This window comes from Dipteris shenzhenensis, chromosome 27, assembly GCF_047967505.1.
Source record: "Dipteris shenzhenensis isolate YYH24624 ecotype China chromosome 27, Dip_SZ_1.0, whole genome shotgun sequence".
NCBI lineage: Eukaryota > Viridiplantae > Streptophyta > Polypodiopsida > Gleicheniales > Dipteridaceae > Dipteris > Dipteris shenzhenensis.
In genome coordinates this window covers 5,867,041-5,936,909 of record NC_141622.1, presented here as the reverse complement: position 1 = coordinate 5,936,909, position 69,869 = coordinate 5,867,041, and the positions used below count along the sequence as shown (strand labels likewise).

Here is a 69,869-nt window from a genome sequence, read left to right as displayed (position 1 = left end):
CCTCACAGCACATGATGCAAGTAGACATGATGGTTCCAAACCTTTCCATCAGCAAACAGCTAGCCGCATGGCTCACTAGCCTGCTCCAGCAAACAACGCACATGCTTCAACAGCCTCACCTACGACTCCTATTGGAACTCCTATGCGATGCAGCTCCAGCCTCCCACCAACTCACTTGAGCGCCAATGCCTCTACACAACTCCAACTCTTCTAGCAATGTCTATAGCCACCATGAATTGCAACAGCCTCAAGCACCTTACTGTGTCTTCTCCAAAAGCGCCCTGATAACCAGCTCCTTCAAGGAGCTCTTCACCCGCTCCATAGAAGCGCTCAGTAGACTCCCCACAGGCCATCTCTGAGAACAAAGCCTTCTATAAGGCATCGCATTGAAGCGTTCATTGCATCATCGAATCCACAGCCGCTTCGACGCCATCGCCGAGTCTCAGAGATCCAAAGCCTTTTGCTAAGGTTCACAAAAAATGACACATGGCAAATAAAACTTGACCCAGGCTAAGTTTTACCTTGGTTAGCCAAAGCAGATAAGACTCTATCCTAGTTAATTTAACACACCATGGTTAAGTTAGAGTTAGGGTAGTTAAGCCACATCAGCATGCACAGTCAGTAGTGCCTTCTAAGCACACAGCCTCTTGTTAAACACAGTATGGAATTCAGCATGTGAATCCCGGTGCCACATCATTAAAAACCCTCTTCTTCACAAAAACTTCGACAAGGCATAACTTGCAATCCAGGAATAATTTGTACACGCTCCAAAAAGGAAAAGTGATTGTCTTTTCAAGCTCTACACACCTATCAAGTCAGAATCATTGTATGCAATTAAACACTACCAATATTGAAAGAAATCAATTGGTAAGACCTTTGCAACAAATGGAAAAATGACGCATGAATGCAAAAAGCATGCCAAAAACTCAAGTGCATGAGATGACCATAGCACAAAGCATGGCATCCACACATAAAGCATCAAAGCACATGGAAGCATCATGCATGAAGCTACACAAGGAAGAAGATTGCATATTGAAGAACCAGCAAGTCAACTACGTGGAGTCATCATCAAGCCATGAGAAGAATGATAGGAACAAAAAGTATTGAGAAACAAAAACCTTGCCTATATTTTGTAAATCAAACCTGACCACCTGAGAGTAGCTATGTAAGCACCCAAGGGAGGATTTGATCTTGTAACTACATCTGACCACCTTGCAGTAGCCAAAGTATCATGGCACCAAGGGGAGGTGTTGAGAGTTGTGGTGCCATGAGCACATGTAGAGCAAAGGTATGAGTAAAGGGCAAGCTGCCACATGGCATGGAGGAGATATCCCACATGTGAGCAAGCAAATGGATATAAGTACCCTCACCTATAAAAGGGAGGTTCATTTGAAGTAATATCAATCAAGCACTTTGCACTATCTCAAGATTCTCTTTATGAGTCCAAGCTAATCTATCTTGGAACCTAATTGACTTGAGGTACATGTCATGAGTACTCTCTTCATCATGTCTCCACATAGGTTCCATCCACCTTAGAGTGCTTCATAGATCCTGAGGCACACATGTTTTGTCAGAGTGATGTTTGATGTTTCCAACTTTTGTTTTTCTTGAAAATTTCGATTTGTTTTTCAACCATGGTGCTGTTTCCAACATTTTTTTTCTTGAAATTTCAATTGTTTTCTTTTGGCAAGGTTGTAGTCAATAGCTCCTATACCTAGTGTGCTGGGATAAGGTGGATCACAATTGCAAGTATCTAAGAGGAAGATTGTGAGAGAGTGAGTGTTCATTTTGCTCTAGGAAGATTGTGAGAATGTGAATGTTCATTTTGCTTAAGGAAGATTGTGAGAGAGTGAGGTCAACTGCTCCAATATCTTACATGTTGACATAAGGTTTTACCGTAATTACAAGCCAATAAATGTAATTGTGAACATAGAGTGATGGCAGAGGCTACTAGGATTTATTTTTGTTGAAAATTAGATTAGTTTCTTTTGCTTGGTTTGATGATACAATGGTCTCTGCAATGTATTCAATTGGATTGCTATGGATTTGATATTTGTGGTGAGCTCTACAAGTAAGGTGCTAGCAATATCTTGAGAAAGTGTATTGTAACCTATGTGTGCTCGTTGTGTGTGTGTGTGTGTGTGTGCACAAGCGTGCACATGCAAGCACATGCATGCACATGTGTGTATACATGAATAAGCACATGTGAATGTGTGCATGCACACTGCCTGTGTGAATTATTCACATGTGCAAATTATTCACATGTACCACATATACAGACAACTAGGTTCTTTTAAAAGATGTTTTCAGTTATGCACTATATTTCATTGAATCCATCTTTTACATGTCTAATATTATGCAAATGTTTATGTTTCATTCTATTAGGGAAATTATGTAATTACCTAAAACTCACGTTTAAATATTGCAACGCTACAGAATGTGTAATGTTTGTTTGAATGTTTCTATGTGTGATGCATGGATTGCAATTTGCATTATAACTATATTGTATAATGTATGCAAGTGCATGAATAATATCTTCATTGAATAATGTTTAATGCCTCATTGCATTATTCAAAAATGCAAAGCAAAATCTTTTAAATCTTATTATGTTTCTTTGAGTGATGCATAGATGCAAATGCTTTTGTACATAGTTATTCATCATTAAGAAACCAATTGATTCATGAGGCAGGGTTTATATAGTAAATGCTTAAAGATATTCTACTTACATTTTACATGTCATACAATTGTGACCATCTCAATACAAATCTCCAAGCCCCAAAACCCTATATATTCACATGCCATAGAGTAATGGAGATTTGGATACTAGTGCCAAGCATCGAAAACCATATACAACTTGTTATCATACTGAATAATTATTGATAGTTGGTGCGTATTGGTGTATGTGAGAATGCCACGATTAGATTGCTTGTGGGTTTCACGGTCAATCATTCTCTGTTTTGATGTTGCATGGTTGTCATTAATCGCATGAACATTCATCATTTTTTAAATGTTGAATATTGATTGCATGGAAGCAATCACTTGTTCAATTAAGTATTGTAAGGAAGTAACTATTTCTTTACCTTTTTTTGCTTTTAATGGCCTATGGTGTTGCTAGTTGATTATTGTTTATTTTAATGTTGCATGGATGTGATTGATGGATTGTTGCTATGTTGATCTATGTTACATGACTGAAATTAAACTAATATAACTAGAACCAAATTAATATCGATAAAAGGGAATGCATGATATAAGTCCTATAACACAAATGCACAAGCTCATTATAGGAAGGAAAAATGTTGATTTACATTATCAAATTTTACATAGTCCATGTCATTTTTTCATTATTACTGAGATGGACCATCTCTCATGACTGTAGCACTATTTGCCTAGGTATATTTTTACCATCCCTAAGATCGTATACAATGCTTTTAAATGTGATATCTTCAAATGGTTGTACACAAATGGTACATAATTGGGAATTTCTACAAAGGGTGATATCTACAAATGGCTATCTACAAAGGGGACATAATTGGATCCTAGATAGTCCAAAGACCTATCAAATAAAGAATGTCATATATTTGGTAGCACAGTATATCATAAATCCAGTGAAACTATAGAAAAGGAATTATTAGATTGGACACAAGCAATTATCCATGCTCTATGATGAAAGAGGCTCAAGATCATAAAGTTATATTGAAGGGTGTCAACAGCCTATCATAGTTAGGCATTCAAATCTTGGAGAGCCTTGAGATTTTGTCTTAGTATGGAAATTTTATTGCATGCATTGGCATTGGTAGCCTTGCTTTGCAACAAGTAACTCCTCAAACTATTTCCTTATGTCTCCTCTTGTAGTTGTGCCACTTGCTACTCTAGTGACGATGTGCTCCCTCCAATCCCTTTGACATGTGTGATTGACAATCACCTACTTGAGATGTAGTCTGTCCATATACCATTTGTATTTTCATTATACACAAAAATCAATAGAACAAAAATTACATGTCAATACCATAGGAGGTATGCTATGGATGCGTCCCTAGAGCCCTTTGGCATCAACCCCAATAATTTGTGCAATGTACATATGCACATTTCACTTTGCATTGACCTCTCCTTATATTTGGACCGGGAATCTTGTACAAATGACTGCACAAATGTGCAAGTTATGCACACCTCTTTGAATATTGAGCTAGCAAAGATGCTCAAAGAAGAGTGTTGCCTAGGTTAGTAGGGCCATGATCTACAAGAATAATTCTTTTAATTCTATAGTTGATCGAACAAAATGAGCATATACATAATACAAGTAAAATAAATAAGGATCTTGATTTGATAATTAAGACATGCATTTTATGCCCCTTGACGTGATCTACTATTGTGATCATGCATTGTGGGTGCATTGTTTGAGATCACTTCATATTAATGTGTCAATACCTCTTGTACTAGCATCATAAAATCTATGTTGCATATTTCTATATCAATATATGTCAATATACATGTTTTATAGGGTCTAATTCTTCATATTAATGCCTCCATGGAATAAGATTTAATATAATATTGTGAAAATATCACATGAAGAGATATATATTTAGCACATGAAGCCAAGGGAATCAGTACACATGAAAACATTACCACTAGCGAAGCTTTAACAACTCTGATGTTGATTACATATTTATAGTAGACATCCCCAAAAATATTTAGCAATCCTAGCATAAATTACCACCCTTCTTGAAACATGGGGAACATCAATAAAGTTCCCAAGGGGCATCAAATTATTGATACACCTAAAGAATGCAAGGGTCTCTAAGGGAAAGTGTGTGGGTGTGTGTGTGTGTGTGTGTGTGTGTGTGCATGCATGTGTAGTAGTAGACATTTACAACACCCCTTTCCATAGTAAAGCATACAAAAATTTGGAGTAGAAAAGAGAAATGTTTAATCGATAAACTTTGCAATAAACATCCACAAAAAATGAAGCAGCATCATTAAAGGATGAACAATTTTTTCCAAAAGAGAAAAAGTGAATAGTAGAGCTTTGATAAGTTGTTGGTAGCATCACTTTTATTGAAAAGGGGAGTCTGCCTACCTGCCACCATCCAACAAGCAAAATAGTGAGAACTAGTTTCAAGTTTAGTTGGGAAGACACGTGTCATCAACACCCCTCCCTTGTTATTGGAGTCACAATAAAAATCGATGCTTTGGCCATACACTTATCAAGCTAAAGTAGTGAAGATAATGAACCTTTGTAGAGAAAAGTGTTGGTTTAATATAGAGTAATGTTAGCACGACCAATCTAAACGTTAAGAAGTAAAAATAATGCACCTTTGTAGTGAAAACAAGGGGGGTTAATAAAAAATAAATACATATACAGATAGAAAGGAATGGAATAAAGGAAAGAATAGTCATAACAAACAAGAAGAAATGAACTTTACACATATAGAGTAATGAGGAAATAATGTGGAAAAAAGAACCTATGCGAGGATTAATAACTATAATAAGATTAGTGAAGTATGTAAAAACAAGAGAGAAACAATTAATAACTATACAATAAGATTAGTAAAGTATGTAGAAACTAGAGAGAAGTATTTTAAAGTGGGGGAATGGAAAGAAATGTATGAAGAGGGGGTAAAGAGAGACCTATAAAAATTTTTAAGGGGGGGGGGGTGTATATATTGAAGGATAGGAGATAAAGAGTGCTTTAGAACAAAACTAGGCATAAGCCTTATTCATCCCCACATCACTGGAGTTGTGCCTACGTGCCCAAAATAGGCAGATCATGCTTGCCAGATGCCATCACCCAATCAATTACTTTTCTCTTGGATTCATACGATCAATAGTAATGAAATATTTCAAGCATAAGATAACCTTGGATTTAATCACCACAATCAATCAAGCTTTCAGTATTATAGCAAAGCGAAATCAATAAATCACAGATGAATGGTGCACACATGCGACACATACCATCTCATGGTGCATCTGATGCTACACATGAATAAAATCGTTCGGATGGTGCACACATGCTACACATACCATCATCGCATAAGTGGTGCACACAATGCTACACACTCATACAGCCGCATTCATATATCCAACCATGTAGGAGGACACATGCATCACTATGGAATAGTGAGCACACATGCATTAGCTACGCAACAAAAATGCTGGATCTCACCAAACTAAATACTGAAGGATTAAATTAATGGGATAATTCCATTTCTCGTAACAATAGGGGAGGATAGGGTAGTCGGGGAGTCAGGGCAAGTGAGGGGTCTAGGGGGATGTTTTACAGGGCACTGAGTTCACATTTCGAGGATTTAGATAGGGCCGCATTTTGAGGAATTAGACAGGGTCGCATAGCGAGGGAGCGTAAAAGGGGATTGGTAGGGGTTGAGTACAAGGGAAACTAGGGATCTTTAGTATTTAAGAGAGGATTTTAATTTTAGGAAGAAGAAAAAGGGGGGGGTTGGGGGGGAGTAGGGTAAATTAGTGAAACATAGTAGAAAAATAGAAAAACATAGTAAAAATTTTAAGAAGGAATATTCAAGGTATGTAGGTTTTTGGGAAGGAATAAAAAATAGGGGGAGTGAAGGAAAAATAGGGGAGATAGAAAAAAAGGGAAATGTAGGGAAAAATAGGGGAAAGAAAAGGGGAAGGGGGGGGAGAGGAATTAGAGGGAGATAGGGGAGAGTAGGAAAAAATTAGGGGAAATTAGGGGGACTAGGGACAATAGGGAAAGCAAGGGGAGGTTTTCAAGAAAAAACTAGGGGGAATTAGGAAAAGTAGAGTAAAATAGGGAAAAATTAGGGGGAATTAGGGAAAAGAGGGGGGAAAATTAGAGTAAAGTTAGGTGAAATTAAAAAGGGTTTAGGGGAGGGGGGGGCAAGAAATAAAAGTGAAGTAAATGTAAAGGGGAAAATGGATAGGAAGTGTGTGTGGACACTAAAAGTATATCCCTCATAAAGAGAACACCACACGTATGCTACCCTTGTATGAACCTTCTTCCTTAAGGAAGAAGTCTTTTCAAGGACCATCTCCACAACTTTGTTAAATGTAAACACACATGTGAGTAAAGATGCACACATACATAAACACTAATTCACTTTGTTTTGAATGCCGTTGTGAACACAGCTTCAAACATCCTTTTAAACTCTAAAAATGTCGAGGAGGCAATTCAGGATGTTGTGATTTTGTCACTTCATGGAGGACAAGGCGTTCATATGATGAAACAACTTGCAAGGGCAAGCTGACCTTCCACGTGCTCAACCAAGCAGGCAATTATGTGCCTCTCAACTTCAACTATTGCTATTGTGAAACATCTAAAGTGCTTATGTGGATGATGAAGTCTCCATACAATGAGGTGACTCACCAGAGCGGGGCCTTCAACCCGTATATCTAGACATGCAATGATGTGCCCATCTTCTTTAGTTGTTGTAAAGCACTTAAAGTCCATCTAGGATATGTGTACGAAGGAAGAAGTGGTGATGTTGCAAACCAAAGTCACTACAACTTAAATAGGTTGATAGCTATAATGATAAGGATGAGTCGCAACCTCAACCAATGTGTAATGCCTATAAACTAATTGATCATAGAAGTTCTACATAGATACTATGGATGAACACAAATTTCTTTATACTATTTTTGTAGATGGTCATCCTTAAGCTACTTTAGTAGGGTAAACCTTTTTACCTTGGACTCCAAAGTGTTCTATTACCTTAGCAATAGAGTTGTCCTCTGATCAGGCTATACTTCTAAGTTTGGAGTCCAAGTTGCCTTTGCTTATCTTGGGGCATGCATTCTAGAAATGTTGCTTGGGATAGGTACCAAAGAATGTCCTCATACCCATTTTGGGTGATATGAACTACAAACGGGTGAGCATTTGGTAACCTGGTGTTGGTCCTCCCCTTCCCCCAACCCTGCATGTGTAGGAATGTCTTCAAGGGAGAAATCCCCGCTCACTTCCCTCAACCAGGATGGAGGAAAAGATGTGGATGTGGTCTCTGGAACTGCTTGAGATGTAGAAGGGACATTAGTAGAGGACTTCTTTTTACCCTTTTGTGCGTGCTTGAGCATCCCACAGTATGGTAAGCCTTCCACCTCATATGTGGTTCTAGGAACCTCTTCTATCATATTGAGGTCTGCTTCAGAAAGGTACAAGTCAAGCAAGGTAAGGTCCCTAACATCTTCTTCTTCGGGTGTAAGGTGTGTCTACCGGGTACTCGAGAAATCTTTGACTCCAGTGCTTATGTGAACTACCTCCCATAGGTGCTCTCCTTGCTCTTGGCTCCAACTATTTCCAACATGATGCTTGAAAATGCTTTGTGTCCTTGGAGGAGGGAGTGGCCACACCATTGGTCTCTGGTCGACACTAGTCATGTTGTTGGCAGGCTTAGCTTCTCGATCAGACTGATCTAAATAATCATCCACCCAACTAGTACTCTCCAGGTCATCTGTGTCACTGTCCCTGATCTCCATTGTACTATTAGTATCATGAGCCTGCGCTTCTGTAGTGATTGTGAAATGGTCTCCCTGATGGTTGGTGCTTCCCATGTCGAGTGTCAACTTTGGACCTAGCTCTTGAGGGTTGGTGCTGTATATGTCATGCATCAACCTTTGACCTTCCTGCTCATCGGCTCTAGCGACGCTGGTGACCTCAGCATCAACCTCCCCTATAGTTGTACGAACCATCCGTTGATACATGTGAGGATTGTTGCAGAGACCAAAGGGCATCATGTGATAGGAAAGCTCACCTAGACCAAGGGTCAAACATGTAGTAGGGCTTGCTGCTTGCTAGTCCCTCTCACTTGGAGGCTAGTCACCATGATCTGGAGAACTGAGTTCCACCATGTTAATAGATAAGGAGCCCAAGGTGCCCATATCTAAGATGACAGCTTCACCCTCATCTTGGTCAGCATGATCCAACAAGTAGTCAAGCTTTCAAAACCCTCCACCATTTGTGCTTCCTCTCCTCCATCTTGGTCATCTACAATGGGCCAGTCCCCAAGAGCCCAATGCTCCTCTTCCATTCCAGCTTGCTCTTCAAAATCCTCTTCACCTAGTTTGATGGGTCGGTGCCGTGCTTCTCCCGTGACCATATCTATTTCCAAGGTTGTGGCTCCTAAGGGAATCGAACTTCATCTGTGGATGGCCTTCGCTGACCACAACCATGGTCGACCAAGAAGTAAAGGGTAAGTTTGTGCATCCTCGGTCATGTCCAAAACAACGAAGTTGGACAAGAATGTCACACTGCCAATCTTCGTGTTAACACCGTTGACTGCCCCATAGGCTTGACTTTGCATTGATCAACCATGCGGACTTGGAAAGAGACGTTACTGGTCAACTTCAAACCCAGTTGTTGTAGTGTACCTTTGGGCATGATGTTCACAACTACACCCCCATCCAAGAATACATCCTTCAGCTCCAAGCCATCAATATCCACATTGAGCCTAGGACTTTGTTCACATGTTAGGGCAGCATAAGCCAAGCATTGATCTCCGCCCTGAACTGGCCTGGTCTCTAGTGTGGGCCTGCGTTGAACAGGTCCCTTATGTCAACCCCCTGGCATGCGGTTCAGGAACACCATGGTTTGGTCCTTGATTTGTAGGGACAACAAACAAAGTTGATGTAGGGTAATGTTGGGCATGAATTCCATCAAGTCCTGGATCAAGGAGTAGGGCTGGGTCACTGCCTTTTGTAACCTCATTCTCCTAGATTGTATCCGAGGGTCAAAGCTGACATGAGGTGGAGGGTGCAAATGTGAATGTCAAGCCATTGACTCGTGTGATGTCCCTTGCAGCACCTGCTTCCCTTTGTCTTGTGCCGTACCATGTCTCAAAGCCTATGACTCATGTAATATTTCTTCTATCACCTGCTTCCCTTTGTCTTGTGCCATACCATGTCTCAATGGCCCTCTTTCTTGGAGCAAATTGGAAGGTCCTGGTTGCTCCTCCATAACCTTGTTTTGTGATGTCCCTTCCAACACTTGCTTCCCTTTGTCTTGTGCCGTACCATGTCTCAAATGTCCAGCGTGTGACTCATGTATGTTTCTTCTATCACCTGCTTCCCTTTGTCTTGCGCCATACTATGTCTTAATGGCCCTCTTTCTTGAAGAAAATTGGAAGGTCCTGGTTGCTCCTCCGTAACCTTGTTTTGCACTTCCTTTGCGAACTGCACTGTTAAGGAAACCGAGGTGTGCTTCCCTCCTCCTCAGAAGTACTAGCTTGAAGATCATTGATGATGCTCTTGACCACCGCTTGATACCTTGAAGGCATAGATTGGTTATCGGAAGTTCAGCCACTTTTGGAGCTATTGACGAGCCTAGATGGTTGTGAGGACTTTGGTGATTTTTTGATCGACTAACAGGATAGGACGAGGAAGATGTATTCCTTGGCCCATTGTCCACCCTAGAGGGAGGAGGTGACCTTAACCTAGAAGGAGGGGGTGACCTTAGAGGGGATGCATTGCTAGGGACAGAGTTGATATTGGTCAGTGATGAGGCAGATGGTGTTGAGACACAGTCGTGCATAACATCGCCATCCTTTGTTTGTGACCTTGTCACAGCTCCCAACATTGCACCAATCAAATGGGGTGTGTCGCCCTCCCTTGCCACTACCACATCAACCATGTTGACTTGGGATGCTAGTTCACCTTTGGTATTGGGATAGTCTCTATTGTAGTGGTCATTTGTGTTGTATTGTGTGCAAGAGGGTCCTCCAAACGGATGTGGACAATCGTCTTGGTAGTGGCCATACTATCCGCATCGATAACACATGATAGGTCTTCTAAAGTTGATCCCTTGACCAACACCTCCCTAGCCTCCTCGAAAACCACCCCGTCAACTGCATTGATAGTACTGTAATCCATACCCACCTCCAGGAGTAGGTGGTTGGTATGGTGCATAATAGGGATGAGGATAAAAGTATGGTGCCTGGATTGTGTGTAGGGGCTTGAAGCAAATGAGGATTAGGAAGCAATGGGGGTGGAATGATAGGAGGGGAAGGTGGCTTAGATGCTTTTCCAGGAGCAGGAGGTACAAGTGTCGGCGGGCTAGAAGCTACCAGTGTAGCTCTATTGATTGTAGCCACTATGGGTTCCCTTAAAGAAGCTTCCTTAACCCTTTGAGGTACCTACACTCGAAAGCATCATGTCCATGGATTTCACAAAATGTATAGGAGGAGGTAGAAGTGGGTACCTTGCGCTTAGAGGGACACTCCCTCTGACCATGGCCAGAACTTGCATTCTCTACACCAAAGACCACTTCTGGGCCTCATTAGATGATTGTCTATCCATCCTTGTTTTGTCTTTCAGACCTTCTTTGATTTCTTCTAATTCCTTCTTGAGTTGCTGCCATGCCGATGATCCCTCTTCTCTCAGGGGCTGGGCGGTCGAATTTGGCGATGAGGCAAAACTTAATTGTGACCGTTCCATCTTCACTGCCTCCCTCAAGAAATCTTGTAGTGAGGCATGTTTAGGGAGTTTGTCAACCAGCCTTATAGCAATGGTGGGAGGCAATGCTTTTAAAAACCACCCTTTCATGACAACATCATTAGGTGGCACAGGCATCTTGGCAACCAAGACCCTCATCCTTGTGTACATCTTAGATATGCTTTCCCCAGGCTTCATAGTGTCAGTGGACAACTATTGGACAATCATATGTTCGAACTTCTCCAATTTGAAAGTTCGTAAGAATTCCTTCCTTAGTTTGAAAATGGTCAGGGGGAAATTGACTATACCATACATCAACTGCATCCTCCAATGATGATGGAAAGATGTGTAGGAAGGCATTCCATGCCTTTAGCTTTGCATGTCGTGATAAATTTCCTCACATGAGCTTCTGCATCCTCATGAAGGTGACCTTTGAACTTCTGAGTCTTCACATGGACCTTGTTGAGTAACTCAAGAAGTCTACCTTTTTATGCAAGATTAAGAACCACCATCCCCACCCTAGATGAAGTGCCTCCCCATGGAACAGTACTAATTGTGGGTACCATGGAGACATATGGTGGAGAGGCTGATGAGGCGATACCTCGTGCAAAGGACGACACTGGTGGTGAACTCACTATTGATGTAGCCATAGAGGAAATAGATGGTACTGCATATGTCACAGGTGCTACTGTTGCAAAAGTAGATGGTGAGGACATAGGAAACATGGGGGTCGAAAGTAGAAACTAGACTCGACGGAGCAGGTTTATGCAAAATAGTAGCTTGACCATTGGATGTCAAGTCTGGTGATGAAGTGGGCACTACTCTCGTTGAAGTGGCTGTTGATGAAGACATCATTGCAAGAGGAGAAGAGGTGTTGTCTTGACCCTGAAGAGCTCCTAAGGAGCTTTTGTCCTTCGTACTTTCCTCCTTTACCTGCTCTCTGCTTTGTATTTCCTCTTCTCCAGAGTCCCGATCTGCTGACCACCAGGGATCTTGTTGGTCTAGATCTATGAGAGTTTCGATGAAGTTGCTTGCTCTCGCCACTACTCTGATGGGTTCTCTTTGTGCTTGCCCTAAGGACATCACCAACTTTCGTCTCACATAATGCTTTTTGTATCAAGTCTGGTCGGCAGGAAGTCTTCTCTCCACTCTCCTCAAGTACCTCCTAGTTCTCTCACTAGCTCCTTCAAGGATGTCAGAACTACTCGGCATAAGAACTCTCCCCTCTAGGACCCTCTAATGCCACTTCACTCTTGCTACTCAACACCAGTAGTGTCCCACCGTGATCACCATAAACTGTCTGAGGGGGAGGTCCATTCACTTCCGAAGGTGCTATCAGAGGCCTAAGGCCACTGATGTGAGAAGCGTGAAGTGGGTGATGCATAGATCTATGACACAACTCTACCTCATCTGCACTGCACTACGTGATGCGTGAACCTATGATACAACACTAGTCAAAGGTGCTACGGAGTGTTGAGAACTTGAATAAGAAGAACAAACCCAGAAAGGAGATAAGAAGGAACAATGCTAATAACAGATAATGGAGAAAGCGATAGACAAGAGCACAATGCAAGCCAGATAATGGAGAAAGCGATAAACAAGAGCACAATGCGAGCAAGTGCGTATCATAGAATGAAGGGATCCTCATACACTAGTCTCTCCAAATAGAGATCAGAGATCACTCATCCACAACAATGCAATAGTAGCAATACACCATAACAATGCAACAGACGAGCTCGTAGCTCTAGCCTCTCTCCTTCTCACTCTCAATTCCATACAAAGCTGAATGAATCCCCATCCCCCTCATCTCCCCTCTTCACCCTCACTTTTCGGATGGGAAATCCCCTCCCTCTCTCCTATTGGCTATTCTCATCCTTAGCCATCCCGCTGATGAGTCTTTTCATGTCTCCTGCAACGGCTAGCTTGCGTCAAGTCGGTGCTTTGTAACTACTCCATGTGCACCGCCTGTAGCCACCCTGTATCTGACAAGGCACCGCCAGATGAACATCTATGCCACCAATGAGTTAGGTCTGCAGAGGTTGGCAGAGCGTGACTACGCGACATGAAGACCCTTGATGCATGACCATGTGCTTGGGTGATCTGTCCTCCTGATGACTATGTCCCCATGTGACTATGCCATTTGGTGACCATGTCTTCTCCATGACTTGTGTCATCTTGCGACCATGTCATCGCCATGACTTGTGTCACCCTTGTGACCATGTCATTGCCATGACTTGTGTCATCCTTGTGACCATGTCATCCCCTGACTTGTGTCATCCTTGTGACCATGTCATCCCCTCACTAAGTGGCTGCATGATCTCAGTATAACACTTGTGGTGGCACTCAAATTATGTATCCTAGGAACGATATAATGAGCCTATGTGGACCAGCAGTTCCACCAACTCCGTGTCTTCTAACTTTATAAAAGCTAAGGAAATTTAAGCTACCCCCTCATAAATCCAATCGCGCACACTAAGCTTCATATAAAATGTGCCATGTGGAATGAACCTATAATCAAAAGAACAATCTCTTTAACACACTCATGTATATATCAAATAACATTCATCTCTAAAAAAAAAAACGTATAAAATATTATGGTGTACCCACCCAATAGAAGCTGGCTATCTCGAGCAACTCAACTAGTAGCTGTGCAGACGCTTGAGACTCCCATAGCAAGGGATCTATTAGAGCATCATGTCAATAACTATACTGCTATTATTAAAAATATGCAAGATACACATGTAGCTACGAAGCAGCCTTGTACCTACCACTCTTGTAGCGAAATCGGTATTAATTGTGAAGCTCCTGACCATCTATCTAACTGCATATAAGAGCAAGCATGAAATACAAACAAACTTGTAACTCCATAATCTGAGGGTTAAAAAAAAACTCTTCGTCAACCCATAAGCCAAATTGAAATTAATTTGTACGACATGAGTAAATAACGAAATAGTATGCTCAGATTGTTCAATGAACAATGGTACGCTCTCAAAAGGCAACAATGATATATACATGTTGTTATTGTTGCACTTACATAAATTCCTTGTACACAACATTTGTAGAGTAGGCTTCCCTTGAATCCTTGACATTGGCCTCATGAGAGAGAGAGAGAGAGAGAGAGAGAGAGAGAGAGAGAGAGAGAGAGAGAGAGAGAGATGCATTGGTATAAAAGAATTTTTCTAAGTGATTTAAAGTGTCATAATTGCATTCTTATAACTATATAATGGACACACACACACACACACACACACGGTATAAAAGTATTTTATCAGTAAAGGCACTACATTTAAATTTTAATAATTGTGTTTTTATATAAATACAATAGAGAGACACACAGAGAGTCCTCGGCCCGTCGTAGACACATCAAGTTACTTGGTACAAGCTAAAGGACCAGCATATAAGGCAAAAAATGTATCAACTAAACTGCCACTAACATAAATTTAAACTAACACTTGTTAGCTGAAAAAATCATCATCTTTCTAGTCGAGATGTCGAATACATAAACATTTTGGGTAATTCCAGTTTAACGGAAAGCATTTGGCATAGCGGCAGTTTGAGAGGGGTTACTAAGCCTAACCAGAGAGTGAGAGGGACATGCAGCAGGAATTGGACACAGCCGATCTCTTGGATCCTAATCCCGATATCCATGCATTGTTTGGCCACTACAATGAGCTCTACTTCGAGGGCAAACTCCAAGCTTGTACAGTGGATTGGAGTACCAGTCGCATGACTTTGTAAGCATAGCAGCTGAATTCTAGTATGGCTTTGCATGCAACGTTAAGCGATTCGACTTATCACTTGGTCCTCTTTTAGTACATGTCCTTCGTAGTAGGAAAAATGAAGTTAACCAAGGCTTTCTCGAGCAGGATACCAAAAACGAAGACTTATGAATGAAGCGGTGTCCTCTGTTTTAGTATGTATAAATCCGGTCTTAGACTTTTAGTAAACTTCGAGAGGGACAATTGGAGGTCTCTCTCTCTCTGTCTCTGACACACACACACACACACACACACACACACACACAGCCCTTCGCACCCAGTAAACCAGAAATTCTTCACGAAAGTATCAATATGTGGACTTAACAGCTATTAATTTACAGGTCCCTTCGTGTAGCGATGGTTCCGATCATATGGAAACCAAGCTAAATAGGGAAGTCTGAACCCTTAGTAGAAATAAAGGCATCATGCCCTGCACTCTCTTGGGTGTGATTAGCCTTTGCAATATTATATGCCTCATACGATTAAGGGACACTACCAAAAGACCAAGTGAGTCCATGTCTTCAGGTTTCCTCTGCCGGTATCTATGTGTGGGCATTTGGCTTACCAAAAGTCATAAGTTGGAAGGCTACCCTGGATGAGTTAAGTGGCAGTCACAAAGCAATATTTTATTTCCAATAGATGCCATGTTTTGACCAATGCACCACGTTTCCCAGAAGAATGCAGGGGATTATGGTGTTTAACTAGGTCGTTGAACGTTGGGACATAGATAAGGAGTAACTCTGACAAGTAAGAAGGGTTTTAGAGAAGAAGTGGAAGCGGGCTGCTTTTTAGGAAACTCTCCCCTAGGATATATCAATTGTAAGTTATTAGACATTTTACGATGAAAGCTTTCATTCCTAAAGAGCTCCATCCCATATTGGAGATTTTGGCTCTAAGCAGCCTTAGAGGATTCATACTTCAGGACAGTTTCTTTAGCATGCATGTACCTTGGAGGAGCAATTGGCAGAGACCATTACCCAACTCTGGCTTCAGCTATTGATTCTGGAGGAGAGCTGGGAACCCTGCATTGCAGAGACTCAGGAGCAGGCTACAAGTCATCGCAGGGAGCTTCTGGATAGGAAGAGATTACTCAGGTGCCCACAATATATGCTGGATTTACCAAAAAGATCTACCATGTGGGATCAGTTCAAGATTCTCATGATGACCACTTTCGTTTCACTGCTCATCCTCGAGCAATAGTTGGATGATTTTTATGCATTATCTCATATTATCATGGTCTAGGAGTATATATAATCTTGGAGGCTTTGTAGGATATATCTGAGAGAGGAAAGTTGGTATTATAAGAGCCATTAAAAACTATGTCTGTCACTGTTTGTATAACACTGATTCACATTCAACATACACAAGGGATGTCCATACCACGTAATGATGGTGCCATGAAGGGGTAGCTCTTGAAGGCATTACCTCCCCCCATTGCAATAAGACTGGTTGACAAACTTCCTAAGCATGCCTGACTGCAAGACTTCTTGAGAGAAGCAGTGAAGATGGAACACTCTCAATCAAGTTTTGCACCATCACACCTATCGACCACCAAGCTTCCAAGAGAGGAGGGATCATTAGAACTGGAAACATCTCAAGGAGTTGGAAGAAATCAAAGGAGGGCTTAAAGAAAGAACAAGGGTAGATGGAGCTTCATCCTTTGAAATTCAGATTAGAAGTGGTCTCTGGTGCACTGAGTGCAAAGGTCCTGGTCATGTGACTGGGAATGTCCATCTAAGCGTAAGGTACCGACGTCTACCTCCTTTTGTACATTTTGTGAAATTCACGGACATGATGCCTCTGAATGTAGGTACCTTAACGGATTAAGGAAGCTTTTACTAGAGTATCCTATTGGGGAACCCCTAGCTACTGCTGCAGTCAATACCCTTCGCTTCAAGCTCCTGCACCCAATCAGGTTGGGGCTGCATATTTCTATCCTTAGCCCTACTATGCATTGGACCAACCACTTACTTCAGGAGGTGGATATGCACCATACTTCCAACGTGCTTGACGTGGTGGTTTCTAAGGAGGTCAGGGAGGAGCAGGTAGAGGAGCCAACCTTTGAAGACCCATCATGTGCTACAGATGTGGATAGTATGGCCACTACCAAGATGACTGTATACAGCCGTTTGGGGGACCCTCTTGTACACAGTGCAACAACAATGACCACTACAATAGAGACTGTCCCAATGGTAGAGTGGAATCAGCATCTCAAGTCAATATGGTTGACATAGTAGTAGTGCAGAGGGAAACAACCCCCATTTGATTGGGGCAGTAAGAGTATTATCCGAATCGAATAATTCGTATAATTCGATTTTTTTTCTTCGGAATCAGGATCAATCTCATTGATGCACCCTTCACCAACATAGAGTTTAGGACTGCTCTCTCTGCCCTTCGCAAGGGCAAGTGTCTTGGTTTAGATGGACTTATCCCCTTATTTTTTATTACTTTTTGGGATCAGATTGGGGATCACATCACCTCAGTCCTGCTGTATGGGACTCGGGTGAGATGCTAGACTCACTTACGGAGGGCCTCATTCATTTGATTCTAAAAGGGGGTTGCAGGAATTTAGTGTCTTAGTGGAGACTGATTACCTTGCTGGGTACCTTGTATAAAATCCTAGCTAAAGCCATTAGCCTTCGTTTGTAGCCCTTTCTCCCAGATCTTATCCATGATACACAGACGAGTTTTGTGCATGGCAGGAGCATCTTTGATAACATCTTCCCATTTTGGGATGCTTCGGATTGGGCCATGCATAATGGCCATAGGCTGGCCATTCTACTCTTGGACTTTGAGAAAGCTTATGACAGGGTATACTAGGGCTTTCTAGAGGGCACACTTACTCGCTTTGGTTTCTCAGATGCATGGATCAGAGGGGTGTCAGCCCTCTACAGATCAGTCCACAGTCAGGTGCTGATTGGTGGAGTTAGGGGGGGCAAGTTGAGATTACCAGATCAGTCCGTTAGGGGTGCTCCTTAGTCCCCTTTTTATTCCTTTTTGTGGCTGAGTCTATGAGCAATTACATTAGAGCTCAAGCTGGGATTGTAGGGCTCAGGCTTTCTCTGAGGCAGGAGGATGAGCTCTTAGACATTGAGTTGGTAGATGATACGGCTGTTTTTTTGGATGCCACTCCACAGACACTGACTTCATTCAGGACGGCATTGGATTTGTTTTGCATTGCAGCAGGTGCACACATTAATTGGAACAAATCCAATGGCTTTTGGATTAGTGATGAGAACACTCCAGTTTGGGGGAATGACATAGGGTTCACTTGGATTCAGAGGGGAGTCTCCGTCAGGTATCTGGGATGCTAGGTTGGGGTGGGCATCTCTCTGGCACAGTAGTTCGCTCCTGTGTTGGAGAGTATCAGGAGGAACTCATCTTTTGGAGTTCAGCCAGACTTGACCTTGCATCCAGAGTTGTGGTTGTGAACTAGGTATGATTGGCCACTGCTTGGGTCGTTTGCTCATGCTGGTGTAGATCTAGAGGTTGTATCGTTCAGCTCATGAGACCTATCAGGAAATTCCTATGGAGCCGTTTAGATGGCACCTCAGATGTTGTAGCTAGGGTGGCTTGGGACACCCTCATTCTCCCCACGGGAGAAGGAGGTCTCAATATTATTGACCCAAACTTGCAGTGTATGGCCTTGCTCTGCAAGTTCGTAGTACGTGGATTGATGTCTGGACAGGAGCCTTGAAAGCTTTTTTCTCACGCAGCATTCAGTCTTGTACCCCTTCTCATGGGGGAGATTGGTTGGACAGCAACAGATGGATCTTTACTTCAGCCCATCTCAAATCTCCCCCTTCCCCTCTCTTGGTTGCTATTCTGAAAGCTTGGGGCTGCTTCAGAAACACACTTCGCAGAGTTCCACCCACCTCTCATGAAGAAATTCATAGACAGCGAGTCATGTGGAATGACTCGATTTTGGATGAACATGGCAAGCCACTTGGAGTGTCACATTATATGCAGTGGTCTAGATGGGAGAGGGGACCTGCTTCTACAGTAGGCACTTGGTAGGCCTTTATGAGACTTCCAGAGGATCAAAGAATTTCATCAGTTGGCCACCTTAGAGGGAGTGCACTTAGGATACAACAGATACAGGCAGCTATTCCGCCAAAGTGGATTGACACATATGACATGCCGATCATAGAGTCCACTTGGTGGGGAGCGTTTTCAGGGACGGGCATTCCGTTACAGATCATTGCACTGCAGGATGCATAGGAGGATACCCTAGTTTTTTATGTTCAGTCGGGAGGTAGACTTATCAGGTCTTCTGATGATATTCTTTTGGAGGTTGCATTTCAGCCTATCAGGATTGCCGGCTTCATGGAGTGGGGCAGGGACTCACAGTGGTATCTTGACCCTGATCCTATTCTCCTTGCGATGGGATCTTGGAGACTCTGGCTGTATGGTAGGTCTCCTATTAGGTTCTTGCAGTGGGACCCGGGGGAGTGGAAATGGATTGATGAGGGGCACCGAGAAGAGCTTCCTCTTCTTTTGCTACATAGTTAGAAATGCCCAGAGGTTTCAGCTCAGCAGTAGAGGTTGGAGGCTCTCCAGAGCGCCCCATTGGGATAGTTTTCAGATTTCCCCAGTTGTGCGGAAAAACTTCTGGCGTAGGCTTTGGAAATCCCTCAGGAATAGAAAGATCACTCTTTTCTTTTGGCTTTCTATTCATGGAAGGATTGCAGTGAACCTGTGGAGATCCAGGTTCGGGGATGACCCTACTTGTCCTCATTGTCACATTGCAGTTGAGTCAGTACAACATTGCCTTTGGGAGTGCAGACAGGGGAGGACGATCTGGAAAGGTGGTGCTAGGATTTTCAGCATCTTTCACACAACACCTTTCTATATGACCTGGGCTTCAGTGGCTTGGTTATCTCTTACTGGCCCTCAGGTGTTTTTCGAGGGACATGATCCAGATCCAGCTCTCATTGTACGGCGACACTCAGCGGAGTCTTGTTCCCTCCAGGATGTTCTCTAGATGATATATTCTTCATTTTGCTAATTTTCTATAACACCTCAATATATCTCCACATTTTTATGTTCTCCTCTCACTCTCATTCCCAAATTTGGTATTAGATCCTTACTACTCTATTATCTCCACTCTCCTCTCACCCCCATTTCTAAAATTTGGTATTAAACTTCTACTCCTCTACTAGCTCAAGCTAGTCCTACCTTAGGAGACAATCCTCCAAAAAAGTTTGGTCTTTTCAAGGACAAACACTTAATGAGTAAAGATGAGAGCCAAAATAATATGCCATGAAGTAAGGGTAGGAGTGGCTTCTGGTTGTTAATACTATCATTCATTTGTGTTGGGGTGGAAAATACACATTCTCAATGCTACTGTTTGCCATAGTATGTGAGCTCCATGATTTTTTTTTCTACTAGGAGTTTTATGCCATCACACCACACAAGTAAAGTCCTCTAAAACTATTGTTGCTTGTTTTGCCCTTGCAAACTACTTTCTATCCCATTATTCATCCATGTGATTCATATTTTGAGTTTAAGATAAGCTTTCAGCTTTTTCAATCTTGTGTAGACATAGGGCGGCCATTTTTATAGGTTCCTAGGCTCAATGTGAGTCAAAATTTTGGGTAGATTGAAAGCAATTTTTTATTTTTAAATTACTGGTCAACAACACAAAGAGATGCATTTGGGATTTTAACATAGGAGGATGGATCCAACTACTCCTTGTGGGGTTTTATTGTAAAAAATATATTGGTTGCAAAGAATTTATGGGGTTATGTTAATAGGGATGAGCTTCACCTTTTACATATTGCACCTGCCTTATTGAAGGTGGACAACAAGCTCGTCTTTTACATATTGCACCTGCCACACTTGTTGATGGGGATGAGCTTCATCTTGTACATATTGTAGAACACCATACTTGTTTGAGGTGGACAATGAGCTCCTCTCACACAAGATCAAAGTAGGTGATTTCCATGTGATGCTTAGGCCCTTATCGGACCCATCATTCCTCACATCCATTCATGCAAGACTTCAAAGCATGCATACGAGATTCTTGAGACCATGTATCAGGCCACAAATGAAGCAAGTGTTGCTTTTCTCAAGAAAGGCCTTGAGAATTTGGAGATGCATAAGGGTGATAGGATGGTTAATGGCCTTACAAAGATCCAAGATCTTTGTGACTAGCCCCTAAATATTGATGAATCATATTGCACTTGCCACACTTGTTTGAGATGAACAACGAGCTTCTAGATAGAAACTATACGTCCTTCATCTCCCACACAAGATCAAGAGGTGGTACACACGTGATGCTTAAGCCCTAACAGTGATCTCTATGTCTATTAAGGGGTCCATGATTCCTCGGGTCCATTGATGAAATACTTCATAGCGTGCATAGGAGATTCTTGAGACCATGTATCATGCCAAGAATGTGGAAAGAGTTGCTTTTCTCAAGGAGGAGCTTGAGGATTTGGAAATGCATGAACGTGACAACATGGTTAATCACCTTTAAAAAAGGCAGGCTCTTCATAAGTAGGTCATGAATACTGATGAATCATTCCTGAAAAAAGAAACTAATTTCTAGGACTTTCTCATCATTGCCAAAGACCTACCAAAGGCTCATCCAACATTTGTCATCATTGACTAAGACACACTAGTAGCCTATCTGGCATTTCACAATTCTCTTTGCCTTTGAGGGGTAATGCTTACCCCTTAAGTTTGAGCAGTTGATGGGTTTGTTGTTGCAAGAGGAGAAAATAAGAAATACTAAATAATTCTTAATGCATGATAATGGTTAGGCATTCCTTACCCATGTCAAGGGGGAAGGAAGAAACTCAACTTCTTTTCAGTCAAAGGATGCTTAGGAAAACAATCAAATAAAGAAAAGGTTGATGTTGAGCCAAGAAGAAAGGGAAATATCGCTACTACAAAAACATATCTCCCTTCACTCCTTTCAGAGTTGCTCATGCCTCAGTAGACACGTCTTGGGAGATTTGGGCTAGCAGTGTAGCTTGGCATATTTGGAGAGCCAGCTGTACAGAGGCGATGGAGGGTATCCAGGTTTACTCTTCCCAGGCTATGGCCAGTATTTGGACCGACACAGTTTACACTCTGATGGCCATTTGGGCAAGTATGTAGGGATCCTCCAGAGCAGCCATTGCCAGGAGAGTTATTTTTTTCAGAGTTTGGAGAGGATCTCCTTTCTTCTCTGAGTCTCCCTCAGGGTTGAGATGGCATTTTCAGCCTCCGCCTTGGTTTTTTATTAGCTTATTTTGAGCTGTTTTTTCCTCATGCATTGCATGATATACTCCCGCATTTGAGCTTGCTCTCGCAGTTTTCATTCATACTTAATGAAGTACGATGTAGAACATTGGTTCAGCCAAGCTTAGCATGATCATTGTATCTCTGATGATGAGGATTTATTTGATGTCACAGAGTCCTTGGATGCCTCTCATGATGAGATGGCAAGAACACATGATTCGGACAAGGCTTCTGACACTGCAGCCATGAAGGGAACTGATTTTCTTTTGATCCGGGTGGTGCTACTAATCATGATGTTCATGCTATGCAATCACTTGACATTCTGTCCACTCGTGGCATGCGAGGTCGTAGGCCTACATCTTTTCTTGTGGAGCATCAGGTTGCTATACCTTTTCATGCACGTGAGGATGCTAGTGGTAATGCTCCTGTGGACAAGGAGGAGATCTACTGGGATGCACAACAAACAATTTATGCTATCTCTTTTCATGCCTTGATGGGTGCCAAAAGTGCTAAAACTATCAGATTGAAAGAGATGATTAATGGCAGGACCGTTCACCTGTTATGCTCTAGCCGGGATAGCATGACCTCGGATAGATCGGTGGGCATTTTCTCTTAGATGACCAACTTTTGTAATAGTTAATGTGCGTAATTGAAATGGTCAAGAGAAGTAACTGCCAAGGTCCTAGGTGAGGGCGAGATGGCATTGACTAGATAGTTCCGAGTGCTAAGGCCTAGGTGCACCTAAATGTGCAATAATGCCAAGGGGCAAGTGGTTTTTAATGTGCCCCAAGAGAGGGGTAAAAAAGTGCACCAAGTGGAGAGGCTAAATTGATGACATTTGGCAAGGAGAACTATCTAGGGAATTGAGGGTCTCTTGGATAGGTATGAAATAACGTACGTAATCTGACGATTAGCTATCCACGATAGTTTGGCTGGGTGGAAAAATTGAATGCCATCGCCCGTGATTGTACTAACGCAGGAAAAGAGATTCAGGTTAGAGATAGAAGGGTCTAACATTTTGGTATCAGAGCAAAGGTAAGGGTAGAACCCGTCGGTTGGTGACGGACAGCAGGTGGAGAGATCAAGGGACGTGAGCGTCAAACTGATTGACGCAGACCTACACCAGCAGGTCGTAGAGCATAAGAACGGGCACGTAGGCGGTGAAGTTAGATTCTAAAGGCTGCATAAACAGACCAGCATTGAGGGAGGTCGTCAAGGTTGACGATGTTTTCCCAAGCGGGGCTTGAGCGAAAGGGACGCAGCGCAGGTTGGCTACCGTGGCCAACGAACGGCTGAGCTTGGAATAGCGTGGTGGTTCGGCAGTCGACAGGAAAGAAATCCAGGCGGGTTTTTCTAAATTGAAATTGCAGCGCAGTTGGTTCGACGGTCGAAGGAAAAGAAGACCAGACGGAGCCTTTGTTCGTGGCGGGATTTCAGGGTCACGTAAGGCAGCGCAGACGTGACGTGATCCGTCCAATATCTGATTGACGCATTTTTTTATCTCGCGAGGTTGAGGGGGTTGGCGCAGACCCTTGTAGCAAGTTCTCTTGCAAGATCAGCGGGATGATAGTCTACGTAGCGTGAAGGCGTCACGTTATCAATAGCCCGCATATCCGATCGCATCTCGCTTGTTGATCTGCAGAAGCACTACCTCCGAGGCATTCGAAGGCCCCTGCACAGCCTATTTAGAATGGACTTCGAAGGGAGACTGTACGTCTGAGAAAGAGGAACGTATGAACTCGGATTGCGTGGAGATTTCAGGGAGCCCTTTCTTTCCAGCAGTTTTTTTGTTTTTCATATGGTCCTGTCATTTTTGCACCGTAGAAAAGAAAAAAAAAACAGGAAAGCAGAACAGAAGTGAAGGGTGTATCTATTGGTTATTTGGGTTTTAGAAAAGACTGGAAAAAAAAAAAAAAACCCCATCTTTCACTGTGAACCTATGGAAGCAGGAGAATTCAAGAGTGAATCCTAGTGAGTCTAGAGTATAGTCTACACAACAGATGTCACATCAGGCAGCACCTACTTTGATTGGTAGGATTTCGATATTAGAGGATGCTTTACAGCAGATTATGAACCAGCAGCTTCAAGTGAATGCTGGTCAAAATGAGATCAGGGAGATGGTGCAAGCTTTGTCAGCTAGACCGTCTAGGATTGATAAGGGCAAAGCTCCAGTAGAGCCGGAGCCCAGTATACATTCCTTAGAGCGCGCAAGGGTCAAAGTGCCTAATATCGCTAATTATAGATCGGAGAAGTACGCTGGTCGGATGACCGAGCGCAGCTCTGATGTGATCGAGGTTTGGTTACACAAGTGGGAAGAAGCCTTCGCCATTTGTGAGATTAGATCCGATCTAAAGAAAATCCGCGAGGCCACACACTTGTTTATTGAGGCAGCGGACAGATGGTGGATAAAGCAACAGAAGGATCAAGTTGCTCCAACCACCTGGGAAGGGTTTAAAGCTGAATTCAAGAAACACTTTCTTCCACCTGATGAAGAATCTCGAGCTTGGGATGCTTATAGAAATCTTCGTCAGAGGAGTCTGTCAGTGGCAGAGTACACTGACAAATTCAGGGAATGTGTGATGAAAATAACAGACCCTCTCCCTATGTCGGTTCAGTTAAAAGACTATATCTATGGACTGAACGACAAAATCAAAATGGAAGTTCGGGCTAAATATGTGAGTACACTAGATGAATCTATAGCAGTAGCCTTGAACTATGAGGATGCCAGAGGCAGATCTGGTGGATTTGTGCAGGCAGGGACTCAGTATGAGCACCCGAGAAAAGGGGGATTTCAGAGGAAATGGGTTTCAAAGACAAGTGTCTCGCAGCCAAGTGGCCAAACCAAGCAGGTGAAGCCAGTTGAGGGACCAGTAAAAACAAGTACCACCGTTGGGGTGAAAAGGAAAATAACTCCAATGGCAGCCCGGGCTTGGTCAAAGTCCTCGTTGACCCCTGAACAAAAAGAGAAAGCTAGAAAAGAAGGATTGTGCTTCGGCTGCCTTCAGCGACATCAGTGGAAGGATTGTCCACTGAATAAAGACCGTCGCACGGCTAATATGATAATATCTGAATGCGACGTAGAAATGCAGGAGAGTCCCAGTGCGGAACATATGCAGATGCAACTGGCGGGACCTTCTCAGATGTTAGTACCTTGTTTGTTATGTGTATCTGTTGCTAAGTTAGTGACGAGTGCACCTGATAACATCCTATCTAAGCCCGCAGCAACGGGGTATACGGCCTTTAATGATACGGAGTTAATTAAAATGAAAGGGCAAGTGGCCAGTCATGATGTCATTGTGTTGTTTGACTCGGCGTCAACTCACAATGTGATTAACTCCAAGCTCGTGAAGAGGCTGTAACTAAAGACAAGTCCATCTGACTATGCGTATACAGTCAGGATGGCCGATGGAAGTTCAACTGAAGTATGGGACCAAAGGGTTACCCAGTTGGAGCTTCGGATTCAGGACTATGCTGAGAAGCTTGATTTTGAAATGACCAAGCTTGCTCATGCAGATATAGCCCTGGGAATGGCGTGGCATTCTAGGAAGAATACAGCCATTGATTGGAAAAAGCACGTATATCAATTCAAGATGAATGATGTGCTTTATGTCTTGCGAGGTGAAAAAGATATACCTTAGGGACCGTTGGTTTCCGTGATGGAAATCAGAAAGGCTCAAGTAGAGTTTTTATACCTTTGCACAGCATCGGTAGAGCCGGTGGACGAGTCTTCGGCTAGCACTGATGGCCAAGCTGGCTAATCTTATAACAGAGGAGTTCTCTGAATGTTTTAGGGATGAACTACCTTATGGGTTACCTCCAGAGCGGAAAGTTCAACATAAGATTGAACTGATCCCGGGGGCAGAACCTGTAAATAGACCTCCCTATAGAATGAGTTTTGCTGAAGAAGCAGAGGTGCGTAGGCAACTGGAAGAATACCTCAAGTTGGGGCAGATTCAACCAAGTTTCTCACCTTTTGCTTCGCCAGTGATATTAAAGAGGAAAAAGGATGATACGTTTCGCCTCTGTATAGATTACAGAGCATTGAATAGTATCACTGTTAAGCACAGGTATCCGATGGCTCGGATTGATGATTTGCTAGATGCATTACATGGAGCCGTGATTTTCAGTAAGATAGATCTTAAGTGTGGCTACCATCAGATCCGGATTAGAGCCGAGGATGTGCATAAAACCGCTTTCAGAAGCAGGTTTGGTCATTATGAGTTTTTGGTAATGCCCTTCGGACTTACCAATGCTCCAGCAACCTTCGTCATGCTTATGAACGATTTACTACGTCCGTATATCGGAAAGTTCGTAGTACATTTTATTGACGATATCCTGATATTCAGTAAAAGTGTTACTGAGCATCGTGAACACTTAAGGATAGTGTTCAGTACTTTGAGGAAAGCCAGTCTTTATGTGAATAAAAAGAAAACTATACTGTGTATGGTTAGGCTTGAGTATTTAGGGTTCATAATTACTCCACAGGGGGTAGAAATGGATCCGAAGAAAGTGGCTGCGATACTAACTTGGCCAATTCCTCAGAGTCTGACCGCGTTGCGATCATTCTTGGGATTTGTCCAGTTTTATAGAAGGCATATCAAAGGATATTCCGGAATAGTATCGCCATTGACTGATCTGACCTCAGATAAAGTACCTTTTATTTGGGGACAGAATCAACAGGAAAGTTTTAATACCATAAAACAAGCTGTGGTCTTAGGACCGGTGTTAAAAATAGTTGATCCCTAGAAACCGTTGTTCCTAGAAACCGATGCAAGTGGCATTGCGGTAGGAGCAGTCCTTCTTCAAGAGGGAAGGCCAGTAGCCTTTGAAAGCAAGAAGCTTTCTCCCTCTCAAAGGAATTGGCCAACTCATGAATTGGAGTTGTATGCAGTTATCCATGCTTTGAAAACATGGAGGCATTATTTGTATGGTTCAGAGTTTTATGTGGATGTGGATCATGATACTCTGAAACATTTTTGTAAACAGCCTGACTTGAGGGGCCGCCAAGCTAGGTGGGCAGAGCTCATGCAGGAGTTTAATCTAACGATTCGGTACCGAAGAGGAAAAGACAATAAGGTGGCTGATGCGTTGTCTCGCATTATGCACAACCTGAGTTTCACGGTATTAGAGAGTGCTCTAATGACCGAGATCAGAGAGACTCAAAAGGTGGACGAGTTTGTCCAGAGCTTATGGCCTAAAGCTCATGTATTAAAACCCGGGGAAAGTGAAAAGGATGACCTGGCATCCAGAAAAGGCCAAATTTATGCAAGATATACCATAAGGGATGGTATGCTAGTTAGAAATGGCAAGGTTGTAGTACCTGGTCAGAATGATCTCAGGCAGAGAGTCATTCGATAGTGCCATGATAGCCCGTGTGCGGGACATCCAGGAGTCGAGAAGACATATGATCTCGTGAAGCGAGATTTCTTTTGGCCAAAGATGAAAAAGCATATTCATGAATATGTGACACGGTGTTTCTCGTGTCAGGTAAGTAAGGCCGAGCGGGTGAAGCCACCCGGACTTTTACAGCCCTTGGAAATACCACTAAGTAAGTGGGAGAGCATTTCCATGGATTTTATTGTAGGGCTACCTGCAACACAAGGAGGGTATAATTCTATCCTTGTGGTGGTTGATCGTCTAACCAAGATGGCTCACTTCATTCCGACTAGAGAGTCTGTTAGTGCCCCGCAAGTGGCGGATTTGTTTATTAGACATATATTTCGTCTGCATGGGTTGCCTAGATCCATAGTGTCAGATAGAGATGTTAGATTTACCGGTCATTTTTGGACAGCGGTATTTGAGACACTAAGGACTGAGTTGGGAATGAGTAGTGGGGATCATCCTGAGACGGATGGTCAGACGGAGAGAGTCAACCAGACTTTAGAGGATATGCTGAGGGCATATGTGTCATTGAGGCAACATACATGGGACAAGTGGTTGCCATTGTTGGAGTTTGCCTACAATGATAGGAAACATTCATCTACCGGGTTCAGTCCGTTTGAGCTGAACTATGGTTATAGGCCAGCCAATCCAACTATAGTTGGAGTACCTCAGAAAGTGCCTAGTGCCGCGAACTTTGTAGTTCAGATGCGGGAGATGCTAGCGCTTGCGAGAGCTAATATCCGCCAGGCTATGGATAGAGCCAAGGTGTATGCGGATGAAAATCGGTCTATAAGAGTATTTGAAGAAGGAGAAAAAGTTTTTCTCAGAATTCCTTCGCACTCGAAGTCGTTGACTTTAGGAGAGTGTGCTAAGTTATCACCTCGATACTGTGGGCCGTGGTTAATTCTAAAGAGAATAGGCAGTGTAGCCTATAAATTAGAATTGCCATAGGGGTGTAAGGTGCACCCGGTTTTTCATGTTTCGCGCTTAAAGAAATTTTTGCATACAGGTGACTCACTAATCGAAGGTGTGGTTTTGTTTCAGGAGATAGAGGATATTGCAAAGCGCCAACCAACAAGAATCCTGGACCGAGGAACAATGCAGATACGAAATCGGAAGATACCCACGGTGTTGGTTGCATGGCATGGTCAGCCTCTATCGGAAGCTACCTGGGAATCCATATACCAGTTACGGAGAGCTTTCCCAGATTTCATCATCGAGGACGCTGATGCTTGAAGAGGGAAGGAATGTTATGCTCTAGCCGGGATAGCATGACCTCGGATAGATCGGTGGGCATTTTCTCTTAGATGACCAACTTTTGTAATAGTTAATGTGTGTAATTGAAATGGTCAAGAGAAGTAATTGCCAAGGTCCTAGGTGAGGGCGAGATGGCATTGACTAGATAGTTCCGAGTGCTAAGGCCTAGGTGCACCTAAATGTGCAATAATGCCAAGGGGCAAGTGGTTTTTAATGTGCCCCAAGAGAGGGGTAAAAAGGTGCACCAAGTGGAGAGGCTAAATTGATGACATTTGGCAAGGAGAACTATCTAGGGAATTGAGGGTCTCTTGGATAGGTATGAAATAACGTACGTAATCTAACGATTAGCTATCCACGATAGTTTGGCTGGGTGGAAAAATTGAATGCCATCGCCCGTGATTGTACTAACGCAGGAAAAGAGATTCAGGTTAGAGATAGAAGGGTCTAACATCACCTGTTGGTGGACAGCGGTAACACTCACAGTTTTATTAATTGCAAAACCTTACAGAAGGTGGGACTGGTTGCACTGAAATAGATCATGGGCTGAGAGTAGAGGTTGCAAATGGACAGCATATGATCAGTAGATTTGTTTGCGAGGATGCACGAATCAAGCTCTCTGATGATAATGAATTTGCAGGTGATCTCTTGGCATTGGATATGGGCCCAATAGATGCTGTCTTGGGCTGTGATTGGTTGAAATCATTGGGCAAAATCAGCATGGACCTAAATACTTTGTCACTCAGCTTTGTCCACAGAGGTAGACCTGTAACATTGCATGGTATTGCAACCCCTAAATTGCAGGTCATTTTAGCAAGGCAGCTGGCCAGAGAGCTCAAGAGGGAGTGTGCCATCTATGCGCTGAATGTGTTAGTATCTAAGGAGGGCAGCATTCCCCGTGTTGAGGATTGTGATATGCAGGAATTGCTCTCAAAATTCGCTGATGTGTTTGCTGATAATTGCCCCCAAGGAGAGATGTTGATCATGCCATAGTATTGGAGTCGGGTAGCAAGCCAATTAATAAGGCCCCGTATCATCTTTCTAAGGTAGAATGGGAAGAAGTGGCAACAAGAAAAAAGACAGCTCATACCGCATGTGCATTGACTACAGGGACTTGAATAAGGCCACTGTCAAGAACAGGTTTTCAATCCCCAGGATAGATGACCTGTTAGATGAACTCAAGGGTGCTCAATTTTTCACTAAGATTGATTAGGTCATTCTACCATCAAAGCAGAATGAAACAAGGAGACGAGCACAAGACAACCTTTTGCATAGAGAGGTTTATATGAGTTCAAAGTGATGCCTTTTGGATTGACCAATGCACCTGCTACTTTCCAGGCACTCATGAACTAGATTTTGTAGCCCCTTCTTTACAAATGTGTGCTGGTATTTTTTGATGACATTCTCATTTACAGCAAGGATAAGTAGGAACACATCAGTCATGTCCAGCAAGTGTTGGAACTTCTGAGGTTGCATCAGCTTTATGCTAAAGCCAGCAAGTGCACTTTCATGGCTGATGAGGTTGAGTATCTTGGTCATATTGTGAGTAGGGATGGAATTCAGGTGGATCCAGCCCCATTGAATCCCACCCAACTCGGAGGCTTTTTGGATCTTGCTTCTTTTTACAGGAGATTTATTGAACATTTTGCCAAGAGGGCAGCCCTTCTCACTGACTTGTTGAAAAAGGATTCTTTCAAGTGGTTGCAAGAAGCACAATTCAGTTTTGAAGGCCTCAAGTGTTGGATAGTTGGACTTGCTCTTTGCAGTATTGCGGTGGAGGGGGAAGAGGTCTACTCTTGCGTGTTGGGTCTCACACTCTTTGCTCTGAAGGGAGGTGTTGGAGATATCATACTCAAAGAGTGTGTTGGTGTGTAGTACTAGTACTAGTCTATGTGTGTGAGTCTTGTGTAAGTGCCACGTGTCATCATGGGACTTATCCCATATGCACTAGGTGCTAGTGTGTGAGTGAGTAGGTATATAAGACTTGTACTTCAGTTGTCTTGATACACTTGATACACTTGTCTTCATTTGAGCATTATTTCCTGACACCCTAACTCTCTCTCTCTATCTCTCTCTCTCTCTCTCTCTCTCTCTCTCTCTCCCCCTCCCCCCCTTCACCATGTTTTTAACAGGCTTGTAGTTTATTTGTCATTTCCATCATCTATCAGGAGTGGATTCATGGGATCGAGGAACAATATATATAGAATTCAAAGGCAGCTCCCATATTTTTGGAGTTATAGGAGCCTTCAATCCAAGGGCATGCTGAATTTAAGCTGCATAATGGGCTGTTGTACTGCAAGGACATAATTTATTTGGTGCCGAACTCTAGGTATAGATTGCTGATTTTGCACAAAATGCACTCATCTCCTATGGTAGGACATGTGGGTATCACTAAGACATGAAAAGGTCAAACAAAGCTTCATATGGGATGGCATGTGGCGAGATGTGGTCAAATACGTGGCTGAATGCTTGCCTTGCCAACAAAATAAAGTGGATAGCAAATTACCCGCAGGTCTCTTGCAACCATTACCAATTCTTGAGGGCAAATGGACGCACATAGCAATGGATTTCATCATAGGATTGCCTTTTACAGAGAGGGGATGGGACATCATCTTTGTTGTGTTGGATAGAATGACAAAACAGGCCCATTTCATACCCACTAAGACCTGGTATTCAGCATTGCAAGTTGCTTGGCAATTCATTGAGCATGTCTTTAAGCATCATGGTTTCCCTCAAGAAATTGTCAGTGACTAAGATGCAAAATTTATGGGTCACTTTTAGTAGGAGTTATTTACAGCTGTGGGTACTCACGCCTAGCACTGTTTACCATCCTAAGAATGATGGACAGTCGGAAAGGGTGAACAAATGGGTGGAGGAATATTTGAGGCACTTTTGTCATGATACTAAGAAGTCTTGGGATAATGGTTGGCACTTGCTGAATTTTGCTACAATAGTACCGAGCATCTCTCCATTGGCATGAGCCCGTTTGAGGCAATGTACGGATGCGAGGTCCGGATGCCTTCTTCAATTGTTGACATGGCTGTGAAAAATCAGCAAGCATGGAATGACTTGGAGAGGATGGATTCCCTTCTGCAGTTGGCAAAAAAGAATATGCAGGATGCCCAAGCCAAGCAGAAGAAATATGCGGATGAACTCAAGAAATATTTGATTTTCAAAGAGGGAGATTATGTGCATTTGCATTTCCATAAGAACTATTATGCCTCGCTGAAAGGTAATACTAACACAAAGCTTGCTCATAGGTATTACAGTCCTTACAGGATCATCCGCAAGGTTGGAGAGGTAGCATATCAGCTGGAGCTACCCAATACCTCTAAGATCCATGATGTTTTCCATGTGTCTTTGCTGAAACCACATGTGGGACAGCATGTCCATGTTCTTCTTGAGTTGCCACCCATGGATGAGAGGGCCACATCCTCTATGTTCCGGAGCGCATCGTGGGTTTCAGAGACCATGTACTCCGAAACAAGGCCTACGTAGAGTATCTTATCAAGTGGCAAGGACTCCTTGAGGGCGAAAATTCATGGTAGGTAGAAAGCATTGTCCAAGACCACCCCTATCTCCTACTGGGTTGATTAGTAGTTGCTGTTTGCTGCATTTTTCTTTGGGCAGCCATGCTATGAAATTTTGAGGGCAAAATTCTATGGGAAGGGATGGCTGTAGTGAAGGTTAAAAAGGGGCAATTTAGAGGACCTTAGAGGCCTTGTAGGTGGGAAATGTGGAGGGACTATATATAAGTCCCTTCACATTTAGAGGACCTTAGAGGCCTCTTAGGTGGGAAATGTGGAGGGACTATGTAAGTCCCCATCCACCCCCTATTGTACACTTTTTGATGTGACATCTAATCCTATCTACGTCCACCTTCTTCCTCCTATGTGTTGCCTACACTCTCTCTCCCAATCTCTCTCTATCTCTCTTTCCATCACTCCCTTTCTCTCCCTTTACCCCTCTCTCTCTCTCTCCTCTTTCCTCTCCCCTCTCCTCTTCCCCCTTTCCTGCCATCTCCTGGCCTTCACCAACTCAGTCCCTGCCTCCTTCTTTGCAAAAGGATTCCTGAGTAAATAATGCCTTAACTTCTGCACATTGAAAACCATTCCTAGAGCTTCTCGCTCGCTGGTGTATAGTTTGATTCTCTAGGTGTAAGTAGCCTGCTAGCATAATATACTGGATAGTCCAACCGGCCATCCGGTTGTGTTAAAATAATACCCAATGCAGAACTAGAAGCATCCACATGCACATGGAAAATGACATCTCATCTTGGTTGTCTGAGAATTGGAGTAGCCATTGTTAAAATAATACCCAATGCAGAACTAGAAGCATCCGCATGCACATGGAAAATGACATCTCATCTTGGTTGTCTGAGAATTAGAGTAGCCATTGCTCGGTTTTTTAGATCATTGAAAACTATGGTCAACTCGGCATTTCACTCAAACTTAGTATCCTTTTTGTCAATTCATACAAGGGCGCTGCAATCTTAGCAAAGTCCATGGTGAACCTACAATAAAAACTGATAAAACCCAACAAAAGAACATAATTTAGTTAAATTTTGAGCTATTGGATGGCTTTGATTTTACCTGGCTTGGTTTTGATTCCATCCTTAGAAATAACATGATCAAGTAGAATACCAACTCGGACACAGAAACACTCTTAGCAGGGTTCAAAGAGATACCCGCTTTCCTGCATCTCCGTAAAATTTTCTCAAGATATCTGAGGTGATCAATATCCGAGGAATACACGTAAAAATCATCTAAGTAAATTGCAATGAATTCAGTGAGGTAATGTTTGAAGGTTTCCACCATTAACTTATGAAAAGTGGACGGGGCATTCCTCAATCCAAACGGCATCACTTTGGTAGCATAAGCACCCCACTCTGTGATAAAAGCAGTCTTTGATTGATCTTTAGGAGCCACAGTAATCTGGTTATACCTACCATAGCCATCCATAAATGAGTGCATCTCATGGCCTGCAACCTGAACTAAAATTCCATCAGTAAAAGGTATGCATAGGAAATGGACCTGTAACTGTTTGAGCATTTAATTTCGGATAATCCACACAGGCTCGGAGTTTGCCATTTTTCTTAGGCACAACTACAATAGAAAAAAGCCAATCAGTTCGGTCTATGGCATATATAAATCCAGCTTGTAAAAATTGATCCAACTCAGCCTTGACTTGCTTGGCATAATTGGGATTCCTCCTATACCTTTGCTGTCGGATTGGCTTAGCATTTGGAACTAAAGGTATCTTGTGCTGACACAGTTCAGGAGGAACTCCTCTCAAATCTCTATAACTCCATGCAAACACATCCTTGTACTTGACTTCCCAGATTCAACTCTTGTGTAGGTTCTGGAACTAACTGTTCACTTCTGAGACGCTTGATTGTTACTGGTACTTCAGCAATCTCTCTTTCTCCCTCAATGTCCTCTGCTTGGAAAAAGATCCTTTTGTTTAGCAATCTGTTCATCACGCATTTTCTGCTTGATGTCAACAACTACTTGAAAAATGTCTATCTCACCCACAGGCAGGATATGCAACTCCATTAACCGAGATTCAACATCTTGCAGAGATGGATCTTTAACTTCTAGATTCTTGGGACGACAACAACTCGGAACCTTTCGAGGATTGGTCGGTATACACACATCTTGACCTTTTGTCTTAACAGTCATCTCCTCTATACCCCAATCATGGCCCAATCATGGAGTAGTGATGACTGGAACTTCTTCGTCCCAAACTGGTGTATCAATCATAGGCATGGTGGCTAATGTTTGCACTTCCTTGGGTTGCTGGGTGGATTCCTTGATTTGCTGAGCAAAGAAGTCATGACAGTATGAAGCTATTTGCAACAGCTCGGCAAAAGTTAGACTGACTTGCATGTTCTTGAACACTTCCCATGCTTGGGCTAGCTTTGCGCTAGTTTCCAGTGGCATAACAGATTCTTTCTTTAGAGCCAGATCTCGAGGATTCTCCTTGCTCGGTAACAAAGTGCTAGAACTGCTCGGGCATTTCAATTGCTGGTGCTTTTCCTTTCAACTCCCTTGCAATCTTTGCTGCCAACTCCTTTTGTGCCTTCCAATTGATGTCCTTACCTGAAGTGTCAGTGTCTTTGATTGTTGTCACTAGCCCCTTTGACTGAGTTATTACTTGAGCATGAACTATTTCTAGCAATTCAGCTATAACTTCTTGGCATTCTGGATCTACCTCTTTCCTTTCCATGTTATTCTTTAAAAATTTTAAGTGTTCCGCTTGGACAATCAGAACGCAAATGATTTTCTCCACAACAGAAACACTTAATTTTAGACGAATCACTCCTCTCTTTATCATTCTTACCTTTGTCCTACTGCTCGGGACGGGAGGTTTGTCGCTTGGTGCTTAGTTATCAGTTGTGACCTGGTTTGGTGACACTTGTCTATTTTGCCATTAAATCAACAGCCTGAGTCATTGTGGCCAAACTTGGTACATGTATTGCAATACTTAGTCTTGCATTCCTCTTTCACATGTCCACCTCTAAAACACTTGTTACACCACTTCTCATTGTTACTTGGTTTACCTAGGATGCCCAATTCTTTTAAGGCCTTCTTCTGCTCGATTTTTAGCTTATTCTTCTTGACTTGAGTCTCCTCAGTGTCACTCTCAACATCCTTCTTCTTCACTTTGTTTTTCAATCCCTCACTTTTTTCCAAAGCAACAGCTTGGTTTAGCAGGTCCTCATAGGTTTTGGTCGGATTGACTAGACTACTATTGTGTAGAACCAGAAGGTCATAACAATGGTGTCGGGCCAAGGCGTCCCAAAAGATTGGCAGGTGAAGGCCCGTCGTGGCAAATGGAATCCAAGCACTCATCTACGGAGAGTCTGAATTTCGAACGGATGGCCATCTCCTCGATCGAACCACAAAATGAAGGCGAAGACCAACTTAGAGAGTGACGAGAATGTCTTCAGCGTTACTTGACTAGTGTATCTGAAAGAGTACGTCCGGAAAGGTATGAAGCCAAAAGACCGGCTACGGTAGGTGGACAAAGAATCCATCGTCATAAAGATAGGTGTGCTTTTGATGGAGAGAGACGCCACCACAGATATGAGGTCGAGGTCGATGAAGAGCAACTAAGGCAGTGTCAATACTCTGGAATCATTTGCACCCATTGCTGCAAACGGTGCTCGATTGCCACTCCCGCTATCCGTGCTCGATGCTTGGTGATCGCGTACTAGTTGGCCTGACCCGGGGTCAACAAAAGTTTACAGTTACATTGTAACCTTGGTCATGGTTGGCAACATATGAGCAGACTGTAAAGCCAGGCTGGCTGGTCCAGGCAGGCAGCATGCTGGGTGTTGGTTTGGATCCTTTAAGGTTCAACAAAATTATTCTTTTTATTTCCACCTAGCTGGCATGTACAGGCTCTTTGTAAATAAGATTTTGGGTTATTATGTTTGTATCTCGAATGTGAGCTTTCTTATATCGATCTTGCATCATGAGGCCATGGGTTATTCTATAAACTATGGCTTTAAATGAAGAAATGAATCAGAATATCAAACCAGCTTTTATGAATATTGTTAGTGTTTGTAGCTGACATGATTGGTAAAAGATGCTGGGTGGTCATGAACTCAGAGGTTTAATTTGTGATGCTACATCTTACATATCTTATGTTTAATTTGTGATAATATATGTTCCATCTCTCATGTTTTTTGATTGATGGGTTTTTGTATCACCCAAGATCCCCAAATGAATTAAGAGGTTGCAAGTACATAAGGGATGTAGTTTTGAATTTGTACAGTTTGCAAACAAGAATGATTTTAGGGGGTGCTTGCAAATTCATGGAAAGATCGATTTGTTTCTCCATGCACGAGCAGGTGTGCAGGAATTTGCAAGTTTGGGGAAGGGGGTGGTTGTGCCATCCGACTTTCGGAGCCATTGCTCAAGTATCGTTCATCAGCTGAACTAAAGGAGACATTGCTCCATGAAATGATACATGCATATTTATGGCTGACGAGAAAAAACCATGACCATGAGTAATTTGTCATTCAGCCTTCATTGACTACTTATGCAAATAGCAGCACTGCGCACTGATTCTTCTTAAATCCTAATGAATTTGGTGTGGTATGGTTTTGTATATTTGTAATGCAGTGATCATGGACCTTGCTTTCAAGCAGTGATGCAGGAAATTAATACCAGTAAAGTTTTGGATCATCAGGTTATCGATTTGAATTTAAGGCGGAGTTCTGTAATTCATATTTCTGCCTCTTGTCTACAGACATTAGCAAATTTATTTATTGCCATGCGTAAAAACATATCCCTGTTATGAGCGGATCTTTCATCTGAAACAAGAATTTCAACGTGTAGAGACCAGAGGCAGGTTATTGCATCACCATATATCATAGCTTCAGCTCAGAGGTGGATAATTATCGACGTCATCATTGGAAGGTCAGCAAGATAGCGTGGTGGAAGAGTCATACCACCATGTGAGTTGAATAGTCCTTGAACCTTAGAGTCGTGGGGTTAACAAGCCATTGTTAATGGCTCTGTGTTTTGCAGTGTACTCGCTGTGGGGAGGTAATAAAAAGGGCTATGAATAGGCCACCTTCACGAACAGATTGTATTCATAAATCTGCAATGAGTGATGCATGTGAGCATGAGCAATGCCATTGGCACAGGTAAAGGGGGATCTCATTTATTGCTAATGATGAGGTAAGGTTAAGGAGAAATTGTAGGCAACTTAAATGTTTGATTTATGCCACTTGTCTTGCATAAAAGGACGTGTGCCTGCTGATGTGCAGGCACAAGCGGCTGTGTGGAGGAGAATATGGAAAGATAGCAGAGCCTGCAGGTTATCAGGACCGACGGAAAAAATCTAGCAAACTTTGTGGTAGTATATTTGTCTCACGTCTACTGAGATTTCTTGCTGAACAAGTGCTTTAAGGATATGGCACACTATAATCTAAGAAGAGTTTGGTTTCTCAATCCAGGTAAAGAGGATGCTGAAGCCAGCACTCTGTCAGCAGGCAAATTGGATAAACAAATGGGAAGAAAGAAGAAAGGTAATGTGATTGAAATAGATGCCGATGAGAGCAGGAACAAAGGAGAGTTGACACATGCTCGGGTCTCTAAGACTGGTTCTCTTGAGCAGTTTTTCCCTGTCAAGCAAGACCGTGACAAGCAAGAAGAGCTAACAATTGCAAATACAGATATCGAATATTGTGGAGTTTATTGTTCAGAAAATCAAATTGTAGAAGAGTCGGAAGAAAAAAGTGCAAAAAGAAGAAAGGGGGATGAGAACGGGAACACTGAAGATGAAGCTGTTCCCAGGGAGATATATCAAGAATCAAGAGGAGTCTTGGGGAAAAGGCAGGAAAGAACTCCATATATTGAACTGTGCAACAAGTCGCCAAATGATTGCACAGTGATCATAGCGTGGAAGGGTTGGTGCGCTTTTGAAGGTGAGGAAGATGAAGACATTGTGGAAGCATTAGTCAATAAGAGAAGACAAGGACGGATGGTTCAAGTCAACATTAAAACTGAATCCTTAGAGGTTTCTATGAATTCAGTTCCAGATCCTCATGATAAAAGAAACATAACCGAGTGGAGGGAGATGGAACAGGACAATGAGAGGAGGTCAATGCCTTTGGGAGTGACTAGTCCTGTTCTGTATGCAGAAGAGTCAACGGAAATGGAACATGACAATAAGAGCAGGGCAATGCCTTCGAGAGTAACCAGTCCTGTTCAGTATGCAGAAGAGTCGATGCCACTTAATTTGGCTTCTCAACAGAGGAATGACCCTAACATGGATGAATTGGAAGAGATCTTGAAAGATTCGAAGAATCTTAGTTTTAATGAGATTAAAAAGACAGATTCAGAGGATGGGTGTGTACACCTCTCTCTTTCGACCCCTGTTGACAGAATTCCTGTGAAGACAGATGTAGGGATAATAAAACATCAAGAAGAGGATGAAGGAATGACAGTAGTGGAGTCTGGTGACGTGGTCAGAATCCCTGAAGTTTCAAATAGTCATGTGAGTTGCCCAGAGACATTTGCATATGCCTCTACTTCAAATGAATATAAGAGGAGTGACGCTGCCAGAGCTGTGGTAAATTTTATGGTCAACAATGAAGCCAACATCATTGAGATCAAGGCAATGAATGAAAAAAGCTACCCAAGTGATGTGCATGAAGTGGAATATGGAATGTATGATATTGCACATACTGGCAAATTCTTGCCAATGCATGGCCATGGGAGAGTGGGTGGAGCCTCAGAAGCAATAAGCGAAGTGAAAACCAATGTCAATTGCTTGACAAGGGTTAAGAGAGTTAGCGAGTTAAGAGAACAAAAAGATGGTCTTAATACCAGTGCAGGTAATCAAATAATACTTTTTCCTTTTTCTTTCTTATATGGCTTGGTTCCCTGCATTTTCATGCTATTGCATTGTGGATTATCTTTTGATAATTTGTCCTAAGTTAGCAGGCTGGAGGTGTTTGGTTGGTTGTAAATTAGCAGATTATTTGTGAACGCTAGGATAAAATTGGAGATTGGAACTTTGTAGAAGGCTTAAGTTGTTTTTGAGAGAAATCACCTGGCATTATTCAGCATTGTAGAGTGTCGTGAGGGACACTTTCTGTTGGCCATCCTTGCCCTTAAGGTAACTAAGCTTTGAGGCAGCTAGCTCCCTTTGCATTTATGTTCGATTAGATCGATAGATGAGGCAATACTCACACTAGCTTGCGGGAGCTACTGTGGTTTGTGAAAAACCAGACTTTTTGAGAATGCAAATGTGTGCAATGCATGCAGAATTTGAATGCCAATTGGCCCTCCAATGGGGAAGAGTGCCCTTGTGAGAGTACTTGTTTCTATTTCGACCTACATGAAAGGTGGGAGAGAAAGAAAGAAAGAAAGAAAGTTTATTAAAGTCTTCGGAAGACCGATGGGTCTATGAGACTGTGAAAATTCTGATACAACAAGCTGTGGTAGTGGAGCTACTAAACGAGCGTCCATACCAATGCAAAATGCAAAAATGCAGAATGGCAGTACTAAGTTCTAAGTACAACATAGTCATGTCGATGATCGACTATATATCAGTCTCAGCATCGTCATCAATATCATCATCATCATCGGCAGCAGCAAGATATCAGGATGGATGAGGCAGTGGAGGCATGAAGTCGGCAATAGAGTGTTGTCGGCCAGTCAGAGGTGTGGTCCTGGCACGTCTCCTGGTCGTAGCTCTGCGTCTAACCAGGGCTACTGTGACCCTCGTCGATCGGGCTCCGACTCTAAAGAAGGAGGGGATGCCCCCAAGTGTGATCTGTGTGTCAACCCTCTGTCTAAGTTGTTGGGTCACAGGCTCCGGGTCACGGTCATGTCGAGGCCTCGTCTCGTGGGGGTCCATGTGATCTAGCTGAAAGAACTCCGTGATAGAGCTTTGAGAGGGATCAGCCGAGGAAGAAGTGTGCTCCTGTCTCTGTGTTCAAAGTATCCTCTCACGGTGTCTAAGTGCCTCATGAATGAAACCTGCCAAACACCGTTGGTCGGGGTAGGAGAGGAAACAGGCCAAAATCCCATAACTATCCCTGAAGAGGCAGTGGAAACGCCCTCGGATCCCATAGTACACAGGACACCTGAAGATGAAATGTTCCTCTGTCTCAACTTCCTGCATGTCACACAGTGTGCATATGCGCCTCTCCCTAGGTAGTCGCTCTGCTGTACCGCTCTCGATGTGAAGTCTGTGTGAAGAAGACCCGAACTGCCCAACAGAGATCCTCAGTGAGTGGGGTAGGTGAATCTGCGTGTATCCTGGTGGGTCGATGAAACCCTCCGCTGTGATATGTAAGAAGTGATCTCTGTAGAAGCTAAGCTTCACTGGGAGTTCACTTGGTCCTAACGAGGTCCGAAATGTGTGTAGCTGTAGTAGATCCTCACGAATAACCTGGTTGACCTTGTGTGATAAGAGGGGAGAAAACGGAGCATCCATGCTGTATTGGAAGGGAGGTAGTCTATCCATGTGGAGCCCCAATCGCTCAAACCATCTCTCTGTACGTGCATACCAGCACCTCTGGTCTCCTCTTGCTATAAGTGCCATAGAAGAGGATAGAGCTATCCATGGTAGCTTGCTATGCCCCGAGGTATAATCCCCATATTCCCTAACTCGGTACAGATATGTGATGACCTGAAATGCAGCATCTCGCTATCTAGCCCTGCAATATCCATTTGGTATCTCGCTATCTGGCCTTGCAGTATCCATCTGGTGCCAAAGTCACTCCCCCACTCCTGGATCTCCTCTGTCTCCTCAAAGCTTGTGAAGAAACCTATAGATTTCGTCGAGTTGATCCGTGTCCCCGAGGCCTCACAATAAATAGCCAGGGCGTCCCTGACTCTCTCTAGACTCGCTGTGGTGCCCTCAACATAGAAGGCCGTGTCGTCTGCAAACTCCCCAAGTAGCTCCTGCTCCTGTCTGATTGGGAGGTCTGATTGGGAGCTTCAATCCTGTGAGACCCGCGACGTGTGATCTCAAATAGTAGCCCAAAGCCTCTGCCACAAAGAAGAGGAGGAAGGGAGCAAGTGGGCAGCCATGGCGGACTGAGCGAGAGAGAGGAAAGGCCTCGCCTGTGTATCCTCCGATAAGCATCTAGCTAGAGCTCCCTGCATATAGCCCTCACACGGTGCCGTCTCTGACTGCTTCCAAATCCCTGCCATGACCTGTTGAATCTCCTCGCCTCGCAGGAGGTCCTCTGGAATGCGGACCCCCTTCTGGGGGAGACCTCGGCGGGGCTGATCCAAGTGAAGTACCACTGGAGAGTGGTCTGACATCGTGGTACCTACCAAAATCCCGGTAGATCCGCCTCTGTGTAGTGTCCAGCCCCCAGCATAGAAACGGTCTAGTCTCTCTAGCAATCCATCGTGTCTCCTCTGTCCAAAAGAGAAGAGAAGGATGCCAGGTGTCTTCTGAATTCTGGCTCTCTCCACGGGTCTTTGCCACTGATCATGGAAATGAATTACTCCCAGGTGCTATGCCCTGCTGCTGGCATCTCAGAAAAAGTGGCTCCATTCTGCTTATCTTCCCCAAACTCCAGGTTGTTGAAGTCACCTCCAACAATCCAGGAGTCTACATCCGGAAGACACTCTGACAGCCTCCTCCAAAAGGCCGGGCGGTGCCATCTGCACGTTGGGGCATACACGTTCAGGATCCTGATCCTAGACTCTCCCGTCCGAACTCCCATCCAATCAGCCCGTTCTGGAATGAGCTCGCCCTGATCGTAGACCTCTGGGGCCAAAGTCTGTGAGACTGAGATGCAGACCCCTCCACTCCGTCCTACCGAAGAGGACCACTCCTCTGGACCTCTCCTTGGGAGAAGGTGATGGTGTCGTCTGATGTCTGAAGCTGAAAACATGTGCTCGTGAATCATAAGGATGTCCACTGTCCGTTCTACCACTGCCCTCTGCAACTCGTGCCAGAGTATCAGGTACTGCGGCTGGCTATGAACATGGTCGTGGAGCCTGTGTATGTTCCAACTCACTATGGTCCAGCTCATGAGGACGGGGGAGTCGGGAACAAGGCTCTCCTGTGAGTGGGTGCCTGTCCCGGAAAGACTGCTTTGTGTGATTTTGCCGGGGGTTTAGAGGGTGAGTAGTCAGTATCTGTGCATCACCATACTAGTGTGGAAATTGGCTCAATACCGATCTTCCGTGCCCACGTCATCATGAAGGAGGCTTCCACCTCGAACAGCTCCGCACACTTTTGGAGGGGCCAGAGGTGTGCCTGCTCCACCACCTTTGCCTCCAGCGGCAATTTGATAACTCCTGTTGCCAAACCACACATTGGCTCCTTGTGCGTGAAGCTCAACAGAAAGTTCACCTCTGCACCATGGGCGTACCAAAGGTCTAGTCCATGTGGCCCCATCCACTCATCCATCATGAGTGTAATTTGATTCCCAAAATAGCATCGAACACCTCTGGGATCCATTTCTCCACCCCTGTGGAGGCAAACGAAAATCTCCAAACGGGGTGTATCGGAGATCCCACTGCACTGTTCAAACCCCCCTTTCAGAGCTGAAGTACCATGAGCGTTACCTCCAATAATAGAGAATAAGAGTCCGGAACCTCCAGATAGTTCAAGGGTCCTAACCTCCAGAAGTCCCGCGGTAAGGGATGCCCAGGCTGGAGGTTAGGGGACGCTGACTGGGAAGATGAGCCTGGTCCCTCAGGATCCCTCCCTGAACGGGCCTGTTGCTGCGATGAGGAGGCGGAAGGGGGCATCATCGTTCCCTTGTTGCCAGCTGGTAGGTGTGTCGAAGCGGAAGAACCTGCTGCTAAAGTGGAGAGGGGGACAGTAGGAGAGGGAGTGGGGGGGACGCGAGGGATAGAGGGAGGGGGGCGGGTGGTGAGGGTGGCTATAGGAGGGGGGACTGGGGGGGGGGGGGAGGGGGCGGGGGGAACCCTGGAGGGGGAGGGGGAAGTGAAGATGAGGAGGGGGAGGGGTCTGGGGGGGGGAGGAGGGGGAGGAGGAGGAGGGATAAGGATGACATCAGGTCCCCCCTGCTGATCTGGCTCGCCAGGGCTTTGGATCAGCTCCTCCGCAGTCCTCATCGAACTAGCGACTGTAGCTTCCGCCATCACCGCGTCTGGAGCTCTTGGGGCTCGCTGCTGCTGCTACAAGGGTGGGTGCGGAAGCTGAACCTCCGAAGCTAAAGGATCGGCAGAGTGGGCAGTGGCCCTTGCTATCGGAGGAGGTGGCTCCTGCTGATTCTCCTTCGAGGCCTCTCGGTCAACCCTGTCCCTCTCTTTGCGATTGGCCCTCTGCCTACGGCGTTTGTGGATCTGCAGAGGCGGCGGGGAGGGCGGGGGAGTGCAAAGGGGGCGGAGGCAACGGGGCAGCCAGGGGCGGCACGGCATCACGGGGAGGAGCAGCTCCTCAGTCATGGGGAGCAGGGCGGGCGCGGGCGTAGGAGGGGTGGCAGGAGCAGAAGAGGCAGCGGGGAGGGCGGGGGAGTGCAAAGGGGGCGGAGGCAACGGGGCAGCCAGGGGCGGCACGGCATCACGGGGAGGAGCAGCTCCTCAGTCATGGGGAGCAGCAACTCCATAGTCTACGCTGAGTCTCGACTAGGGGATTTCTCCCAAAGGTCGAAACTTCTTTGCAAAGTTTAGGCCAATGGAAGTACCTCTCAATATTGTCAATGGTCCCTCTAATGCCTCTATGTCCATAATATGGACTCGCATATAACTCACTCATGACTAGATACCGAAATGTTTTGGGTATCACATATGGCACGTCCCAAAAATAAGTATCCATCCACGATGGAATAAGCCTCTAAAACCCTGACCTCATTACATTGAATCTTCCCATAAATGTCAGCGAAGTCCTCATCGAAAGGATTAGCTTCAACCATTGCTCCTAATGATTTCTCCTTGGGGCCGTCTACTCGAAGGTAGGGATCATTTCCATAAGTCAATCAACTGGAGCTGAAGCAAGAGCTGAGACCAATGATCTCTTTCAAATGCCAATATATGAGTGCATCTAGTTGTATTATCTCTAGGTTGAGGAGCATCATTAAAATCTCCACGTATGAATGCATGATAACGCCAAGGATAACTCTGCATGTCCTCCCAAATTTTGCCTCTAGCATGAGATGATTGTGGAGCATAAAATGAAGCAAACTCAAAAATCTCTCCCTAAATTAAGCACTGCACAACAATCCATCTTCCATAGATGTCATTAAAAGCCACTGCAGGCTGCAATTCATGTCTCACCAAAAAGACAACTCCTGAAAAAGAATGTTGTCCAACATAGAAATTATCATAACCATGAAAGTGTCCCCATGCTGTCCTGCATACATGTGCTGATTGTGCTCTTGAAGAGCTTCAGCTACTAAATTCTCCTTTCCTGGCTGATCGAATATATTCAGCCCATTTGATCTGCCTTGAAGAAACAATGGGTTGAGAAAACAAGTGCTTGATACTTTGATGGTCAGTCTTAATCTTGAAAGCAGAACCATATAAATAATGCTTCCATAACTTTAAAGCATGAATGACTGCCAGTAACTCCTTCTCATACATGATATATTTCAATTCAGCCCCTTGAAGTTTTCTACTCTCATAAGCAATGGGATGCCCTCCTTGCATCAACACTGCCCCAATCGAGGTACCACTCGCATCCGTACATACAATAAAGAACTCTTTGTCCATGTCCGGAAGTGTTAACACTAGTGCACTGACCAATGTTCTCTTAAGTTCCTCAAAAGCTACTTGGTGAACCTCTCCCCACTCATACAAGGAATGCTTCTTCAACAAATCTGTTAGTGAAGAAGCAAGATGTGCGAAATTCTTAATGAATGTGTGATAATAACTACACATCCCTAGGAAGGATCGCAGCTCATGTATATGTTGAGGTATTGGCCATTCAATTATGGCCTTGATCTTTTTAGGGTCAACCCGAATTCCCTCAGCAGACACAATGTGTCCCAAATACTCTCTTTCCGTCTTGAAGAACTCACTCTTCTTGGTATTTAGGAACAATCGATCCTTCCTTAGGAGCTCCATCACCTTAGCAAGGTGATCCTTATGCTCTTACTCATTCTGGCTGAAAACTAAAATATTGTCAAATAAGACTATGACAAAGTTTCCCAAGTAGGGTCGTAAAACCCTTCTCATCAGCCTACTAAAAGTGGTTGGAGCATTAGTTAGGCCAAAAGGCATGACCAAAAACTCATAATGTCCAGTGAGAGTGCGAAAAGCAGTCTTATGTTCATCCCCAGCTTTCATCTGAAGTTGATGATAACCAGATTTCAAATCCAGTTTGCTAAAAACTTTAGCACCTTTACAGTTGAAGTACCTCAGAAAGTGCCTAGTGTCCCGAACTTTGTGGTTCAGATGCGGGAGATGCTAGCACTTGCAAGAGCTAACATCCGCCAAGCTATGGATAGAGCTAAGGCGCATGCAGATGAAAACAGATCCGTTAGAGAATTTAAGGAATGAGAAAAAGTTTTTCTCAGAGTTCCTTCACACTCTAAGTCTTTGATTGCAGGAGACTGTGCTAAGTTATCATCCTAATATTGTGGGCCGTGGTTAATTCTAAAAAGAATAGGCAAGGTGGCCTATAAATTAGAATTACCACAGGGTTGTAAGGTGCAACCAGTGTTTCATGTTTCTCGTTTAAAGAAAATTTTGCATACAGGTGACTCACTAATCGAGAGTGTTGTTTTATTTCAGGAGATAGAGGATAATGCAGGATGCAAACCAACAAGAATCCTCCAACGAGGAACAATGCAAGTACGCAATCGGAAGATACCCACGGTGTTGGTTGCATGGCATGGTTTACCTCTATCAGAAGCTACCTGGGAATCCTTATACCAGTTACAGAGAGTGTTCCCAGACTTTATCATCGAGGACGCTGATGCCTGAAGAGGCTGGATTTTCTTGTCTATAACCATAGTTTAGCTCAAACGGACTGAACCCTGTAGAGGAATGTTTTCTATCATTGTAGGCAAATTCTAACAGTGGCAACCACTTATCCCATGTATGTTGCCTCAATGACACACATGCTCTAAGCATATCCTCTAAAATTTGATTGATTCTTTCCGTCTGACCATCCGTTTCTGGATGATCCCCACTACTCATTCCCAACTTAGTCCTTAGTGTCTCAAACACTGCAGTCCAAAAATGATTGGTAAATTTGACATCCATGTTTGACACTATGGATTTGGGTAATCCATGCAAACGAAATATATGTTTAATAAACAAATCCGCCACTTGCAGGGCGCTAATAGACTCTCTAGTTGGAATGAAGTGAGCCATCTTGGTAAGACGATCAACTACCACAAGGATAGAATCATATCCACCTTGTGTCATAGGCAGACCTACAATAAAGTCCATGGAAATGCTCTCCCACCTACCTAGTGGTATTTCCAAAGGCTGTAAAAGTCCGGGTGGCTTCACCCGCTCTGCCTTCCTTACTTGATACGAAAAACAAAGTGTCGCATATTCATGAATATGTTTCTTCATTTTCGGCCAAAAGAAATCTTGCTTCATGAGATCATACGTTTTCTCGACTCCTGGATGTCCCACACATGGGCTATCATGGCATTGTTGAATGACTCTCTGCCTGAGATCATTCTGATTAGGTACTACTACCTTGCCATTTCTTTTCAGCATACCATCTCTTATGGTATATCTTGCATAAGTTTGGCTTTTTCTGGATGCTAGGTCACCCTTTTTCCCGGGTTCAAATACATGAGCCTTAGGCCAAAGGCTCTAGACAAACTCGTCCACCTTTTGAGTTTCTCTAATTTCGGTCATTAGAGTACTCTCTAATACCGTGAAACTCATATTATGCATAATGCGTGACAACGCATCAGCAACTTTATTATCCTTCCCTCTTCAGTACCGAATCGTCAAGTTAAACTCCTGCATGAGTTCTGCCCACTTAGCTTGGCGGCCTCTCAAGTCAGGTTGTTTACAAAAATGTTTCAGAGTATCATGATCAACATCAACATAAAACTCTGATCCATATAAATATTGTCTCCATGTTTTCAGAGCATGGATAACAGCATACAACTCTAATTCATGAGTTGGCCAATTTCGTTAAGAGGGAGAAAGCTTCTTGCTTTCAAAGGCTACTGGCCTTCCCTCTTGGAGGAGAATTGCTCCTACCGCAATGCCACTTGCATCGGTTTCAAGGAAAAACGGTTGTTGGGGATCAACTATTTTTAACACCGGTCCTGAGACCACAACTTTGTTTTATGGTGTTAAAACTCTCCTTTTGATTCTGTCCCCATATAGAAGGTACTTTATCTGAGGTCAGATCAGTCAATGGTGATACTATTTCAGAATATCCTTTAATATGCCTTCGATAAATTTGAACAAATCCCAAGAATGATTGCAAAGCGGTCAAACTCTGAGGGATAGGCCAAGTCAGTATCGCAGCCACTTTCTTTGGATTCATTTCTACCCCCTCAGGAGTAATAATGAATCCTAAATATTCAAGTCTTATCATACACAGTACAATTTTCTTTTTATTTACATAAAGATTGGCTTTCCTCAAAGTATTTAACACTATTCTTAAGTGTTCGTGATGCTCAACAATAGTTTTGTTGAACACAAGAATATCGCAATAAAATATACTAGAAACTTTCCGATATATGGACATAGTAAATCGTTCATAAGCATGACGAATGTAGCTGGAGCATTGGTGAGTCAAAACGGCATTACAAAAAACTCATAATGTCCAAACCTGCTTCTAAAAGCGGTTTTATGCACATCATCGGCTCTAATACGGATTTGATGGTAGCCACATTTAAGATCTATCTTACTGAAAATTACGGCCCCATGTAACGCATCTAGCAAATCATTGATCCGAGCCATCGGATACCTGTGCTTAATAGTGATATTATTCAATGATCTGTAATCTATATAGAGGCGAAAAGTATAATCTTTCTTTTTTTAAAATATCATTGGCGAAGAAAAAGGTGAGAAATTGGGTTGAATCTGCCCCAGCTTGAGGTATTCTTCCAGTTGTCTTCGTACCTCTGCTTCTTCAGTAAAACTTAATCTATAGGGAGGTCTATTTGCAGGTTCTACCCCCGGGATTAGTTCAATCTTATGCTGAACATTCTACCCTGGAGGTAACCCATAAGGTAACTCATTCCTAAAACAATCAGAGAACTCCTTTGCTATTTGATCAGCCAGCTTGGCCATCTCTCGATTTTGGGTAACATCAGTGCTAGCCGAAGAACCATCAATCGGCTCTACCGATGCTGTACAAAGAAACAAAAACTCTTCTTGAGCTTTTCGAACTTCCATGACAGAAACCAGCGGTCCTTGAGCTATATCTTTTTCACCTCATAAGACATACAGCACATCATTCATCTTGAATTAATAAATGTGCTTTTTCCAATCTATGGTTGGATTCTTCCTAGAATGCCAAGCCTTACCTAGGGCTATGTCTGCGTGAGCAAGCTTTGTCATTTCAAAATCAAGCTTCTCGGTATAGTCATGAATTCGAAGTTCCAACTGGGTAACCCTTTGGTCCCATTCTTCAGGTGAACTTTCGTCCGCCATTCTGACTGTATATGCATAGTCAGATGGGCTAGTCTTTAATTTCAGCCTCTTTACAAGCTTGGAGTTAATTACATTGTGTGTTGACGCTGAGTCAAACAACACAATGACATCATGATTGGCTACTTGCCCTTTCATCTTTATTAACTCCGTATCGTTAAAGGTTGTATACCCCGTTGCTGCGGGCTTTGATAGGACATTATCAGGTGCACTGGTTACTAGCTTAGCAACAGACACACATAATAAAACAGGTATTGACCTTTGAGAAGATCCCGCTACCTGAATATGCATCTGTTCTGCTCTGGGTCTTTCCTCTATTTTCACATTGCATTCTGAGATCACCATCTCAGCCATCTGACGATCCTTGTTTCGTGGATAATCTTTCCATTGATGAGGCTGAAGGCATCCAAAACACAAGCCTTCTCTCCTCGTTTTTTCTCTTTTCTCTGGGTTCAAAGAAGACTTCGACCAAGCCCGGGCTGCCATTGGTGTTACTTTCCTTTTCACTTCAATGGTGGTACTTGGTATAGGAGTCTCTTCCACTAGGCTGTGAGGCATTCCCTTTGCTAATCCACTTCTTCTTAAACCCAGTTTTCTTCGGGTACTCATACCGAGTCCCAACCTGCACAAACCCACTTGGTCTGTTCCCTTTGGCATCCTCATAGTTCAGGGCTATGGCAATTGCTTCATCTAGTGTGTTCGCATACTTAGCCGGAACTTCCATCTTGATTCGATCATTCATTCCAAAGATAAAATCTTTTACCTGGACTGACTGAGGTAGAGGTTCATAAACTTTCATTACACTTTCTCTGAACTTATCAGTGTATTCCGCCACTGATAAATTTCTTTGACGAAGGTTTCGATATTGATCCCAAGCTCGGGATGCTTCGTCAGGAGGTAAGAAGTGTTTTCTAAATTCTTTTTAAAACCCCTCCCAAGTAGTGGATGCCACTCCATCTTTGTGCTGTTTTATCCACCACCTATCCGCTGCCTCATTAAACATATGGGTGGCCTCGCGGATTTTCTTCATATCATTCCTGATTTCACAAATGGCGAAGGCCTCATCCCATTTGTGTAACCAGGTCTCTATGATATCGGAACTACGGTCATACATCCGACCAAAATACTTTTCTGGCCTATAATTGGCAATATTAGGCACCTTAGCCCTCCTAGGCTCGACCGTATGAACACTGGATTCAGGCTCCATTGGAGCTTTACCCTTCTCTTCACGAGATGGTCTAGCAGACATACTATGAACCATTTTTCTAAGCTCGGATTGCCCTACATTTGCTTGCAATTGTTGTGCTAAAATCTGTTGCAAGGCATCCTCCAATAATGCAATTCTACCAGACAGTGTATGGCCTGCTGGGCGCGACACCTGCAGGGTCGTTCGGACTCCCGATTCTACGGATCCACCCTAGAAGCTTCTTCTTCAACTTTCATTTAGGTCGATGGGTGTTTTTTAAAAATAAAATAAAATAAATAAAACACCGCCTAAAACTGTATTTACAAATTGCTTTTCAATCTCACAACCACAAAAGGTGTCTAAACAGGCGTAACCATCAACTGAAAATAGCTGAGAACCAAGATGAATATCTTTTCCCTATACTAGGGAAATATCAGCAATCTCAAATAACTCAAACACCGAGGGCAAATAAACTAGCATATACCCCAACAAAATGTAAAAGGCATAGAAAGCTCCTTGGTCATATTTTTGCTGCATGAAGAGATCAACTAGTCCCTGTAAGCCACTCCCAATCTGTATTTATAATTTGTCCTGCAACCACCTGCCTTTACGTTGGATTCAAGAGAAGATCAGCCATTATAAACAAATACCCAGGCTCCAGCCTCTCTTTTATTACTGCACACGAGGGTCCCAACAGACTAAGGTTGGTGTGTTGCTAAACAATAAGTTGTGCAATGAAGCGATGAACAGCCATGTGGGCATAGCACCCGTCAATCACGACAATCACGAACAAGTTCACCAACCACCTGCAAACTAACACTATAACAGCGACGTGAACTCTTGCACCCACGCAATCTCTATGGTCTGACAGGCTCCCTACAAGGCTCTCGACCTAAAGCAAGTAACTCTGAGGCACACGTAATTTATTTTTTGACGCAATCCCTTGGTTACTCTCAGTCGTCAATCGTGACATCAACAAAATGACCGGGCTTGTCAACGAAGGGCTAACTCCATCCTTTAGCACAAGATCGCAAAGTTCTGCACCTTTCAACGTTTGCCCAAGCTTAAGGTGGATAGCGATAGAGAGCTTCTTTTTCAGACGTACACTACGCAAGCGTCATGCATATTCGAGGTAACAGTTCCAACCACCTGATACGCTTCACCCATCGCACCCTCCTTTAAAGCGGACAAACCTTTCACGTCCGGATTTTCCTGCTTGCATTCATGGATATTACGATCATCTGCCTTTCAAGATAATCTTGACATCACCCCTCTGGCTTCCCAACGCAGGTGCCTTCATCTATCGCCATATCAAAGATTTAATTCGTCATTCAAACCTTCCGAACCAATATTTGCATACCCGTTTTCCGTGAGCGTTCTAAATTTCCTGAGCTCGGAAGTTTGATACGACTAAACCATTAACGCCGAATTTTTCCTGCAAATCATGGGCGTAGGCATAACTATGTTCCACCCAACCAACCCCTACTGTAGCTAGCTCCAAAAAGATACGTAAGTAGGAAAAAAACTTGCATGCTATACATAGAGCCCACATATCCCTAGATGGATCTAGTCCGCCAAATGTCATCATTTGAGGGCATCCCCTAAATGCATCATTTATCCCTCTCTTGGGATATCATTGAAATCATTTGCCCCTTGGCACCTTTAATGCATTTAGACCCCTTAGCCTTAGATCCACCTAGTCTTGTGCCATGTCACCCTCACCAAGGACCTTGACCTTGATTCCTTTTAATCATTTACGTGAAGCCCAAACAAATATAATACAAACATCGATCCTTTAAAGGAAAATGCCCATTGACCCTTTTGAGGTCATGTTACCTCAACTTGAGCGTAACAGTGACCCTAGTCCCAAGCCCTTGAGGCCCTTGCCCATACAAGCACTGTCGAGCCCTCCAGTTTCCCGCCTTGTGATAACCAAGCCGAGGGACTTTCGTAATTATGGTTGATGTAACATCACCTCCGTGTGAACGAGATCTTTAACTGTAGAGACTAGCTCTATGTGTGTGTGTGTGAGAGAGAGAGAGAGAGAGAGAGAGAGAGAGAGAGAGATGATATGGTTGTATTAGAGTCTGTGTGAGACCCTTCAGGATCTATGGGAGTGTGATCACTGTCAACTAATAGTGATCCCTTGCAACCGGCGTGAAAAAATGTTACAAACTGGTTATGTAGTGAGAACTTGTTGAGCTTACTTGCGTGCTAGCACCCGCACCTTGTTGCGATGTTCCAAAACCTCTTTCAAGTAGCTTCCTAGATTTTTGGCTGCTCCAGCAGATTTTTTAAGCTATATATGCTGCCCTCATATCTTTCTCAGATTGTGTTTAAGCTCTGCATCTTAGGAGTACATGCTGCTCATCTTCTACCTCCCCTGTGGGGTAGATTTTGCAGATCCTTTCTTCTTTGGGGTCCTGGGTCTTGCCCACCTACCCCTCTCCACCTCGAAAAGTTCTGATTTTGCAGATCAGATGTCTTTTAATATTGATATGTCATCCCTGAGGTATTTCTGCATTCCATAGTTGTCCATGGAATTAATTTCCTAGTCAGAGCCGCATTTTCGCACCCTGGTTTTACCATAGTTTCGAAGATACAAATGTCTGAAACATTTGCTCCTTAAATTCCTCTCAAGAGTGAATAGTGATTCCCTCATGTTGAAGGTTTCTCTACCAGGAATGAGCATAATCCTCCAACTGCAGGACAACAAATCTTATCTTTGATCACTTCTAGGATAGAGCAAAAAATAGTCTTCCATTTTACTCAGCCATTCCTCCATTTCACTAGGGGTACAAGTATCACCTTTGAACTTAGATAAAACAATTTTATCCTTGACATCCTTGTCTTTTGTAGGTCCCATAGGTTTAGAACTTTAATAGACTGATGAAATGGCATGACTAGGTCGACTTGAGATCACCAGGTAAGGTCTTGTATTCATTAAACCTTTGACACAGGCTATCTACCTTAGGGTTGGCACACTTGGGGACATTACTCTTTCATGGCTTCCTGCTCTTCTGATCTATTTCCCCATTAGGTCTTCCTTGCTGATGCCATGAAACCATGAGGGTCTACAATAGGCTCAATCATGACATCCTTTTCAGAATCCGAGTCATCCTCTAGGGCCTGCTCCATAGGCTTCTTTCCCTCATGAATCAGACTCCTTCTAGTCCAACTTCCTGTTCATTGTAGCAAAGGAATTTTGCATCCTTATACCATTAGCTTTAATCTCCACAGTCATCTCCTTAAGGTCCTGTAATATAGGATCCATATAACCATTAGTGTTTTTCTCCAGGGCCTGAGATGCCTGGGCATTGGAAGTGCCATCACTTCGCTCCTGTCTGCAACTGCCAGGGATTTCCACCATTTCAAGGCCATCATCCTGGGCTCCCTTAGTGGAGCCAATGCCCAGTCTTATAGAATCCACACCAAATCATCCTCTGAAGTTCTCCACGTGATGGTTCTTAAACTGATTTCCTGATCTCTTTGGAGGCCCAATCCTAGGTCAAATTTAGAAATGTCACTGCCAGACTTTAGGGCTTCTGATCAGGAGATCAAGCTGAGCACAAATTGTTCAATTATGAGCACTTAGGATCCTGGTCCAATCAGGGGCTGCCACGTGTAAACTAACCTACAACATGCTAGTTTAGGTCTAGTTCAACAGCCTAGTAATGTAGAAATGGAAACAAATCAATGCAAAGGTAAAGGACAGGATGTAGGTTGCATAATTTCATGATCTGAACCATAAAAGTACCTGGACTTGTGTGTAGATCCATAGCTAGTGAGGGGATGCACCAGCAACAGTGCTAGGAAGGGAGATTCCTAGGCTAGGAGAGAAATCCTAGTTCAGCCTAGAGCTAGTCAAGCTCAGCTGTAAATGAGTGATCACAAGATTGCATTAAGAATGAATGGGTACATAGTACAGCAGGGCCCGCTTTTATAGGTGTGGGCCTGGCATCAATTACAGGTCTACTTATGGGATGGCAAGTCTATGATGCCACGTGACAACTTATGGCTCCCCCTACTTAAAGAACTATTTATTTACAAGCCATTAAAAGGCACACCATTCTAAAGACTAAGTAAATTTACCCTTTGTTACACTAGGCTCTTGCATGACCAGTGGAAGTGGAAAACCTTCAACCAATGTAAGATTTTTGCACGCAAAGAGTTGCCAACATGGTATCCCTACCATTCCATTTCAAGTGCAAGAGTATATGCTTCCAATTAGAAAGCATGCGAGTCACAAAAGGGCATCCCTAAACTTTGCCATCAATATGACCAAGAAGAGAATCCCAGTGGGTTGGACTGTGGACAAATGCATTGGCCCATGGACAAAATGCATTGGCCCATGGACAAAATGCATCTGTCATCATATATGAAATCAAGTGTCACATCATGACAGTCCAAGGCTGATGATTCTGCATAAATTCAAGCATCATTTTTTACTTGTGAGCCAGAATATGTTAAGAATATTTAAACCCCCATGCATCCTTGGCGAGTAGAGGTGCTCTTAAAGAGAGTAGCCTAATGTGTTTATGACCATGCTTGGAGCGCCTGAAAGCCTCGAAGATAGAAGACATGAAAGAAGAGATATCTTGCTTGGTAGACATCATCAATAGCAAAAAGAACTGTTTATAGGAAACCAAAATCGATTGGATTATGTAGAAATGAATATGCACATGCTAGGTGGCTAAGTTGCAATACTCTAGCTTTTTTTAAAAGCTTAGTGAGGACTTAGTCCGTTTGCTTGCGACGAGTGACCATCCACCCTAACGGATAGCCAAGATGCCTCACAAGTTGCATAGATGAAACAATCTCTCTAGGCCAAAGGATATTATGCCAATCATTTGCATGGAGTGGTAGAAGCCTAGATTTTTAAAATTGACCTGTAGGCCAGCTGCTAAACCATACAATGATAAAGCGCTCATGAGCTGAGAAAGATCCATCTCAGTGTTCCTAGGAGTGAAGAAAGAATCATTAGCATAAGCTTGTGCTATCATTTTCCTCCCTCCATGTAGCTATAACCCATGTAAGCTACCGGTAAGAACAAGGTGATCACACTGAACGACAAAGAGTCCAATCATCAGTCAGATCTTGAAGGAGAATACCAGCAGCTTTGCTATCTTGATACAACCAATAAATAATTTACTGCATCTTTTACCACAAATCCGAGTAAGCGCACGGTTTGCGAGATAAAATTCCATTGCACAGTATCAAATTCTTTTGCAATATCAACCTGTAACAAGAGAACATCTGTGTCGAGTGTATTTTCATATTCTATCCCCACAGAAGCATTTGTAATATTGTCAGTAATATATCTTCGAGGAATGAACCCATACCGAGCAACCCATCATGCAGGAGACCTTTGATGTGTGAAACCACCGTCTTGACAACAAGCTTGTAGATGATTGGCGTAAGAGTGATAGGCCTCCTGTCAGTAGAAGATTCAGAAAGATGTTTCTTAGGGATTAATTTAATTAACCCTTTTTTTCCAATTAGCTGGCATTTACTGAGATTCCCATGCAAAATTGATCATATATAGCAAAGTAGGAGAAAGGGCATCCCTGTAGTCAAGAAAAAACTCTACAGTGAGACCATCCCAGCCTGGAGACTTCCATTTGCCGCATGACTTTAATGCATCTTTGAACTCGGTCGCCGAGAAAGGTGTGTCTATCTGCATGGCCTGCTCATGGGACATACTCATGAGACACATTCTAAAGGATTTCCTGTTGAGACAAGAGTACTTCTGATGATGCAAATCAACATGCTCAAACTGTCTGGCATAATGACTCATACACATGGGCTAGGTGTGCCCGAGATGTGGTCCAATTACCATCAGCATCTTTCATCCAACAAATATTTTCACACTGTCTTTTTTGATGCAAGCTTTTTAAGAATTCTTTAGAGGAGCAATCTTTATCCAAAATAGCTCTTTGCCTGGCCTTTCTGAATTTCCCTGTGATCATTACATTGTAAGAGATGCCTGTTTCTGTGACCATTACATTGCTTTCCTGTTTCTGAATTTTCCTGTGATTTTTACATTGTAAGAGATGCCTGGCCTGGCAAAGATGAGCATTCTTAGTAGGAGATAAATCCCGCAAGTGACTAATTTCTGTCAAACCCGGATAGATATCTTTAGCCTTGGCAGCATCCTCTTTGAGATGATGCAAATATCTCTTGCCATATTCACAAATGACATACTGCATACGAGTAGTAAATGCAGCCCATGCGTATTCAATAATTATCAGATTTTGTGCCCGAAGAGGTGCAATGACATTGTAGACCATGCGCCATCATGCTGCCATTGATTGGGCAGTTTGTCATGCTGTATTTCTTGAAAGTACAACTTCAACCAAAGTGGAGAATGATCCAAGTGCGGATATGCATAATCCATCCACATATGACAATTGAAAGCGTCATATTGATGCACATTGACCATATACAAATGATTGAGGCGTGTCCGATAAGATGACTGTGCATTATGCTGAAAATTGTAACCAGGCATCAAAGCACATGTTTCTTTCCATTGCTCATGCTCAAAAACCAGCATATGTGCATGACGCGAAGTATTTCTCCTTGCTGGGGAGCATTATTAAAATCCCCATAGATAAAAGCATGATATCTCCAAGGATATTGCCGAATGGTCTGCCATATCAAAGCTCTACCATGAGAAGATTGTGGTGCTTGTATAAGACATTGCATGACAATCCATCTACCTTCGCTGAAAAGCATGTTTCACTAGGAGTACCATACCAGAGAAGGAACACTGTCCCACATAGAAAATATCATATTGACTAAAATGCCATGTCTGACCTGCATATACATGCTGATTATGCTCTTGCAAAGCTACTATATCAGGCTGAAATTTATTGACATAAGCCCATACAAGCTTCCATTTGCATGGATCACACAACCCTTGGACATTATAAGACAAGGATTTTATTTGTTCTAACATATTTACAGATGTGTCTAGTGACTATCGCTCAACAAAGATATGATATGCTACCATTGTTTTTCTATATTGGAGATTGCGGAGGCGTGAAATACCAAAGTGTCATGCCTATATTTTCCTGCCTTGCTGCAATTTTTGGCCACATATATTGTTTATTTAGGTCTGTGTTATTACCTTAACTGATTTCCTCCCATTCTTTGTTGATGTAGCATGCTATCCTCCCAAACCCTCTTTCTTGTATGCCTTTTTTTGTGTTCCACATTGATTTTTTGAGGAGCCTTGCATTTCTGGGATCTCAGCTCCCATGTTTACCACAGTATTAGCAGATCGGTCTCTTCTATTGCTGGGGTCTTGTTTAAAAACCAGCCACCCGCATTCTGGATTTTTATCCTGAGGGTCTTGAGTCCCTATGCATGGTTATTCTCGCTTTTGGCTTGTTCTGTTGTCTCTTCATGCTCTTTACTTAGGGCAGCCATCGTGTCCTCTTTTTTGGGGGTGGTACTGCTCTATTGCACGCAACTTCTGAGACATCTGTTGAAAATTGGAGTCCCAGTGAGAGTGTCCTACAGTTGTGTGGGTGTGAAGTGTACTAGACTCCACTTTTTCTTTTGGAGGTTGTAGGGTCACTTGACCTTCCATAGTAGATTAGATTCTGTGTGTAACATCACATATGAGTTCAAGAGATATTCCTCCACTGACCTCACCTATGATGCAGAGTGTGAGGCTTGCCCAAGCTATAAAAGAGGTTCGCTGTACTTGCTCCATTATCAATCCATCACATCAGTTGCACCTCAATCTTGTATCCCATCATGTGATTTTCCTTGGCTCTCTCCCACACCATGTATTCTAACATGGTTCAGAGCCCATGTGTCACCGCCGCCTCCTTTGTCGACTCCATTCCTAGCTGGAGCTCTTTCCAGATCTGTGCATACCTTTCTTTCATGTGCCACTCAGCTGGAAATGCTGCTCCTATTCTGAAGTGGTGCCCCTTTCTGTGATCATTTCTTTACTCCAGCTCTGTTCCTCCCTGTACCACGCCGCTGTCCCTTAGCAGGCTGCCTCCTGCTGCAATTGAGGCTTGTCACAGTCACATTGTTGCCAGCTATGGAGCAAATTGCCACTCATGCGCCACCATTCTGAGGGAAAAGCAGTACGCTATTCTCTGCCCAATATTGTGCTTTCATCCTAAGTTGGGAGTGCTGCCCTGAAGCTCACGATGCTGCAACAATATGTCACATTTGAGAAGTTGCTTTGTGTCATGGTTGCTGCCATCGATTTTCTGCAACGACTTAAAGCAGATCTGCATCGACAGCATTTTTTGCCCCACATTCATGGTTGCTGCCATTGATTTTCTGCAACGACTTGAAGCAGATCTGCATCGACAGCATTTTTTGCCCCACATTCATGGTTGCTGCCATCGATTTTTTGCAACGATTTGATTGCTGGTCGACAGCCTTCATGCTGTAGTTAATGGTCTTCTCCAAGCTAAGTGGTTGTCTCTTAATTCGATGCCATTGTTAGTCGATCAGCTCCTTCTTTCTTCCCTCTTTTTCTCCATTTGATGTTGTTTATGCTTGCTACTCAAGTTCGACATGTACTGCACTTTCACTTTGTTATGACAAACTGAGTTGTAATCAATTGATTATTCTCTTGTACTCATCATGGATGCATTAAAACTAGCTTCATTGATTGAGAAATCTTCAGGCACCAACTTTCCCACTTGGCAAACAAAAATCAGGCTGCTTCTTATGCGAGAAGGAATCTGGAATGTGGCAAATGGCAAGAGAAAGAAGCCTAAGTCGGACGACAAAAAGATCCTTCACTTGGAGAACTAGAATGATAAGGCCTTGGCTATACTAGGCCATGCTGACAACCTAATCCACCATGTGGATCTTGACAAGACAACAAGTGAAGTTTGTACTAAGTTGGAAAATCTTTTTGGAAATAAAATCATTAATTTAAAAGTTTTTGAATAAGCAAAAACTTTTAATTTGAAGATGAAGGAAGGAGAGTCACTGAGTGAATACCTGAGCAATCTAGGATCTATAACAACTAGATGCCCTGAAAGCCACAGTTGGAGAAGATGATCGGGTGGTAGTTTTGCTCTCGAGTATTGAAGATATGTCCAAATTTAGTGAGGTGCTGGTAGTACTCAGGGTTGGCCGTGATGAGATACGATGATATGGTGGCTATCCTTTTTGATGAGGTCTGCTGTGCTATAGAGAAAGCTAGAGCTTCATTGGAACTTGAGAAGGCATTCTTCTCAAAGAATAAATCAAGGAAGAATGGCAAGGCACTGAAGTGTACCTATTACAAGAAGCTCGGACATACGGAAGATTGATGCTTCAAGAAAATAGCAAAGGAACAGTCAAGGGCCTGGTTGCACAAGAGACTGATGAAGACGACGACGAAGTTGGATGCTCTACTGTACTTGATGAGAAAGCTTTCACTGCAGCTGTCTCGGATTCGTCTCTTTCAGAAGAGATAGGCGAGGAATGGGCTTTCTGGAGTCATGTGTATGAGTCCGGTACTTTGCCTTGGTTAGTCTCCCAGAAATGACTGTAATAATTCTATTGTGTTTTTTTTCGTGTGCGTTGTTTCATAAAAGGCTCCACTATTTTCCTATACCGAGTTAGGAGGCAGGGGGTGTTGTTTTGGTATTCCTCTATTAGGCCGATTTTCAGGATGGTGGTATATCTATCCCTAGACCTATGACCTGGTCATGCATCCATGCTTAGACTTGAGGCTCTGGTCATGTCTGAACTTTAAACCATGAGAGCATTTAGTTCAACCTTTGAACCATGCTCAGACTTTAGCCTCTGAGATTGCATGGGATGCACAGTCTGGATGTTGCCATCATTGTCACTCACCCTAGCTCTGAAGGGGGGTTTGTTGGGAATTGGAGTCCGAGAGTGTGTATCCTACAATTGTGTGGTGTGAAACATCCTAGAGTTACACTTGTCCTTTGGTGGGAGGTTGTCACTCGACGTTCCAGAGTAAAGTAGATCCTGTATGTGACGTCACACGTGTTGCCCAGCCTGTAAATGACGTGCGTTGTAATTGCTCCTATTATCAATTGATCACATCAGCTATGCCTCAATTTTGTATCCCATCATGTGATCCTCTTTTGCTCTCTCTCCCACACCCCAGAGTCTATAGATCCGGAAGAGAATCATTACTCAACATCGAGTGAGAAAATATGGATGTAAAAGCACAAAATTAGGGACTAGCTCAAATGAGATAATTGAGTCAAAAGACATCATAAAGGAGATGTTGTTAGAAAACATGGTAGTGTGTTAAGATATTTCGTTTTTCCTTTGAGTGAGCAACTCTGTAAGGCGCCTGTTGATTTCTGTGGGGAGCATGTCTATGAGGCATCTCAGGAGTGCTGCGGACGTGTCTGCTGATGTGTTTGCCATACTGAGAGAGATAGAGAGAGAGAAAGAAAGAACGAAAGTCTATTAACGTCCAATGGAGACCAAAAGGCCTATGGGACAGCAAGAAACCCTCTAGTACATCTGCTTTAGGGAGGGCCCATGGCAGCTCCCAAGTAGTGCAAAAGCAACCCACATTATTAGAGTACCTACATGATAGTCTGAAAGAGTAAACAGCCATACATCAGTTTAAGACTGAGAGTCTTTTGGTTTTGATTTAAACTCTCCGATTAGTGCTACGCCTTAACGGTAAACTGCGCATTTTCCATCCTTTTTGGCAGCCCTGACTTTAGCTAATTCAGGTGCCTTATTCTTGAGTTGAGCTTGTGTAAGCTCCTCTGCTATCCATACTTTGGTGCCCTTCAACTTGTAAGATTGTCGAAGAAGCTTGAGCCACATATCTTTTGACTTTAGTGTAAGGATTGCATGACCTTTATAGTGCAGAATAGAAGCTGTCCTGGAGTCGTCATCATCCTACTCATCATCATCCACCTATTCAATGTTGGGCAATCTTGCTTTGATCTTTGTCAATATTTCACTATATGTGTCCTTTCTGGCAGCCCCGACTTTAGCTAATTCAGTTGCCTTATTCTTGAGTTGAGCTTGTGTAAGCTCCTCTGCTATCCATACTTTGGTGCCCTTCAACTTGTAAGATTGTTGAAGAAGCTTGAACCGCATATCTTTTGACTTTAGTGTAAGGATTGCATGACCTTTATAGTGCAGAATAGAAGCTGGCCTGGAGTCGTCATCATCCTGCTCATCAGCATCCACCTATTCAATGTTGGGCAATCTTGCTTTGATCTTTGTCAATATTTCACTATATGTGTCCTCCTCTTTGTATCAATCTTTTGGGAGTCCCCCTATTCTAATCTTCAGCGCATCTAGCTTCGTGTTCTTTAATCTCTGCTTGAATATTAAGCTTACTTGCTTTGGTGTCCACTTCCACAATCGCTTCCGTCTTAGCAGTTTGTACTCAATGTGAACAAGATCTTTGACTGTAGAGACTAGCTGTGGGGTAGGGGGGGAAGCCTTTCAAGATTTTACAGCCTCATCAATTACTGCCTGCTTACCAGGCCGTTCCAGAATGAGAAGTCGAGCCTTTACTTCTGCGAGTTTCAATCGTAGCTCTCTCACTACCTGCTGCAAATAAAAAATCTGATCCTGTTGCCCAAGGATGGGTCGTTTTGAGCCCTGTTAGTAATTCCGTGCATATGGAGAGGGTGTCATGGCTGCAATTGTAGAGTACCGAGTCTTGATGGAGGTTGAAGGAGTTGAGGGGGACTTGGAGGAAAGGGTAGGCCAGTCCATAACTGGCTGTCTGTTGAACCCCCTAGCCCCCCCGAGTTGGGTTTGGGTTTAGCCCAACTCAGGGTTAGGGTTAGTTTGGCTGCTGCTAGCTGAGGTAACTACTGGCTGAGGCAAAGGGCTAACGGGTTACTGTTGACGGGCTGTACGGTATAGGGAGGTACGGGCTGCTGCTGACAGGCGACGGGCTGTACGGACGGGAGGACTGTTGGAAAGTGGGAGTGAAGGAGGACATCATGGAAGAGTGTGGGAACCAAATGGCAAAATGGTCCATTGAGTTGAGGGGAAGTCCTCTCTTTTATATAATGGAAGAGAGGGTGGCCTAAATCAAATCATAGGAACTCCACAATCATAGGCACCACCCCATGTGGGGGCCTTTGCATTACATCATCACCTGTGTCATGGTCTATGGCACTAAGTGTGCCTCTTCTACACACACAACCATATGACTGCTAGTGGATAAGCCCTTGATCACACATATCCCAACAAGGACTAGGTACAGACGGGAGGTACAGAGAGGTGCTGATGGGCTGCGACGCGGAGAGAGAGAGAGAGAGAGAGAGAGAGAGAGAGAGAGAGAGAGAGAGAGAAGAAAGAAAGAAAGTCATATTAACGTCCGCAGGAGACCTCACGGGTCTATCGGACAAAGTACAAAATGTCAAAAAGACTTGCAACATCTGGATAGGCCAGAGGGTTGAGGAGTGCACATGGCATCTCCGCTCGATTATTATATCACACCGATACATACTAGGAATATAAAACTAATAGAAGTGGCCTTCATAACATCAGTTTAAGACTGAGAGTCTTTAGGTTTTGATTTGAAATCCCTAATTAATGTTGTTCCATCTCGATATACAGCACATTTTCCAGCTTTATGTGCATCCTTCATTTTGGTGAGCTCGACACTCCTCTGTTTGAGCTGAGTTAAGGTGAGTTCCTCGGAGATCCAAATCCTTGTGCCCTTCAGCTTGTTTGTTTGTCGAAGAATCTTAATTCTCCCTGCTCTCTCCTTGAAAAACACTTGTACTTGCATTCCTGTTTGGGAGAGACAGCTAAAATCATTATGATCCCACTCTACTTGTGGTATTTCCTTCTTGAGACATGCAATCCTCTCGTCTGCTGTGTAATCCTGTTCTTCATTAAAAAGGCCAAGGCAATCCTTGGGCACCCTACAATGCGTAGTATCTGCTTATTATGTGCTATAGCCTGCTGCTCTTTTACTTTTGTGTACAGATCTGCTTTGTTAAGTTTGCTGTCCGCAACAATGGCCATCTCTTCCTTGGCTGAACTCACTTGAGTGTTGATCATTTCCTTGACCTTGGAGACAAGAGTTGGTGCTGGTGGAAATGTGCTGAACTTCTCCATAGCTTCTGCAATAATTTCCTGCTTGCCTTTGTTCTCCATCTTGTTCACCTTTCTGCTAAGAGAGAGAGAGAGAGAGAGAGAGAGAGAGAGACCAAACCTACAGATACCTACAGATGTAATTTGTTTCAGGTCCTTCCGTGACTTGCCCCATTTGTTCAACGATTCTTTCTGGAGATATTCAAGATGCAGGTTTCAACACCCAGGTCAATCAGCATATTGATGCTTGTGTTAGTGCTCCACAAAGAGGGACCTAACTGTATGGAGAGTTGGAAGAGTGTTCAGAAATGCAAGCTGGACAAAACATTGTATGGAGAAAGCTGGATAAAATCTTTTCTGCAAGTTCTGTTTTGTCTTGGGTTATGTTTCAGTTTCATTTGTAGTTTTCGTGCACTGTGACGATGTTGGTAGTTGGAAAGGGGTTCTATGCAGTGAAATTTTACCAGTGGTAAATGTACTTTAAGGTTATATGAATGAATATTGTCTACTATCTTTCCTGCTGGCACATATTGATAGATATGTAAATCCTTTCTGTCCAGTGACTACATGCTGCAGACGGTTTTTAAATCTCACAACTTTTAGAGAGAGAGAGAGAGAGAGGGAGAGAGGTTAACGTCTGCAGGAGGCCAAAAAGACCTATGAGACCAATAACATAATACATAATGAGATCACCAATGGTACAACGGGGAACTAGAAGTGCCTAGTGCATGCCTAAAGGTCTAACAAAATTCTATCATTTAGTGCTTACATGGTGTGGAAGAAGAACAAACCTACTAGAAATCCACTTCTACATCAGTTTTCGACCAAGTGTCTGTAGATAAGACAGTTCAACTCTTGAAGTCTCTGATAATTACTCTTCCATCATGCTAAACAGCCCATTTCGCTGCTTTCCTGGCTTCCTCGACTTCTCCAACCCCCTTGGTTTCTACTTCAGTTGAGCTTGGGTAAGATCATCTGACATCCAGACCTGTTCCTTCCAATTTCTTGGCTTGTTTGAGAAACTCAATTTTATGTTCTCATGATTCAAATGTTACTATGGCACGCTTACCACCTTGAAAAATGCTGACTATCTGATTGGTATCCCATGTTATTTTGGTACAGCCTCCCTTAGATGCCCTAATGCAAGTGCAGAAGCTTCCTTTGCTGCCAATCATCTACTGGGATGTTTCCCGCTTTCCACTTTCTCTCCACTGCTTCTGTAACTTCTTTGCATATCTTCACGTTCATTTCCTTGCGAGTCCTGAGCCACCTCATGGACCCCTCTTGGCTCTGTCATGGGGTGCAATGTGTCATAGTGTGCACTATATTTTTAAGGGCTCGTTAGATCTTTCAAAAATTTAGATCTTAAAAAGTGGTTTACCAGTTTTTTCAATTTAACACCATTTAAAAAACTCAAGAGTATAAATAACCATGAATTTGCAATCACATTGTAATGGCTCAATGTAAATCAAGTGGCAATGACAATAATTTGTCATGCACTTTCAATGTTTAGACTAACTCGCATTCTTGTAGGAGGATAACTTCACATGTCACTGTGATTTCTCATTGCAAAGATGAAATTGATTTTTTTGGTTGAAAACTAAATAGTTTGTTGATGCACTATTGAAAACCATGAAATCAAACATGATTCCGAAGAAACTATCAATTTCTAGTCTTAGGAGAAATTGACCAACATAATCCACTAGGAGAATGATACCAGTGTCACTCCTTCAAAATCAATTATGAATTAGAAATCCATTCTCCCAATCCTTGTGATTAATGGCACAGGTCCCAGCCTCAATATAATCATATGGCGTTGTGGACTCCCTATCATATTAAGCTTGTTGATAATACTAGGGTGAAAGCTCTAGGAGTGGTAAAGAACTTGGCAGTGGATGTATGTGGCATTTCAGTGCCTTCAACTTTTCAGGTTATTCCTACAAAACCAGATGCTAAGGCTTACCCATTGATCTTGAGAAGGTCATGGCTCCGTCAAGTAAAGGCAATTCAAGACTGGGAGACAAATGATCTTATCCTTCAAGGAGAAAACAACAAGATCCACTACAACATCAAGAGTCGTCATAGGAAGGTAGTCAGAGATGCTTCTTAAACATCCAAGAGTCGTGAATCAGAGTCATTAGATGATGAGGAGACAACAGGTAGTTCTGAGGAGTCCATCTCAAAAGGAGAGGTGCAAGGAGTTGCATTTGGTCTTTGCATAGGGGTCAAAGTCCGAGGGATACTGAAGGAGGTGGAATCTGGATCCTAGGACTGGTCTTTGAATCATGGACCACAGGGGAGCTACAATGCTCCTACACCGATTAGTCCCAAACGTTGGCACTCCTTGCGGTATTTATTTAACATTCATTTGAAGCCAAGCGGCTGATTACAAAGGTCTTTGGGAAGCTGCACCACAGGCAAACCGATGCCCGCAGACTCCCCGTCCAGCGCACCCTGTAATTCCTTGCTCAACTCCAAATGATGAATGGCATCCAATCACGAGACAATCTTGTATCCTCAGCCAACCAAAGCATGCAATAGAGACCCCAAAATCATCCACTGTCTGAGTCACATATGTAATTCCACAACCAAGTGTCCAACTAGCCAAACACGGCTAAACAACTGCAAGACAAAGCCTCCAACAGTCAAACTCTGGTGCAATCAATCGACAAAGCACTTTCAAATGGGTCGCCTCAATCTATAGCCTCTCTGGCCACTATCCAACAGCATAAATCAACCTTTCTTCGCAAGGAAAGAAACCCAAATGCAATAATGAGCCAGCAATCAATCAGGGAATGGCAAAAACAGGCAAAGACAAGTCCTCTTCTAACCAGTATCCACTGAGAAAGGTCATCGGGGTTGAAAACCCTAGATCTAGCAAAGAAACGCTGGTTTTGGCACAGCTCGAAGGACCTGGAAGTGAAATTGCAATTTGTAGAGGACACCTTGGCTGAAATCGCAATCTGCAACAGGCTCCTGATCAGATGCGATTTCCTCTGGTAGGCCTTGGATGCAATGGAACTGGCCTTGGTTGATGGCGATTTTTTCTGGCAGGCTCTGGAACCTCCTGCCAGATAACGATTTGGCTCTAGTAGCACCTGGCAGGCTCTGGCAGCTCACAACTGATGATTTGGCTCTTCTAGAACTGATTTTGGCCTTCTGAGTCCAAAAGAAGGCCTCTCCCTCTCTTTTTAGAACCTTGTGCTAAAAATAGCAATTTTTAATTGCACCACTCTTTAGGCCCCTTGTTGCACACTTTGGCCCTAGGAATTAGTTGCCTAGTAACTGGGCGCACATTCAATATTTCCAAGGGCCCACTAGGGAATTTGCCAGACCCTTGCTCCTCAGAGGCTCAAGGCAATCACACGCAAATTACGGGGGTCGCAAATTAAAAGTCCCATAATTTCAAATCCTCGTGACATGAGAAATATCAAAATCATGAGGTCTTCTTGATTACTACTTAGAGGAGTGGGGTTGTGAATCAAAAAAAGGATAAATGAGCAACCAAAAGTAAATACATCAAAGGCTACAATAGAAGCAGCTTGAGTGTATATTGTGAAACAAGGAAAAGAGATTAGTTTGGGGGGGTGTGGGGAGGTTGAGGAAGTGATGTTGGACCTTTGTTATAAGGATGGACAAGCCTCAATTCACCTCATAATATCCTTAATAGATCAAAAGAAGAGGAAATCCATTGCCCTGACTTGATTTATGGGTGATTGATTGCACAATAACCTATGTTGTAAATTTTATATGCAAGCAATAAACTTTCTTCTTTAAATATATATGTCCCAGGTCTGTCGTATGCTTTATAGAGGTGTTCCCATAAAGTTTTTGCAATGGGATCCTAGAGACAAGGGGTGAATTAATGCAAGGAACCTCAAAAAAAGCCTCCGCTTCTAGTACATTTTTAGCAATGCCAAGAGGTTTCGGTTCAGTGTTAGGGGATGGAAACTCTCTAGAGCTTCTCATTGGGAGGAGTTCCAAATTTTTACAGATTCATGAATTTTGGTGGTTGTTGGAGAAGGCTCTAAAAATCTCTCAAGAATATAAAACTTAGTCTTCTATTTTGGCTTTCTATTCATGGAGGGATTGTTGTAGATCAATTGAGATCCACGTTTGCTACTCCCTCTTCTTATGCATGTTGCCTAATGTTGAGGGGTGCCTTTCGGATTGCCGACAGGCCAAGGTTGTTAGGAAGGAAATTACAGGGCAAGCCATGTTCTCGGGAAGGAGATTGAAAGGCTTTTGAGTATGCTTTGTCTCTCCCCTTTCACTTGGGGCTCAATGGCTTGATTTCTCTATCAGGGCCTCAAGTGTTCCATAAGATGCATTACTCCTCATGGATTCTTTTTGTCTGACGTCATTTGATCGAGTTGTGCTCTTTGGATATTCATCTTCCTCTCCTTATAGACGTGCACATGCTTAAATGGACGTATGCTGGGAGATCTTAGCGAGCATCTCTTCTTGGCATATGTGGAGATCTAGTTGCATAGAACCATCAAGTGCATCCCAAGTCCACCCCTGTTGCACACCTTGGCCCTAGGAATTAATTGCCTAGTAACTGGGTGCACATTCACTATTTCCAAAGGCCAACTAGGGAATTTTCATTCCCCAAGTCCCACCCCATGGTGTGACCCTCGCGCCCCAGAGGCTTAAGGAAGTCACACGCAAATAACGGGGGTTGCAAATCAAAAGTCCCATAATTTCACGTCCTTATGACAGACCCCCCTCTTAAAAGAAGGAAAACATCCTCGATTGCCATAAATTACTTGCAAAAGAAAACCAAGTGGAAACACTACAATGTTTGTTAAGCAAAAGACAGGCAAACATTCAACATACATGCATACATGGACTCACAAACAATATGCTCCCCATGGTGTCGGATCATCCTCACGTATGGCCATACCTAAGGACCCACTGCCAATGGTACATCATGAGCATATGTAAACACTTAATGCATGCACATAAATACTCAGACCGTACTTCCCAGGGATAGTTCATGCATGCTTTACCCACCTATGGCCATCTCTTTAGACCCACAGTAGTGGTACATCATGAACATCCGAAGTACCAGAGATATCAAATCCAAATTTGAGTGGACAACCAACCATGCCGCCAATAGATCACCAACAATGCATATATGATTTGTATGGCTGCAGATAACAAATATGTATAGCACTGCAAACAAAATGACTAGTACATCCAATGTGACTAGAGCACCACGTACATCGTAGCCAATGATGGACGAGATAGACCACTTCTAGGAATTGCACATCTGGAACCAAGGTCTAGGGGAATCCATTCTCTTTTTGTCGAAACCACATGACAAAAAAGAGCATTCCCATCTTGTCGAATCCTGGTGACAAGAATAACACGCATATTTTACCGAAACCTCATGGCAAAAATAGCATCCAATACTAGCAGGGAAAACACCATCCAGCAAATCGTATAACATACATAATCTAGAATCGGATGCCAAAAAGAGTGGCAGAGTCTACCATATAAAATTCTTTTTACAAGTACCTGTATACGGCATTATATAAAACCAGCCATAAATAACCCGTTGTGGAATTTGGAACTCTTGCCCTTTGGAACATTCCGTGGCTCATCCGTGTCACTAGCTGACTCCTTCGTCTTATGGTTCGGACACCGATGTCCCTCCTCTTTGCAAATAAAACATTTGCCAGCTTCATATAAAGTGCGTTGTTCCTTTGGAGACAAACGATTATGTTCATCCTTTTGACAATTAGCTTTTCTATCAGACTTATCCCCACGAGATCCATTCTTCCTCTCTTCCTTCATTGGATCGGTATCATGCTTTTGACCACCTTTGAACCTAGAAGTCCTCCCCTACATGAAAGCATATGCCATGCTAGCATTCTCGATAAGCTGAGATGTATTAGAAACTTTAGACTTTGTGCAGTAGTCTCTCAACTCCTTAGGCAGCCCGCATCAATATTTCTCAACCTGCTCAATGAAAGGAACAATCCGATAGGAGCTAACAGGCAACAAAGCTGCCCAAAACTTGTTGTTATACTCCTCCAAATATCGGCAATTATTGGAATTCAGCTCATGCCAAGCAGTCATGATATTCACTTGAAAAGTTGTGGTAAGCCACGCAGTTGAAAACACCTACTTGAAACCTACCCACGTGTTTGGTGTGGTGTTTTGTATAAGCATAGTGGTCCATCACTGAAGTGGATTCCCCTTTAGAAAACTTGCAACTCGGCATATTTTAGATGACTCTGTGAAATGCCCTCCTGTATAGGCAACATCAAATTGCTGCAAAAAGATCAAGGCCTAAGCTTATCTTGCACCGCACTGAATGTCTCAAATTTTATAGCTACACGTGCCTCTTTAAAGTCCTACATCTTCCCTTGAGGTGCCACTTATCATATACAGGTGCCTGGGCAAAAGGGACAGTAGCACTCACTCTATCTCCCACACTACCAGCATTGGGAAAAGCTTTATTATTTAGACTAGCACCTATATTATGCATATTTACACTAGCACCCATATTTTGCATATTATTTAGACTAGCACCCATATTTTGGATATTTAAGTTTATCCTGCACT

General features: G+C 43.3%; 1 protein-coding gene across 4 annotated transcripts; it reads left to right on the top strand.

Moving 5' to 3' along the window:
- The first annotated feature begins 14,853 nt into the window (after positions 1–14,853).
- On the top strand, positions 14,854–63,775 carry LOC147883788 (uncharacterized). Of its 4 annotated transcripts, none has more exons than XM_087399175.1 (8): positions 14,854–15,143; positions 36,892–36,960; positions 37,166–37,232; positions 37,382–37,462; positions 37,574–37,692; positions 37,816–37,904; positions 38,005–39,387; positions 63,447–63,775. In XM_087399175.1, exons 1-8 carry the CDS (start codon positions 15,004–15,006, stop codon positions 63,569–63,571), a joined length of 2,073 nt encoding a protein of 690 aa, XP_087255301.1. In that variant the 5' UTR covers positions 14,854–15,003; the 3' UTR covers positions 63,572–63,775. The 4 variants fall into 4 exon arrangements, with proteins under 4 accessions (XP_087255301.1, XP_087255300.1, XP_087255299.1 ...); XM_087399174.1 differs by having other exon boundaries at positions 36,892–37,050; XM_087399173.1 differs by having other exon boundaries at positions 36,889–37,050.
- Positions 63,776–69,869: the final 6,094 nt, after the last annotated feature.

Coding starts and splice junctions, on each gene's coding strand:
- LOC147883788 (XM_087399173.1), top strand. CDS start 15,004: ATGCAGCAGGAATTGGACACAGCCGATCTCTTGGATCCTAATCCCGAT. Junction 37,233..37,381: donor GTAAAGTTTTGGATCATCAG/GTTATCGATTTG, acceptor TTCAACGTGTAG/AGACCAGAGGCAGGTTATTG. Junction 37,693..37,815: donor GAGCAATGCCATTGGCACAG/GTAAAGGGGGAT, acceptor GCTGATGTGCAG/GCACAAGCGGCTGTGTGGAG.